Below are 72,089 nucleotides of genomic sequence, written 5' to 3'. Positions count from 1 at the left end.
GCATACCTTCATGCTAAAAACGCTCAATAAATTCGGTATTGATGGAACGTACCTCAAAATAATAAGAGCTATTTATGACAAACCCACAGCCAATATCATACTGAATGGGCAAAAACTGGAAAAATTCCCTTTGAAAACTGGCACAAGACAGGGATGCCCTCTCTCACCACTCCTATTCAACATAGTGTTGGAAGTTCTGGCTAGGGCAATCAGGCAAGAGAAAGAAATCAAGGGTATTCAGTTAGGAAAAGAAGAAGTCAAATTGTCCCTGTTTGCAGATTATATGATTGTATATTTATAAAACCCCATTGTCTCAGCCCAAAATCTCCTTAAGCTGATAAGAAACTTCAGCAAAGTCTCAGGATACAAAATTAATGTGCAAAAATCACAAGCATTCTTATACACCAGTAACAGACAAACAGAGAGCCATATCATGAAAGAACTTCCATTCACAATTGCTTCAAAGAGAATAAAATACCTAGGAATCCAACTGACAAGGGATGTAAAGGACCTCTTCAAGGAGAACTACAAACCACTGCTCAGTGAAATTAAAGAGGACACAAACAAATGGAAGAACATACCATGCTCATGGATAGGAAGAATCAATATCGTGAAAATGGCCATACTGCCCAAGGTAATTTATAGATTCAATGCCATCCCCATCAAGCTATCAATGAGTTTCTTCACAGAATTGGAAAGAACTGCTTTAAAGTTCATATGGAACCAAAAAAGACCCCGCATTGCCAAGACAATCCTAAGTCAAAAGAACAAAGCTGGAGGCATCACGCTACCTGACTTCAAACTATACTACAAGGCTACAGTAACCAAAACAGCATGGTACTGTTACCAAAACAGAGATATAGACCAATGGAACAGAACAGAGTCCTCAGAAATAATACCACACATCTAGAGCCATCTGATCTTTGACAAACCTGACAAAAACAAGAAATGGGGAAAGGATTCCCTATTTAATAAATGGTGCTGGGAAAATTGGCTAGCCATAAGTAGAAAGCTGAAACTGGATCCTTTCCTTACTCCTTATATGAAAATTAATTTAAGATGGATTGGAGACTTAAATGTTAGACCTAATACTATGAAAACCCTAGGTAATACCATTCAGGACATAGGCATGGGCAAGGAGTTCATGTCTAAAACACCAAAAGCAATGGCAACAAAAGCCAAAGTTGACAAATGGGATCTAATTAAACTAAAGAGCTTCTGCACAGCAAAAGAAACTACCATCAGAGTGAACAGGCAACCTACAGAATGGGAGAAAAGTTTTGCAATCTACTCATCTAACAAAGGGCTAATATCCAGAACCTACAAAGAACTCAAACAAATTTACAAGAAAAAAACAAACAACCCCATCAAAAAGTGGGCAAAGGATATGAACAGACATTTCTCAAAAGAAGACATTCATACAGCCAACAGACACGTGAAAAAATGCTCATTATCACTGGCCATCAGAGAAATGCAAATCAAAACCACAATGAGATACCATCTCACACCAGTTAGAATGGCGATCATTAAAAAGTCAGGAAACAGTTTGTGTCCTTTATAGGAACATGGATGCAGCTGGAAACCATCATTCTTAGCAAACTATCACAAGAACAGAAAACCAAACACCGCATGTTCTCACTCATAGGTGGGAACTGAACAATGAGATCACTTGGACTCAGGAAGGGGAACATCACACACCGGGGCCTATCATGGGGAGGGGGAAGGGGGGAGGGATTGCATTGGGAGTTATACCTGATGTAAATGACGAGTTGATGGGTGCAGCACACCAACATGGCACAAGTATACATATGTAACAAACCTGCATGTTATGCACATGTACCCTACAACTTAAAGTATAATAATAATAAATAAATTTTAAAAAAAAGATAATGTGGCATATATGCAACATGGAATACTATGCAGCCATAAAAAGGGATGGCAATCATTAAAAAATCAGGAAACAACAGGTGCTGGAGAGGATATGGAAAAATTGGAACACTTTTACACTGTTGGTGGAACTGTAAACTAGTTCAACCATTGTGGAAAACAGTGTGGCGATTCCTCAAGGATCTAGAGCTAGAAATACCATTTGACCCAGCCATCCCATTACTGGGTATATACCCAAATGATTATAAATCATGCTGCTATAAAGATACACGCACATGTGTGTTTACTGCAGCACTATTCACGGTAGCAAAGACTTGGAATCAACCAAAATGTCCATCAGTGACAGACTGGATTAAGAAAATGTGGCACATATACACCATGGAATACTATGCAGGCATAAAAAAAGATGAGTTTGTGTCCTTTATAGGAACATGGATGCAGATGGAAACCATCATTCTCAGCAAACTATCACAAGAACAGAAAACCAAACACCGCATGTTCTCACTCATAGGTGGGAATTGAACAATGAGATCACTTGGACACAGGAATGGCAACATCACACACTGGGGCCCATTGTGGGGAGGGAACATGGGGGAGGGATGGCATTAGGAGATATACCTAATGTAAATGACGAGTTAATGGGTACAGCACACCAACATGGCACATGTATACATATGTAACAAACCTGCACGTTGTGCACATGTACCCTAGAACTTAAAGTATAATAATAAAAAAATAAATAAAATAAAATAAAATAAGTTAATCTTTATGATATCCATATAAGAGAATACAGTCACTTACATTGATAAATATGACAATATCTAATACAATTAAATAATTTACTTACTTTATTATAAAATAATTTTATCAACATTCTTATTTTTTAAATTCATGAGAGTCTAATTTCGTGATGTATCTAAATTTGCTGTCTTAAAAACACTCAGCAGTGGAAGTCTGAGTCTGAATCTAGAATTCGGGCATATGTAGGTCATTTTGAAGGATGCTGGATTATGTTCACTAAAACTCTATTTCATGATTAAGGACATTTCTGAGTAATGTTTATCATAAAAGTAGGGCTGAAATTGAGCTGAGGGACAATAAACCATTATCTGAAATTTTATATCGTTTACAGATTAAAACCATATCTGTTGCTGATTTCTCTCTGACTCAACTCTATAAAAATTGTGTCTAAACAGGAGCCTGTAATAAATTTGCAGGGGAAAACTAAGAGTTAATCAGTACATGAGCAAGGCATTTGCAGCAGAGATGTCAGCAGCTGCAATGGTGTTTGAATAAAATGTCACCAAAAACAAAATTTGTGGGAGATAGTTTTTAATTAGGGATTAATACTGTTGTTTAAGGTTAATAAAATTAACAAATCTACAGCCGTACTGATCAAGGTGGGGAAACAAGCAAAGAATGCCACACATTACCACTGCCACTATTTAACAAAGGGGCACCACCACAGATCCTAAAGATATTAAAATAAAAGAAACTGTTATGATTTCCTTTATGTCAACATGTTTAACAATCTAGGTGAAATGGACTAATTCTTGAGAAACACAAGTTATCAAAACTGACTCTAGAATATTAAAAATCTGAACACTCCTACATCTGCTAAGCAAATTAACTTTGTAATTGAAAGCTTTCAACAAAGAAAAGTACACGCCCACACAGTGTCACTAGTGAATTCTATCAAACATTTAATACAGAAATAATACCAATAATATACAAATGCTTTGTAAAAAAAGAAGTGGGAACATTTCTCAAAGATTTTTGAGCCAGAATTATTCTAACATCCAAACCAAAGATATAATAAAAAAGATATAATAAAAAAAGAAACCAAAGATATAATAAATAAAATAAAACAGTGTCATTGTATGGATGTAAACAATACGATTATGTTAGCAAGTAGAAAAATATATAAAAGATGCTATTTCACATCCAAGTGGAATGTATTCCAGGAAAGCAAAACTGACATTCAAAAAGCATCAGCATAATTCAATGCATTTACAGAATAAATGAAAAAGCATATGGCCATATTCATAAAGGTAGCAAAAGAGTTCAGCATCCATTCATAATATAACTCTCAAAAATTAAAAATAGAAGAGAACCTGAAACTACATCTATAAAAATGTACAAAAACAGTGTATTTAATGGCAAAGCAAGGAATGCTTTGCTCTGAAGATTGAGAGCAAGGAAACTATTTTTATACTCCCCACTTCTGTTCAACTTTTAATCAACTTCATCTTAAACTTTTCTACCCAGTTTAATAAGGCAAGAAAAGAAAATGAAAGGCATACAAATTTGAAGGATAGAAGTAAAACTGCTTGTATTAATAGATAACATGACTATGTATGTTGGAAATCCTAAACCATTTAATAAAATTATCTACTAAAAATAATAACTGAATTAAGCAAGTTTGATAATAACTAATATCTTCCTATTTTGAGAGAAAATTGATATGTTTTTGTTTATTTGTAAGGCAATTGGTTCATGTTTTATAGAAGCAGTAATTAATTTCTATGTTTTTCTCAATATTAAAGAAACAGAAGAAGGGTTTTGATATTAGCAGTCAAGGAATAGCCTTTAATAGATACCTGTCATTTCTATATGCTCCAACATTTTGGAACACTCCTTCAATGTTTGGAAAAATGTTTCTGCATTGCAATTCCTTCATAATTTACATAGAGTTAAGAGAATTACCATATGTAATTATTTGCTGCACAGTATAGGTTTCACTTACCACATGAATCTGAATAAGAGTTTGATACAGCAATCTATTGGGCAATCAAGTTGGAAATGTGATCTCCATCTTATGGCACTGGCAACAGTAGACATGTGTTTTGGTGGGAGGAGACAGAGTGGGAAGGGTAGGTTCCAGACACTGCCAAAGGCAGAATGGTTCTGATGCTGGAGGTAGTGCCACAATCTTGGTCCTATCCATTTCTACATGGTTTCATGATTGGGGGAAATGTCACCTAAATTTACAGATGCAGTTTGAAGTATGATTCTGAAAATTAGTCCTCAATCTTAATAAAACTCCTCCTTGACTTCAGCTTGCAAAAGAAGGTTCAGTGATGGGAATCTGAGAATTCTGATGGATGTAACAAGATTTATGAAATGACATATTTACATAGGTTTTTCTTATTTCCCCAGTTAAAGTGACTCTTCTCACATCTACGCTGACAGCATATTTTTTTCCTGAAATGTATTATTTGTTCTTAATGCTTGCCTGTCGTCTGTACTTCTTGAATGTGATGCATGTAGGAATTACTCCCATTTCTTTCATTTGTGAAACTCCTCTAAGTCATATCAAAGTGTGCAATTAGTTTTTGTCCAGTGAATAGATCTAGACATATTTAAGTTATGTTTTAAAAAGTGTATTTACTTCAAGGTAAAAAGGTACTCACAATAAAATAAAAGCTTTCTCTGCCATCAAACAAGGACTGATGTACTTTGCTAATTTGGAACCAATTTTGGTACCTGCTTCCCTGCTTCAAACAACTGATCCTAAAGTCAGACCTGTTTTGAGATAACAATGGGAATCTGTAGAAATTAGGGACAAATCTAGGAAACAAATGAACTTCGCAGTTATTGTCACTGGCCTAGTCACATAAGGAAGAGAGGTGCTATGGTTTGAATGTTTGTGTCCCTCTAAAATTCATGTTGAAACTTAATCCTGAATGCAATAGTACCAAGAACCGAGGCCTTTAGATAATTAGAAAGTGATACCACTGTGAAAATAAGCCTCCATCAGGCACCAAATCTACTGTAGCTGTGATTTTGCACTTTTTAGCATCCAGAAATGTGAGAAATAATTTTTTCTTCCTTGTAAATTACTTAGTGTAGTATTTTCATAGCAGCCCAAACAGACAAAGACAGGAGGGCTCAAAGGCAATACTCTTTGACTTGATTGCTTTTTCCAGAAAAGATATTTGGGATATAATTCATTTGCTAGTTTTACTGTACCTTGACTATGCTCACATTAATACATCAGTGTTTGCTATTACAATGGCCTCAGGAGGAGGATAAGAGAAACAGAGATAGGTAAGACAAACAAGAAACGTCCTCTCTATCCAGGTTCTGAGAACACAGGATACAAATCAAGTATGTAACAACAGGCTTATAGAATCAGAATGCTGGTGAATCTGTGAATGAATTCCTACTGAGAGTGATGTGATGGGAATAATGACTGTTCACTAATTTCTGGCTTTTCCTTACTTTGGAAAACTTGGACCCCCATGACTTTTTAAAGTTAGGTATAAGAACGTGACTTGCTTTTGTCAATTAGTTATGAATGAAAGTGACATGTGTCACTTCCAGAAAGAAGTATTTAATGTCTGGCTCTTGACTCTCAATACCAGTTTGGATGAAACAGGGCAATTATTGAGGTGAACCCTCCAAAGCCTGAATCTTTGAGTGATGGTGATGAACAGATTCCTCTGGCTGACTGATTAGTAGCTTTAGCAAGAAACAAGCCTTCATTCTTTGGATTCACTGAAATGGTTTAAAGAGTAAGATATAGGGTGTTTCTTGCCAAAGCATGGTGCAGCACATTTTGACTGATGGGAGAAAATGAAACAGTGGGAAAACGGCAGCAAAAAACCTCACTAAACCCAGCATGAAGTGATATCAATGACTAAGAATAACTCTGTGAAGTCATCTCAGAATCAACATATAGGTCAAAGAACAGGGAAGGACTTTTGTTCCAACATCTATTAAATAAAGCCTATTTATGGCTCCGAGTCACTGATTTCTTTATACCTCTAAACCATGGAGTTTCCTGTGTAGACTTTAGACTCATCCCACCTGCCCTATCTCTGTGGACCACAGAGGTAGGATCTGATTTCACGCTACAGACTAACATCAGGTTATGAAATGCAAAAGTTGAACCTTTTCTATTTCCCATGTGTTTTTGCTATATACCCCTGCCAAAAGAGACTAAGTATACAATGTCTTGCTACTGCCCAACTGATGAACACAGGGTTCATGGAAACAAATTGGAAAAGAGAAAAATACAGTTTAAATTTCAAAATTTTATCCTGTCTATTTGCATATTTATACATTTGCTCAAATGTATGCAAATATTATACCCTTTTCTCAGCATTCATTAAATATAAATACTTTTTTTAAAAATATCCCCCAAAACCATAAATAAATTAAAAAGAGATAAATTATACAGGGCGTATTTTATGCCTACAAGAGAAATGGTACAGAAATTAATTTTTCTAAACATCATTTGCTTAGTAATTTAAAAATATCAAATAACTTGTATCACAACCAAAAATAAACTGATTACAGACTCTTGAAAATCAGTAACAATGAGAACTTGAAGCTTCTATGTTGCAGGCAAAACCATATTCACTATAATAGAACATTTTTCCCATTTTGGTGGACATTCCAAGTCTCAGTTGGACATCAATTTTTCTTTTCAAGCTTTATGAAAAGCTTTCTTCTTTAAGGATATTATTCTTAATTTATATTTGTAGAAATTCTAATTCCACAAGTTTCCTGCTGTGTTCATAAAAGACCTAAATTAGAATATAATTTGGCTTTTCTGCACTACTCTTTCTGAGCTGGCCACGAACAAGCCCTGTCACTCTGCTGCTCCCAGCTGTAATTAGATTATATTGAAAGGTACATCTCCATAATCTAGAATTTCCCTGAAGTAATCAAATTCTATATTTTTATCAGATGAACAGCCTTCCAATAGCTTCCTCATATCCTCAGACTTTCTCCTGGATAATGTTTGATCTATCTTTTATTAAAGTACAACCACAGAAGTGCTGGGAAATCATCTCTCCAGTGTTCAAAGGTAGCCCTCTAATGGGCTCTGTGAACGAAGGACTATGTTCAAATGTGTATGTTTTCCAAACTCTTTTTCACCCCTTGATTATTTCTCATCCATCAGAAACTGAGCTACTTTTCAGTAAAATGATGCAGAGACTGAACTAATTTAATGGCAGACCACAGACTGTCCTTTCTGCAGATGATCAACCTATATCAACAGCCACCTTGAAGCTTTCCAGCTAGTCCTCCGTAATTCAATCAAAATTTATCAAAATGTGTTCTTGCCCTTTTCGACCTTATTATTATGGAGGTGTTATCGGTTCTGGGACCCAGGCTTGATAGCCTTTTCCTTCCTGCTACTATATGCTATAGAAACCAGTCTGGTTCTCAAATAATCATGAAAATATGTCTTCCTAATGATATCTGGCATTATAGGATAGGTAGCTTAAGGTGTCATGTAGCCAAATGGAAAGAGTAAACTTTTAGTTTTATGGGTTTTTCTCTTGAAAAAATATAAATTTTGCCTCTCTTACCTGTGTCTTAGAAACTAGTGGCCCACAAAGTGGTCATTATGAGAGATACCAGAAAAGTAAGATTGAAACCTTTTGCACTGGAGATGTTTCTCCTTGAAATCTATTTTCAATAAGATCTTCTGATGGATGCTTCAAATTTTGTGAAACAGTGCATGCACATGAATCCATCAAGACACTCTGGCCACCTTGGACATACATTGTACACTTCTTCAAGTTTTCTTCCACATCCAGTATCAGCAAGCATGACAAAAAACAAAACAAACAAACAAACAAGAAACTCTTACATAAATTCTGCATATCAAGAAAGAAAAAAATGCTCCATTAGTTCAAAGGATTAAATGAAAATAAATATTGATAATAATAATGTCTGGTGTAAACCAAAATACATAATAGTAGAGAATTAAAAAATGAAAAACAACAAATATATAGATTTGAATCAGAATTTACTTTTATATTAACATAATTTGAGAATATTATTACACCATTATTACTACATTAATAAAGTCTATTCATGTTACCTGCAGACCACCATTTTTATTATTTTTATTTATAATTGATACACAATAATTATACATATTTATGGGGTTCCATATAATATTTCAGTGTTTCAATGCATGTATACATTATTTAATGTCAAATCAGGGTAATTACCGTATCCATCCCATTAAACATTTATCATTTCTTTTTGGTAATAGCATTGAAAGTTTTCTCTTCTAGGTATCTGGAAATACGCACTACAGTGTTATTAGCTATAGTCACCCTACTGAGTCTTAAGATACCAGAACTTGTACTTCCTGTTTAACTGTAACTTTGTGCCCATTGACCAACCTTTCCAGGTACTGCCCTCCCTTCTACTCTCTTCACCTTTGGTAACCACTGTTCTACTCTCTTCCTCTATGAAATCAACTTTTTCAGATGCTACATGTGAGTGTGATCATTTAGTGCTTGCCTTTTTGTGCCTGCCTTATTCCACATAACATAATATCCTCCAGGTTCATCCATATTGCTTCAAATGACAGTATTTAGTTGTTTTATGACTGAATGGTATTTCATTGTATATGTATACCACATTTGCAATATCCATTCATATGTAGATGAGCATTTAGGTCGATTCCATATACGGCTATTGTGAGTAGTGCTGCAGTAAACATGGGACTTTGGTATAGGTTTGCATAGACCTGCCCACCTCAAAACAATATCTCTTTGACATACTGGTTTCAAATCTTTGGATATATATTCATACATGAAATTGCTGGACTATGTGGTATTTTGAATTTTTGAGGAAACACCTTTTTCATAGTGGCTGTACTAATTTACATTCCCACAAACAATGCATAAGAGTTTACCTTTCTCCACATTGTCACCAGCATTTGTTATTTTCTTTACGGTAGCCCTTCTTTTTGTTGTGAGGTGGTATCTTGTTGTGCTTTCAATTTGCATTTTCTTGATGATTAGTGATGTTGAATATTTTATATATGTTGTCCATTTATATGTCTTTTTTGAAGAAATGTCTGTTCAAGTCTTTTGGCCAACTTTTCAACAGGATTTTTTGGTTTCATGCTATTGAGTTGTTTGAATTCCTTAACATATTCTGGATATTGTCCTTTTGTCAGATGGATAGGAGACAAACAAATACCTTTTTCCATCCTGTAAGTTATCACTCCACTCTATTAATTGTTTCCTTTGCTGTGAAGAAGCTGTTTAGTTTTATGCAATCCCATTTTGTCTGTTTTGCTTTTGTTTCCTGTGTTTTTGTGGTCTTATTCAAAAAATTATTGTCCAGGCAAATTTTATGAATCATTTTCTCTATGACTTTTTCTAGTGGTTTTATAGCTTTGGACCTTACATTTAAATTTTTAATTCATTTTGAGTTGATTTGTGTTTATAGTGAAAGAAAAGGGTCTAGTTTCATTCTTCGGAATGTGGATACTAAGTTTTGCCAGTATCATTTATTAAAGAGATACCTTTTCCCCAACATGTGATCTTGGCATTTCATTAAAAATCATTTGACTGTAATATATGCTTTTATTTTTTAGTTCTCTCTTCTGTTCTATTAATCTATTTGTCTGCTTTTAGGCCAGTACCATGCATTTTTGGTAACTATACCTTGGTAGTATATTTTTGAAGTCAAGTAGCATGATACCTTCAGCTTTGTTCTTTTTTGCTCAAGATTGCTTTGGCTATCTGCGGTCTTTTGCATCTCATATGAATTTTAATTTTTTTATATTTCTGTGAAAAATGTCAATGGTATTATTATAGGAATTGCATTGACTCTGCAGATCACTTTGAGTAATAGGAATATTTTAATAATATTAATTCTTTCAATCCATAAACATGTGATGTTTTTCCATTTAATTGTGCTGTCTTCAATTTTTTTAATCAATGTTTCATTATTTTTAGGGTAGAGATCTTTTACCTTCATAGTTGACTTTATTTCCAGGTATTTTATTATTTTTTGTAGCTACCGTAAATGGAATTGCTTTCTTGATTTCTTTATCCAAGAGTACACTACTGGAATATTAAAAACACTATAGATTATTGTATTTTGATGTTTTTATCCTGCAACTTTACTGATTCATTTATTATTATTTTTTTTTTGGTGGAGTTTCAAGGGTTTCTCTCTCTATATATATGATCATATCATCAGAAAATATGGACAATCTGACTTGCTCCTTCTCAGTTTGGATGCCTTTAATTTCCTGTGCTTGGCTAACTGCTCTGGTTAGAACTTTCAGTACTATGTTGAATAAAAGTGGTGAAAGTGGGCATCCTTTTCATGTTCCATATCTTAGAGGAAAAGGTCTCAATATTTCCTCATTTAGTATGGTGTTAGCTGTATATTTGTCATATATGGCCTTTATTGTGTTGAGATATGTTCCTAATAGACTCAATTTGTTAAGGATTTTTATCATAAAGATTATTGCATTTTATTAAATGATTTCTTAGCATGTATTAAAATGATCATATGGTTCTTGTTCTTGATTCTGTTAATGTGATGTATCACATGTATCGATTTGTGTATGCTGAACCATCCTTGCATTCCTGAAAGAAACTCACATGATCATGGTGAATGATACCTTTAATGTGTTAATGAATTCAATTTGCTGACATTTTGTTGGGGATTTTTGTATCTATGTTTATCAACATTTATTTTAAAAATTATAAAATATATTCCATTGTTTAGAAATCCCTCATTGCTAATAATTGTTTCTGTAGTCTATAACTTATACTCACCATCACTAATACTTTCTTGTTTTTTTGAAAATGGTGTTTATCTTTTTCATGTCTGATGCTTTTTGTGGGTTAAACACATAAGAGAATTGAATAGAAAATAATTTGTTTCATATTTAAGAAGCTAAAATCTCTTTTTGTAATTACAGATAGAAGCTGTCTATATGCATACTTACAACTTTCTTCTGCTGCCTACTTACAACTTCTTTTCTTAACACATTTACTTCCTCAATTATTGTTTCTTGGATACATTCTCCATGTAAATTAACTCTTCTTGAGTCACATAATTTTGAAACTGTATCATACTTACCTGTTTTTGAATGTCATGCTGTGATTACTTCTGACTACCTAACTTTAACTTAACAAGTTATAATTTTCTGACTAGAAGTTCTTTTGATAATTCATTGTCACCTACTTTATTCACTACAAAATGTCAACTTTCTCATAACTAATTTGCTGACACTTTCAACAGATGCATTAATTTTTTGTTGACATATGTCAATCTATTTTGGTGAAAATTGTTTAAAATGTATACTGTGTGTGTTTGTCTACTTATCTCAGTTTTATTAATTTTGCTTTTTATATATCATTAATTCTGTGGCTACATTCAGACAGATTGACTGATAGATGAATAGATGGATGATAGAGAAAATGAACTTCCCTATTATGAACATTAAAAAAGGTAAAAAAGTATACTATTACATTTAACTGTACTACTTCTAAAATCAGAACACTTGGATTGGAATCAAGACTTTACCATTTATTAGCTGTGTGATTGGGCATGCCCATTAAACCCTTGGGGGCCTCAGTTCCCATCTGTTTAAAATGGGATGAAGGTAATAACAGTGTTTATCTCATAGTTTTGTTACATATATTGAAAGAGTTAATACTTAGAGCATTACCTGGGCTTACTAAGCTCTCAATAAATGGTGACAATATTATTATAGATTATTCTTCTTTGACATTTTTACAGCTTTGTACACACAATTCTATTTTTGATATAAGTACTACCAGTTTTCATCTTGTTAGCAATTGCATAGCACATTTTTTTTTTCATTTTCTTTATATTCAATATTCCATTTTGGCTTCAGGCAAGTCTCTTATAGATAGTTCAGTTCAGAGTAATTTTGAAGTTACATCTATTTTCCAGTTCTATTATTTCTGTGGTTATCTATTGTTATCATTGATACTTGAAATTATCTTTCTACTAGACTAAAATAAAGTTTTCTAATCTGGTAATAATCACCAGATAATTATTTGGTATTTTGGTTCTATGTTACCTTTATGTAATTAGATTATTGGGAAATAACAATGTTTTACTATGTTTCCCCTTTCCATTTCTCCTTGAGTCTGACTTCTTACTCTAATTATGTTTTGTCTGTACAATATATTCTCTGGTAAAATTTTTAGAAACAGTTCAGTAATTTTAAAGCATTCTGAGTTTTTGTTATGTCTAAAATGTTTACTTGGTTTTCATATATAACTGGGCATAGACACCTATATTCAAAATTATTTTTCTTCACAAATGTGCAAGCATTTCTCCTCTATCTTTTAGTATTTAATCCTGCTTTGAGAAGTTTGATGTTAAAAGTATCCTCATTCCTTTGCAAATAATCTAGTTTATTCGCTGGAGAAGCTTTCAGTTTTCTAATTTTATTGTGATGCCCTGAAAGCTCACTATAAAATGTTTCAGTGTATGAGTATTGAACACTTCTGCACCACTGTGGTAGGCTGGATTTTAAGATGGTTTCCATTGTGATCCTTTCATGGCAAGAGAGATTTTGCAGATGTAATTAAAGTTATAAATCAAGGGATTTTCAAATAGGGAAATAATCTAGGAGGATGGAAAGTCGTATATGTTAGCAGAACTAGAAGTTAGAGATTTAAAGCATGGAAGATATTTCACAATGGAGGCTCTTCATTGCTGTATTGGAGGTGACTATGTGGCAAGTCTCTGAGGGTGGATGCCAGGAGTTAAATCAACCCCCAACCAAGAGTGGGCTTCAATCCTACAAGGATAATGAGCTTAATTCTACCAAAAACTTGAATAATCTTAGAAGCAAATTCTTCCCCAGAAGCTGCAGATAAAAGCACATCTTGATTTTGGCACCGTAAGATCCTAAGCAAAGAACCTGGTTAAGTCCATGTGTACTTCTTACCTATAGAACTATGATCTAATAAATAGGTGATGTTTTAATTCACTGCATTTATAGTCATGTGTTATACAACAATAAGAAATAACAAATGCACAATGCAGCCTCTTGGTACATATATTGGCTATCTCTTATGCCCTATTCTTAGTCAATGCTTAGTCCTATTATTGTTGTGGCAATCAGATTTGCATAGGTATAACCTCACAGCTCCTTTTCTCAACTACTTGCCTTCCACTTTCAGAATCAGGCTACCCCTGAAACTGGTGTTGTGTGCTTATGGGAATAGGCTTAGTAGTCATTCATGTACAACCTGGGGGTAAAAAGGACTTATGAGGCACCCTTGAAAATCGGGGGAGGAGGCAGAAGTAAAATGTTCTTCAACTTTTATTATCTAGCGATTAATCTATGACATACTACGTGGCTTATTAAAAGGTCTGTAGAGGATGGTCTCAGTTGCACAGATTTGTGACCACTCAACAATGTATCCTTTTGTTTATTCATTATCAGTTACCTAGTCCAGATCTCTGGAACCATTGACCAAAATAAACAACCTTTAGGAACCCCCTACTTTCAGAGTCTAATTTCAGCAAAGGCAGTGGGAAATGAGCAATGACTCCTTTCCATGCCTCCTTTACCCACTGGTTTCTTTCTTTTGGGAATACAGAATGATCTCATTTTTATTATATTCATTGACATTTTGGAACTGCCATTATTTTGTATATTTCAATCATAGTATTTGAGTATTTAGTATTAGAAGCTGCTAAATATCTGTCAGCTCAGATTTTTTGTACCCACATGATTTGAACAAAATAAATTACATTACAGACTTCCTGATAGCGTTTCATTTTTCTATTTTAGTATACTAAACATTCCTGAACACATAGCTTTATTTGAATAATTTTTTGCATCAGTGTGTATGCTTGTGAATATAGACAAATGCATGTTGCTAATTGTTCCCTGATCAATCAAACTAAGTTTAGAAGTTTATATGCTATTTTTAAAAGCAGTCTTTTAGGTTCTGTGTTGATATATCTTTACATGATTACCTAAAGAGTAAAAAAACAAACAAAAAAAATACTATTTATATGTTCCATTGTAACTTCTCTATTTTTATCATCCTAATTGGCCAGTATCTTAGAAGCTTATAGGATTTAACTATATTTCAAACACCCCAATTTATGGCAGACACTGTTGGTTACCCACAAAACAGACATACCCCAGGGCCCCATCTGAGATCCAGAGGGAAAATTCTGCTTAGCCTAAATCAACAATGGCATTTTCTTTACCTTTGTGTATTAGTCTGTTCTCACACTGCCACAAAGAGCTACCTGAGACTGGGTAATTTATGAAGAAAACTGGTTTAATTGACTCACAACTCTACAAGCTCAAAAGGAATCATGACTGGTAGGCCTCAGGAGACTTATGATTATGGCAGAAGGCAAAGGGAACGTAAGCACGTTTTTCCATGGTGAAGCAGGAGAGGCAGAGAGAATGGGGAGGTGCCACATACTTTTAAACTATCAGATCTCATGAGAACTCACTCAGTATCATGGGAAAGACAAGGGGGAAATCTGCCCCCGTGATCCAATCAACTCCCACCAGGACTCTCCTCTGACACTTGAGGATTACGATTCAAGATGAGATTTGAGTGGGGAAACAGAGCCAAACCATATTACCTTGCCAGGTATATAATTTGGTATTTGACACAAATTTTACCAATAGAAATAAGAGCACATCAGCCAGGAAACTTCTAGGAAAATATCCGACTCTTGAGCCATGGACATCCCTTTTACTATTTCTTTGAGTAGGATTGTTTAAAATTTTTAATTAAGAGGCTTTATTTTTTAGACTACTTTTAGATTTACACAAAAATTGAGCAGAGAGTATAGAGGATTCCCATATACTCTTATTTTCTCCTCTCCTGCATAGTTTACACTAAGGCTCACTCATTGTGTTATACATTCTATGTGTTTTGACAAATGTATGACATATATCCACCATTATGGGATCACCCAGAATAATTTCAGGGACTGAAAAATCTCCTGTGTTCCACCTGTTTGTCACACCTTCACTCTCTTTTCCTGAGCCTCTTGCAACCACTGATGTTTCTGGTGTCTCCATAGTCTTGCCTTTCCCACCCAGAATGTCATATAATTGGAATTATATAGTACATTGCTTTTCAGGCTTAGTAATATGAATTTAAGGTTCCTTTATGTCTTTTGTGTGGCTTGATGACTCATTTCTTTTTATTACTGAATAATATTCCATTGCATAAATGTAACACAGTTCATCCATTCACTTATTGATTGGCATCTTGGTTGCTTCCACTTTTGGCAGCTATGAATAAAACTGCTGTAAACATTGATATGAAGGTTTTTTTGTGAATATAAGTTTTCAGCTCATTTGGGTAAATCTCAAGGAACACAACTGCTACACTGTATGGTAAGTGTATGTTTCATTTTGTAAGAAACTTTCAAACTGTCTTACAATGTGATTGTACCATTTTGCATTCCCACCAGCAATGAATGAGAGTGCCTGTTGCATAACATCCTCGTCAGTGTTTTGGATTTTAGTAATTCAAATAGGAATGTAGTGGTATCTCATTGTTCTTTTAACTTGCTCTTTCCTGGTGACATAAGATGAATATCTTTCCATATGTTTATTTTGTGTGTGTGTGTGTGTGTATATATATATCATAGAAAATATATATGTGTAAGGTGTCTTATATATATGGTGTCTGTTCTTATATTTAATAATATTTTAATTTGGTTGTTCTTTTTCTTATTGTTGAATTTTAATAGTTCTTTGTGTATAAGTCCTTTAGCAGATGTATATTTTGCAAAAACTTTCTCTCAGTGTTCTTTTATGGAACAGTTTTTAATTTTAAAAAATTCTAACTCATAATTTTTTTTCTTTCATGGATCATGTTTGTTATGAGAATAACTTAGAATTGTAATGTCCTCTCCTTGCCCAAAATGGGAAGGTGCTAAGAGATCAAAGAATGACTTGGACAAGTTTGGTTTGATGAGTAAATGAGTTTATTAGGATTTACATATAGGACACTCCTGGAAAATGGTAGGACAGCTCTAGACATCTATGCCACCTCCCTTCTCTAAACTGTTTTTGAGCTAATTTTCTGGCTCTTTGTTCACTGTGTTCGAACGATGAAACTGTTTTCCTTTGTAGGTTCACTCCAGGAAACTCACTTTCCTTTGTAGATACCCTCCAGGATGTTTAGGTTCTCAGGGACACCTGTCCACACCTGGGCACCATTGCCTTGGCTCACTGTATAGCCTTCAGGGTTCAGGCAGAAGACACACATCTGTAAGTAAGCTAGTCAAGGGCCCATCACACTACAGTGATTTTAGTGTTTTCTCTAAATACGCATTGCCAAACCCAAGGTCACTTAGATTTTGTCCTATGTTGTCTCCTAGGAGTCTTGAAATTAGGGAGTGCCAGTTCTCTAACTTTAATTTTCCCCTTCAACACCATGTTGGCTATTTTGGGTCTTCTGTTTTCCATATAGACTTTCAAATCAGTTTGTTGATATTCACAAAATAATTTGCTGGAATTTTAATTGGGATTGTGTTGAACCTATAGATGAAGTTTAGAAGAACTGACATTTTAACAATATTTAGCATTCTTCTATTTTTAAACATAAAATATTGTCTATTTATTTATAATAAACCTCATTTGATCTTAAAGTAGGTTTTTAAAAATACTTTTGCAGCTCCTTACTTTGTGAGCTATGTATTATGCATGCTAAGTGCAGGAATCTGTCACCCTGAACATTCTAAATTTAGCCCAGGCTTCTGGTTCCATGACTAGGACATAGACTGAAATTTTAGTTATATTTAATTCTTACATGTATCAGTGATATAATGGAGAGAGCTGATTGCACTAACACTTTCTACTATACTCTCTAGTCCCAAGAAATACTTCCTCTGAACCCTGAATACTTCCTCTGTCCTCTGAACAGAATTCACTTGAGTGCATTCTGAGATTCATCAGGTCATTGACTGTGTTAAAATTCTTCACATTCATAGTTTTCTTGACAGTCTGATGGATTCACTTGTTCCTCACATTAGCGGTCTTTGCTATAGTGAATGAGAAAAGGAGGAAGTGATGAAGTGTGAAAGGGTAAACTTGAGAGTGAAAGGTCTCTGGCACCTGTGTGTGGGTTGTTATTTACATTCTGAGTACACTTCTGCAAGCTTAGTAATATTCACCATTCTGCAGTGTGCCATCAAATTAACATTTTATGAGTATCCTCATTGAGATTCACAGACTTAGACCAAAAAACAAATAAACAAGAACAACAACAACAACAAACACTAGAGACCATCAGCAATATCCCTAATAAAATAAAATAAAAAGAGTATGTGAAGGTTGAGAATCATTCTACTCTTACACAGACATAAACTTTCTATTTCAAATAAGTAATAAATAACTTTTTAAAAAGGCAATGTTCATAATGTTTTTATGGGTTGAACTGGAATTCTATTTCATGTCAGTTCTGCTTATGAATGATGTCATTTATTGGTAAGCATTTCCAAGATATTATTACATTGACAAGGAAAACAGATCAGATATGAATTACTTTCCTTGATACCAGTAATCATGTTTGAAATATATTAAAAATTGTCTCAGTTTGAGGTTTAATTTAGGATTACTTTTCTTTCTGTGTATCAAATGGGATTATTAGTTTTCTGGAGAACAATAGATATATGTCCATATAACCAGGTGAATCTTCTGTGTTTGTTCCATGTACTACAGAAAATCAAGATCCTTGACAAACTGTGTAAAATGTTTAAACATGGACAATTTTGCCCAGTCTCAACTCCCTACTGGACCAATGAAATTATCCTGTTTGCCAACTCTATACAAGCCCTGTCTGGGCAGAATCTTCCTTAATAATCCTTGCCTGAAATTAAGTACCCCATGGCCTAATCCTACACGACAAAACTTTCTAAAACCCAAGTACTCAAGTTATTTCAAAATTTCATGTGAATAAATTCATCTGATCGGTGGCAAGTTTCTTATGAATTCAATTTGATGTTTGATCCCTACAGATTTTCCACTGGTCTTTGAGGAGAATTTGGCATTAATTATAAATATGCCATTATATGATTTTTACACTACTTTATCTTGCAACTTCATAGTTTTAAGAGGCTTAGGAAAATTTTATTCACGGTATAAGGTTTTATGTTTTAAAATTTTACTGCTACTCGGCATTCCATAATACTACTAGTATAATTTACTGACCAATTTCCCTATGGGGTTTATCTATTCTCAGGCTAATGCCACTTTTTATAATATCTATACTTTATAAAATAGCTTGAGAACTGATAACTGTTCTACTTATTTAAAAAATTGTTTCTTCAATTTTTTCTTTTATTCTTCCATGAAAAGCTTGTTAAATTTTAAGAAAATCTTGTCTTGATTTGGATTCAGATTGTACTGCATTATAGATAAATTTAGGAAAAAGAGTTTTTAATGTTGAATCTTCCCATCTAGTAACAAATTCATATTATCTTTATGCAATTCTACTTATGTATTTAGAGTGAGGCTTGAGAGAAAGTAAGTTATTAATACCATCAGTTTCAGTATTGAGTGAAAGATGTAGAAAATTTAAAAAATCCAGAAAATAAATAAAGATTATACAATGTATTAATCTTTAAATTAAAAACATATGTATTTACTAACAGTCTACTTGTTAAGTGTATTTTTGGATATATATAGAGAGAGATGTGTGGATTTTACCAATATGTTCTTTATAGTTTATTTTTAGGTAGTGAAATTTTAGGTCATTTTAGTTTTCCTACTCATTGTTTAAATTTTTGAAATCATTGTAATTAGAATATTTTGTATAATACAAAATCATAAAACCATCTTATAATATTATACTCAATGTTAATAAATGAATAATTATTTTATATTATCAAAATGGCCACATTGCCCAAAGCAATTTACAGATCAATGCTGTTGCTATCAAACTACCAATGACATTTTTCACAGAATTAGAAAAAACTATTTTATAATTCATGGGGAACCAAAAAATAACTCGAATAGCCAAGGTAACCATAAGCAGAAAGAACAAAGCAAGAGGCATCATGTCACCCAAGTTCAAACTATACTGCAAGGATACAGCAACCACAACAGCATGTTACTGGTACAAACACACACACATAGACCAATAGAACAGAATAGAAAGCCCAGAAATAATGCCACATACCTACAACCATCTGATTTTTGACAAAGTTAACAAAAGCAATGGGGAAAGGACTCCCTATTCAATAGATGGTCCTGGGATAACTGGCTAGCCATATGCAGAAGAGGGAAGCTGGACCCGTTCCTTATACCATATATAAAAATCAATTCAACATGAGCTGATTAGACTTAAATCTAAAACCAAATACTGTAAAAACCCTGGAAGATAACTTAGGAGATACCATTCTGGACATAGGACCCAGCAAAGACTTCATGACAAAGATGCCAAAAGCAATTTCAACAAAAAACAAAAGTTGACAAATGAGACCTAGTTAAACTAAAGAACTTCTGCATAGTGAAAGAAATTATCAACAGAGTAAAGAGACAACCTACAGAATGAGAGAAAATATTTTTGAACTATGCATCTCACAAAAGTATTTTTTCCAGAATCTATGAATAACTTAAATTTACAAGCAAAGAACAAACAACCCCATTGAAAAGTGGGCAAAGGACATGAACAGATCCTTTTCAAAAGACGACATACACAAGGCCAACAAGCATATGCAAAAATGCTCATCATCACTAATCATTAGAGAAATGCAATTTAAAATGACAATGATGTACCATCTCACACCAGTCAGAATGGCTGTTATGAAAAAAGTCAAAAAATAACAGATGCTGGAGAAGTTATGGAGAAAAGGTAATGCTAATGCACTGCTGGTGAGAATGTAAACTAGTTTAGCCATTGTGGAAAGTAGTTTGGCAATTTCTCAAAGAACTTAAAACAGAACTACCATTCACCCCAGCAATCCCATTATTGGGTATATACTCAAAGGACTATAAATATTCTACCATAAAGATGTAGGCATGCTTATATTTATCACAGCACTATTCACAATAGCAAAGGCAAGGAATCAACCTAAATTATCCATCAATGGTAGACTGAATAAAGAAAATATGATACATATATACCATACAATACTATGCAGCCATAAAATAGAATGAAATCATGACTTTTGCAGCAAAATGGATGGAGCTGAAGGCCATTATCCTAAGCAAACTAATGCAGAAACAGAAAAACAAATACCACATGTTCTCACTTAGAAGAGGAAGCTAAATATTGAGTACATATGGACACAAAGAAGGGAACAACAGATACCAGGGCCTAGTTGAGGATGAAAGTTGGGAGCAGGGGCAGGATCGAAAAACTACCTAACAGGTACTATGCTTATTACCTAAGTGACAAAACAATTTGTACACCAAAATCCTATGACATGCAATTTACCTATATAGAAAACCTGCACATGTACCCCTGAACCTAAAATAAAATAAAAATAAAAATTATCCAAGTTTGTTTTATTCTGCTTGTTATTTTTTCTTCATTTATAATTTCAAATAAGGAATATTTCATTTTATTTCAATTGCATTTCAACATCAATTAAAATAATATTAAGTTGGGTGCAGTGGCTCATGCCTATAATCCCAGCACTTTGGAAGGTCAATGAGGGAGTTGATCCCGGAAGTTCCAGACCAGCCAGGGCAAAATAAGACCATGTCTCTACAAAAAAAAAAAAAAAAAAAAAAAAAGATAACATGGTGTGGTGGTGCACACCTGTAGTCCCAGCTACTCTGGAGGCTGAGTTGGGAAGATTGCTTGAGCCCAAAATTTTGAGGCTACAGTGAGGTATGATCCCACCACTGCACTCCAGCCTGGGTGACACAGCAAGACCTTGTCTCAAATAATAATAATAACAATAACAACAAATTTTATTTTATTCAAATTTTAATAACAAAAAACATGGATATATTTTTGAACATATAAGTATTCCTGTATTTCTGAGATAAAGTACATTTGGTTATTATATTTATTATTAGTCATTAGTATTTTACTTGCATTAATATTCATAACTTGCATTACATTTTAAAATTTCATACTTACATTTTTGGATTGGTAAACAGTCAAAAAATATTTCCATCTTTTTCTTAGGATAGTAATATGGTCTGAATATTTGTGTCTTGCTAAAATTCACCTGTTGAAACTTAATTCTCAATGTGATCGTATTAAGAGATGTGGCCTTTAGGAGTGATTAAGTCTTGAGTGAGGAACCCTCATGAATGAAATTAGTATTCTCATAAAGGAACTTTGAAGAGCCTCCTTTCTCCTTCTGATACCTCAGGATACAAAGAAGGTGCCATCTAGCAAGAATGAGTCCTCATCAGACACTGTATCAGCTGGCACCTTGATCTTAAACTTCCCAGATTCTAGAACTGTGAGCAACAAATTTCTGTTGTTTATAAATTACACTGGTTGAGGCATTTTGTCTTAGCAGCCTGTGTAGACAAAGACAGATAGGTACTACTTCAATAACAAAGGAATTATCTCTTTCTTCAAAGTTTGCTAAAACTCACCTATAAAATATCCTTGTCCTGGCACCTTTTCAAGAGGCATATACTCGACTCTTCTTTCAATATCTTCAAAAAATTTAAGCCATTCACCTTTTTTTCAATTTTTTGAGGGAACTTTGATAATTTAATTTTTTGAAAAGTAGATGATTAATCCAGATTGATGGTTGTCAACTTGGGCCACCCACAAAGGATGTCTGAAAGTGTATGATGGTATTTTTGACTTTTACAATAACTAGGTAGACTCACTAGATACTAATAATGTATAGAAGGCCCAATAAACAGGATCCAATATATTGGACAGCCTTACACAAACAAACAAAATCCTCAAAATTGCACCTATGAGAAACATAAACCTAATAATGGAGATTCATTTGTGTAATGTTGTACATAATATTCTTTCATACATTGAAATAGGTATTATTTAAATGCCTTTATTATTCCTTTTCAATATCTTTTTTTTTTTTTTTTGAGACGGAGTCTCGCTCTGTCACTCGGGCTGCAGTGCAGTGGCACCATCTCGGCTCACTGCAAGCTCCGCCTCCCAGGTTCACGCCATTCTCCTGCTTCAGCCTCCCGAGTAGCTGGGACTACAGGCACCCGCCACCTCGCTTCGCTAGTTTTTTTTTTTTCTTTTTTTTTTTTTAGTAGAGACGGGGTTTCACCGTGTTAGCCAGGATGGTCTTGATCTCCTGACCTCGTGATCCGCCCGCCTCGGCCTCCCAAACTGCTGGGATTACAGGCTTGAGCCAACGCGCCTGGCCCATTTTCAACACCTTAATAAGACTTGCAAAGTTTTTTTTAGACCACCACTACAGTCAAGATACAGAGCAGTTCCATCACAAGTACAGACTCCTCTATCGCTCTACCACTGTTTAACCAATCATTTGACAGCCATTATGCTGTTCTTTATCTGTATTATTTTCTCACTTCAAGATTTATATAAGTAAAACCATACAGTCCATACTTTTATATTGGCTTTATGTTTCATTCAGCATAATTCCTTTAAAATGCATTCAAATTGCTGTGTTCATTTTTTCACATCGCCAAATACTACATTTTGTTTAATCATTCACAAGTTGAAGAGCATTAGTTGTGCATAGTTCTTGCTCTTATTAATGAAAACGCATGTAAAGATTATTGTGTTTTATTATCTCCAGGATACCGCCATGAAAATGCATGTACAGATTATTGTGTTTTCTTATCTCTGGGATAAATGTTAAAGAGTGCAATTGCTGGATAGTATGATAAGGAAGTGTTTGGATTGTAAGAAGTCACATATTACTTTCCAGAGTGGCTGAATCATTTTACATTCCCACCAGAATTGTTTAAGTGATCTGTTTTTTTCTTCATTATTGCTAGCATTTGGCTGTGTCATTATTTTTAAAGTTATCTATATAGAAGCGCATTGATATCTCATTGTGGTTTTAATTTGCATTTATCGAATGACTAATGATGTTGAAGTCTTTTAACATATTTGTTTCTCATCTATATATTATCCTCAATGAAATTTCTGCTTGTATCTTTTGACAAATTTTGTCATACAAATACAAATTTGTTTTTATTTTTTATACTCTAGGTACAAGTCTTTTGTTGCAAATAGGTTTTTGTAAATATTTGCTCCCAGACTAAAGCGTGTCTTTTCAATCTATAAACAGATTATTTCACAAAGCAAAAGTTTTGAATTTGTCTGAAGTCCAGCTTACCAAGTTTTTTTACTTTTATAAATTGTACTTTCAGTGTTAAGCCTAAACACTACACCTAGCCCCAGATTATGAATATTGCCTTCTGTATTTCTTAAACATTTTATAATTATACATTAAGTCATTGATCCATAGGAGTTAATTTTGTATAAGGTGTGAGGTTTAGATCAATGCTCCTATTTTTGACTTAGGTATGCCAATCTGTCCCAGCACCGATTACTGGAAAGGCTATTTTTTCCTCCACTAAATTGTTTTTGTACCATTGTAAAAGAAAAATTGAACATATTTTTGTGGTTCTATTTTTAAGATCTCTGTTATGTTCTATGGACCTATGTGTCTATCCCTTCACCAATACTACACTGTCTTAACTATTATATGTAGCAAATGTTAACATCAGGGAAAGCAACTTCTCCCATTCTGCTTTTAAAAATTATTTTATTTTATGCTGTATGGCTTTCCAAATTATTATAGAATAGATTTGTATAGTCCACAAAAAACTGACATTTTGATAGACATTGCATTAAAACTAGAAAAAGAAATTAGTAATTATTATTTTTCTATGTTGAGTCTTCCAATCCATAAATGTGATATGTTTCTCCGGTTTTTTTTAGATTTTTTAAAAATTTTCTTCAACATCACTTTGTGATTTTCAGAATGCACATTTACATGTTTTGTTAGATATTCACCTATCATTTCATATTCTGTGGAGACACTGTAAATGGCATTCAAGTTTTTATTTGATTTCCACATGCTTGTTAATATACAGAAGTATGATTGATTTTTTTGCATTGGTCCTGCATCCTGTGACCTTGATAAAGTCACTTTTTAGCTCTAGATGTATATTTAGCAGATTCCTTTGAATTTCCTATGTAGATAATCATGACATCTGTAAATATGACTGTTTTATTTCCTTTTATTATCTTTCTGCTTTTTCTTTTCCTTGCCTTTTTGCACTGGCTAAAACATCCAGTACTATGTTAAATAATAATGGTGAAATTGGACATCATTTCTTTGTTCATGCTTAGAAGGAAAGCATTTGGTCTTTCATCACTAGATATCAGGTAAGCTGTAGGTTTTTGTAGGTGCCTTTCATCAAATTGAGGAAATTATATTCTATTCTTAGTTTTTAAGAGATGTTATTGTATATGGGCAATGACAGTTAACATTTTTTGTCTCCTTTTTAACATGATTGTGTTGTATTTTTCTCTTTTTTAATCAATATGGTAAATTTTGTTGATTCTTTTTCTATGTTAAACGAATATTCATTCCTGCAACAAACCCCAGGTGGTCATGATGTAAATTATTGTCTTATTTTGCTGGACTTATGGATGTTGGTATATATTTTCATAAGACATATATCTGCTGTTTCCTGATTTTTATAGTGCTTTTATTTGGTATGGTATGAGGGTAATGCAGTTTTATGACATTATTTAAGAAGTCTTCAATACCTTCCATTTTCTGAAAGAGTTCAGGTTGGACTAATTTCATTTCTTGCTAAACAGTGTGATAAAATCTACCACTGAATATAGTCCAACATCTGGAACAAAAGTTTATTTTGTTGGAAGATTTTAGTCACAGGAACTATAATGATATTCTTTACCTCTGACCATTGATAATGTGATTTTTTTTTCTTGATCAGTCTGGCTAATGTTTGATTATTGTATTGATTATTTCAAATAAACAGCTTTTGGTTTACTGTGCATTCTATAATGTTTGCTCATTTTCTATTTTATTAATGCTATGATTTGAATATGTACCCCCAGAATCGTGTGTTGGAAACTTAATTCCCAATGCAAAAGTGTTAGAAGATGTTTAGGTCATGAGCAATCCACCCTCATGAATGGATTTATGCCATTATAAAAAGGGGGCTGTGGAAGTGGGTTGGTTATCTCTTGACCTCCCTCCATGTGAAACACAGCAAAAACAAATGAACAGACAAACAAAATCCCTCATCAGATCTTGGACTTCACAGCCTTCAGAACTGTGGGAAAATAAATTTTTGCTTTGTGTAAATTATCCAGTTCCAGGTATTCTGTTGTAGGAGCACGAAATAAACTAAAACAATTTATAATCTTATTTTCAGCATTTTTTCTATTGAATTTAGGATTTTTCTCTTATATTTCTGGTGTCATCACATAGACTTAGATTTTCATTTTAGTCTATTTCATTCCAAGTGCTAGGTTAGCTACATCTCACAAAATTTATTATTTTGTGTGGTAAATTTTGTTTTAGTAGAAATATTTTCAAATTTTGATTATAATTTTATCATTCACTGTTAAGTATTTAGGGGAATATTATTTAGACTCCAAACATTTGGATATTTTTCTGGAAATTATTTGATTTTCAAAGACTAATATAATTTCATTTTAGTTATTTTGCTAAGACAAGGTCCTTTGTATGAATTTTAACTTAGTAAATATATCAAAACTTGTTTTATGTACCAAAATCTTGTCCTTTTTGGTGAATACTCCTGTGCACTTTGAACGAATGTCTACTCTGCTATTTTAGGGTATAGTGTTTTTAAAATGTCAACCTGATTAAGATGGTTAACTATGTTGTTCAAGTCCTCTAAGCACCTACTGATTTTATGTCTATTGATTCCATCAATTACTGAGATAAGAGAGTTGAAACATAAATTTCAACTCATATTTCAATTTTAAACATATTTGCTGACTGATATATTTCTCTTATTAATTTAGTCCATTTTTGCTTCAGGTATTTTGGACATCTGTTACTAAGTTCATACATATTAAGGAACACCATATCTTATTGATGATTTTACTCTTTATTTTTTAATATTTTTTTTTTTGAGACAGAATCTCGCTCTGTTGCTCAAGCTGGAGTGCAATGGTATGAACACAGCTCACTGTATTTTCAACCTCCTGAACTCAAGTGATCCTCCTGCCTTAGCCTCCCATGCAGCTGGGACCACATATATATGATATTTCAAAGATCATATATATATATGGAATATAACTGAGGAAAAAGAAAAACATATATAAATAAGGAAAATCATATATATATATCACTCTGTATGTGTGTGTGTGTATATATATATACACACACATATATACAGATTGATATCACTTTACAAATGAGAGTTTGGGTCATCTTACCAAGGAAAAATCCACAACCAATGGAGGTGCATGCCGAGTACAAAGGGAATACAACAAGGACAGTAGAAGATGATGATTAACAAATATCAGCTATGACAACATGACCAGCTCCAGAAATAAGGACTATAATTGTCACCAGTTTTTCTTCCAATTTTGCTATGAACACGTTTGTGTATGTGTGTACAAGAAAAATTTTTGTTTTCTCTTATCTTTCCATGTAACATAAGATTAATTAACTTTACATCATAGTTATTAAATTATAGGATAACAAAGAAAAGAAAGAGTGAACATCACTCAAAGATTTCACATCCTCACTTGGCTGGATTATGGTGCCTAGTTGTTTAGTCAAACATAAGTCTGGTGTTAATGTGAAGGTATTTTTCAAATGAGATTAACCTTTAAATAGCAGACTTTGAGTAAAGCAGTTTACCCTCCATAATCTGATGAATCTTTCAATCGGCAGAAGGCCTTTTGGACAAAGCCTGAGGTATCCCAAAGTAAAAAGAATTTGCCTCCAGATTGTCTTCAAACTCAAGACTACAACATCAACTCCTACTGGAATTTCTAGCCTGCTAATTTGCTCTGTGGATTTCAGACTTGTCAGCCTTCAGGATTGCATCTGCCAGAATCATATATACAGTCATGTAATGTGCCTCATAACAATGTTTCAGTCAGTGGTGGACTACATATACAACCGTGGTCCCATAAGATTTTAATGCAGTATGTTTAAAATATTTTTTCTATGTTTAGATATGTTTAAATTCACAAATTCTTATGATTGTGTTACAATTGCCTATGGTATTTAGTAAACTAACCTGCTGTACAGATTTGTGGTCTAAGGGCAATAATCCATAACGTACATCCTAGGTGTATAAGTGGGCTCTACCATCTGAGTTTGGGTAAGTACAGGCTATAATGGTCACACAATGACAAAAATCACCTAACACCGTATTTCTCAGAATATATCCCCATAGTTAAGTGATACATAACTGTTTATCCAATAGGATTTGCATTTTATACATATATAAAATGTATTGTATATACTACATATATATTATATATAATTTGTATATTATATAATATATATTCATTTGTAACCCCAAATTACAAAGATCATGCAAAAGTTTCTCAACGATTCGTCAACATATTTGACTAGGATAAAACCACCTGACAGGACTGTAGACTGAGCAGCTCAGAAAGAACCCAGCTGGGAAACAGGAATCTGGTTGCCATTCTTACAGTCACAATAGCGACTTTGCATGATTTTCTTTTTTGCCAGTCTCCTTGACCTTCTATCCTGGCTTAGAGGTAGTGAAAGCCTCAGAAACGTGGTATTCTTCACAAGTGCTGTTTCACTCAACTCTCTCTCACTCTCTAGTTAGGTGTTTGTTTATTTTAAATAGAATCCTAGTAAGTTATGTTTATTCTGAAGAAAGGAAACACTATTGAACTTAATGTATTTTTAAAAAATATTTTATTGTTTACATATATGTGTGTCCATATGCATATATTTTTCTTCAAAGTCCATGCATCCACATGTGTATTGGCTTAAAAAATCGGAAATGATAAATGGAGCAAAATGAAGATAAAATGAGTTGCTGTAATTAGAACACTAGTATGCATTGTTAATGTGGATTAATGTGGAAGGTGACATAACTACACTCATGTGCTCCTTAACAATGGGGAAGTAGTCTAAGAAATATATCTTTAGACAATTTTGTCCTGTGAACAACATAAAGGATACTTAAACCTATATGGTATAGCCTAGGCTATATGTTTTAGCCTATTCCTCCTAAACTACAAATCTGTATAACATGTCACTATATCGAATACTGTGAGCAATTATAACATAATGGTATGTATTCATGTATTTAAACATGTCTAAAGAGAGAAAAGGTGCAGTAGAGATACAGTGTAAAATATTTAAAATGGTACACCCGTATAGAGTAATTACTATGAACAAATCTTGAAGAAGTGCGAGTTGCTCTAGGTGAGTCAGTGACAGACAAGTGAATGTGAAGGCCAAGGACATAACTGTACACTGCTATATACTATAAATACCGAAAACTTATGCTACACTATCTTTCTAAAAAATAATTTTTCTCTCTTCAATAATAAATTAGCCTGAAATGATTGAACGCAGCTTAAAACACAAACATATTCTACAGATGTACAAAAATATTTTCTTTCTTTACATTCTTATCCCCGTAAGCTTTTATCTATTATAATTTTTTATAGTTTTTAAACTTTTTTGTTAAGAACTGACAAACACAACCATTAACCTAGGTCTTTACAAAGTCAGGATCATGCATAGGGCTGTCTTCCACATCCACATCTTGTCCCATGGGAAGGTATTCAGGGGCAATAACACCCACGAAGCTGTTGTCTTCTCTGATAACAATGCCTTCTTCTGGAATATCTCTTGAAGAACCTGCCTGGGGCCATTTTATAGTTAACTGTTTTTTTTTTTTTTTAAATAAATAGAAGGAATGCACTCTAAAATAACAATGAAAAGCATAGTATAATAAATACATACACCAGTGACATAGTAATTTATTATCAAGTATTATGTACTCTACATAATTCTGTGTGCTATACTTTTATACAACTGGCAGCACCATAGGTTTGTTTACACCAACATCACCACAGACATGTGAGCAATGCTTTATGTTATGATGCTATCATAGTTACTATATCACCAAGCGGTAAGAATTAGTCAGCTTCATTATAATCTTATGGCACCACCATCATAAAGGCAGTCTGTCATTGACTGGTCTTTGTAAGGTACACGACTGGATTTACATAGTTTATTAAAACTAAGATGATAACTGGCATTCTCATCTTTTTTTCTCATTTAATAATATATTTTGAATATAATTTTAATTTAATTAATGGACTTTTAGAATATCATTATTTTATGGCTATACTATATCCAATTGCCTAGAAGTAATGGAGTAAACGTGTTCCACATCTGTTTTAAATAAAGCATTTTGGTCATTGTTTTCAGTACATTAAAAATATATGTGAGAAAGCCTAGTTGTATCTACATTTTATGGCATCTTTATTGTGGTCACAGATCAATTTCACAAAAAGACAATTGCACAGTCAAATTTCATGTACATTATTCAAATTAATAAATTATGATTAATTTTGTTTTAATGATATTGCAGTTATCGTGAGCTAAGAAGATTTGGCCAAAAGACCATTAAATATATAGCTAAAGTTACCAAAATAAAGGCAAGATACACATGATAGACCACATGATTGTTGACATGATAACTCAAGGAAAGCAAGGGAAGAGAAAGAACAGAGGAGAAGAAGGACAAAGAGAAAACTTTAGGGATTATCCACATTTAAGACAAGAAGAGGGAACTGGTAAGGTAAGTAAATGAGATGGTGTACTTTCCATAAAGTGAAAAAGAGAGAGTTTCAGGAAGGATGTGAACAATAGCCTGAATGATGTATAAACATCAAGGAACTATGAGTAGGCCACACGTTCAGTCATTGACAGTTCTATTTTTTTATTCAACAAGTATTAATTTTATGCCAATTATATATTAAGCACCTAGAGAAAAGTGTAAAGATAAACCAGAAATGCACTCTGCTTTTCAAGAAGCTTAGAGTCTAACCATTCCTATTAAAACAGGAATGCAATTAACTCTAATACTAGAGAGAAAAGTAAATGTGGCAGAATAGTGACACTACTACATACGCAAGGAATTCTGAGGTCACATAGATAAAGGAAAAATATGGCAAATGGCATTAATTCTTTTGAATAAATGTTTGGTATCCACTAAGCAAAATCCTTCCACTTAACCAGTCAAACCATAGCACTGTCTCACACTTTTTATATTTCCCCAATGACAAGCTTTCCAAAATACTGTCAACTGATTTATTGATTTATTGTATTGATTTATTGTATTATCAAGAAGTCTAATAGTAATGCATTCACTGAACAACTTTAAATATTATTGAATTATAAAAGGTCACGAGTTTACACAAAACAAAACTGAACGTATTGGTAAATGAGCCAAAAGAGGAGAAAGTCAGTGAAATAAAGTCTAAGAAAAAAATAATAGCATAATTTTAGGTTGATTTGTCTTGTGTTACATTTATTAGATGATTCCCAAATAGATTCCATATTATTTGTAGGTAGAATTTTTAATATATATATTGTATATGTATGTAAGTATGTATTGAGACAGGGTCTGCTATGTCACCCAGGCTGGATTTCAGTGGTGAGATCATGGCTCACAGGAACCTCTGCTTCTTGGGCTGAAGCCATTCTTCCACCTCAGCCTCCCAAGTAACTGGGACTACAGGCATTCACCACCAGCTCCGGCTAATTTTTGTATTTTTTGTAGAGATGGGATTTCACCATCTTGCCCAGGCTGATCTCAAACTCCTGAGCTCGAGTGATACACTGCCTTTTTACACATCTTAAAGTTTATTGTTCTTTCTGAAAGGTCTTTTCAGAGAACTATAAATATAAGTGCTCAAAAACCAATAATAAATTGAAGAAAAGTAATTTCAGAAAAATATGCACCAAATCTTCACTGTTTCTACTGTTTGGGTCAAAATAACTCTCATTTGTCAGTGTTTTTTTTTTTTGTTTTGTTTTTTGTTTTTTAAATATATGAGAAAATAATAAAAATAAACAAAATAAAAACCAAACACCTCTAAAAGCATTTGAAAAGATTCCCCAATATTGGTGATTTTTACATTCACTTTGTTCTCCTGCCCTCATCATTTTAATTTATTTTTTAATAGAAATAGTTTTGCAATGATATTTTATTCTTCCAGTTACACAGACTGACATGTACATGCTTATATTTTCATTTTTCTTAAGTTATATATTTCTGATATTACTCTACAATTCAAAGCTTTAAAAAATAAATTTTTTGAAGACAACTTATACTAATTTTTAGGATCAAATTTTTTAAAACTACTCTCGCTAATATGTTAGTTGCTTAAAACTTTACCAGTGAAGTGACTGATAAAGTTCAGTGTTTCAAGTGACATGCTTTGGAGCTTAGCTGGGAAGTTTCACAGGACTTACTATTTAACCTGTCAGTCCTTTAGTCTTGAAGAACAGTATTTATCAAATTAACAACAAAAGAAGAGGATGTTTAACATTCTGAGAATGAGAAAAATAAGAATTTTTTACAAAATGTGTCTTCTTTTTCATAACTGTAAAATGATTTTAGACTTAGATCCATAAACCTAATTTTGTGGTTCTTTGTTACACAATGTGTTATTTGTTATGTCAAGGAAATGATAATGCTTTGGGCTTGATTTTAAATTTTGGACATGATGTAGCTTCTATGAATACCAAAGTAAAGATATTTTAACAGAATTTCTATTTCCACAACAAAACTCTTGAAGAATAATTATCAGCCAGGTGTTGACAATTTCCCTTGCTGGCCTCTTCTCTCATGCTCTTTAATGTGATAAAGAAGAAAAATCAAGATACACAATGATTTCCTGAAAACTTATGTATTCTCACACAAGGCCTACTGAGAACTAAGGAGAAAGTCCATCCCCAAAAGGAATTACAGCATCCCCAAGACAATATTTACCAGGAATTGCACTCTTATAAAGTGGGGGAGGTAGACTTTGAACCAAGCAAATCTGACTTTAGAGATGATATTATTAAGAAGAGTTCCACAAAACCCTCAGTAAAAATCTTTTTAGTTGGTTCATTTGTCCTCATTTATTCATAAATTATTTGTAAGGTTTTGAAAATAGAGCTTGACCTTGTTTCTACACCCGTCATATGCTTTAAAGTGAAGTTTTTATTTTTGCAGTCTTGGAAAATTGAGGGAAGATGTCTTAGTGAAGGACTCTTCTATTGCATGTTGTACGGGTAAATGCTACTTCAATATCTCTAATAGAGGTGTAAGTGTCGAAAAGCTCATTCCTTGATGTTTAAATATGCACTTTCATTACTCTTCTTTTGGCAGATTCTTATCCTTTATAAGCTAGATTTTATTTCTGCTATAAATTCATTTATGCTAATCTAACAGTGGGAGGGCTATCTTAAATCTTTAAGGTCAAAATACAGTTCCAAACACCTACATCTAAGCTGCCTAAGAGACCTGGTATTTTACCCCAGATATAGATATGTTTTTATATACTTAATGGCAAAGCACAAGTTTGAGAAAAAATGACCTATGTGTAATACATAGAAAAATAAAGAGGAGAAAAAATGACCTATGTGTAATACATTGAAAAATAAAGAGAATACTTGACGTGTTGGTATAATGTTCCAAAAGCCTGAATGAATTGTAGTTTCTAATATTTAAATTAAATAAACATTTTTATGTCCCCAAATTTGGATTTAAAAATATTATTGTGATTTACTTATAAACGTGGCATTTCAGATTTGTACGGAGTGTACTTCTCTTGCCAATCAATAATGTGTTGATTATTCTGACAATGTAACACTGTTATAAACAGAAATGTGCTACACTCACTTATATCACTATATCTAATATTGTTTGTAAAATGTACATTGTGTAGGTAAACAAGGCACTATACATTGTAATAAGGGACATTTTTACCTACTTTTCACTTGGATCTTAAGTTCTAAAATCTAATTATTTGTCCAAATCACAAGTTATTTTTATAAATGTGTAATTCTTAAAGAAAAGTGTACACTTTAAAGAACATATTTTAGACATCCATGTTAATAAGTAGAAATATATGCATATTGAATATGCATGTTTTTAAATAAAAAGGAAAGCACTCAACAAAAATATATTTTGTACAATGCTGATTTATGCTACCTAAATACATGTGGGGGAATTAGCACAATATAATCTTAAGTAATTATGTAATGGCTCACAGAATAGTTCACTTGTATTCTGGAAATATTTTGGAGAAAAGCTTTGACATGCTGCAGTAAGGTGTATAAACTAGATTGCTGCTCAGGAATATTTAGAATATTTCAGATAGTAGAAATGGCATAGTCTTTGTGTATGGTGTGTCTTTAGTACAATTTAGACCACCATTTGTCCTCAAGTAGGTCTATTTAAAGTATAATTGACTGCCCTAGCAATTATTGTGAATAGCAGCTGTCTGCTGGTAAAAAGGCATATATGTAATGAGGGAGAAAGGATCAAATACATGCAATAGAAAAGAAAAGCATAAAGAACATATCTATATGAGGTATTTTAGTCCAGATTTTATATTTGAAAGGGACAAGGCCTATTAGCCATTTCCAATTAGGGACTATAAAAAAATGAATGAAAGTACTCATCTATTTATGAAAAGCAGCTGGGACTCCCTAAATCCAAAACTAGTAAAAGTTGATTCGTTCTAAAATTGTTGCAGCTTACAACATTTCATTTATTTTCATTAGCTATGTTAGGGCTTGTGAAAACCTTTCTTGTATCATGTACCTTCTGCAACACACAAAAACACCTTGCTTTGTTTTTCTCCTAAATAGCTACGTAATTAGGTAGATTATTTCATGTGTCTATGCCTGTGTTTGCTGAAGAGAACAAGCCAGATAAATTAGCACTTAGCAGAACTCACAATAGCACATAATATGCCCTTGTGTTTCATATAAAGCTTTATTTGTCATTCACGGCTGGTTGGCAAAACTGACTTTGCTTTTGAAAATGACAGGTGGTACTCTGGTGAGCTCTGTATGGAGAAAAAAACAACGTTCACCAAGACAGTTTCTGTCAATAGCTTCCATGATTTTGTATTCAATCTGGGCCTGTGTTTCTTCTAAAGTTCTGTTTCATTTGCATCTCTTAGGTCTGGCATCACCAAAGCTCTTTAACAATTGGGATTCTATACCACAAGGCTACAATCGCAGGCTTCCTCTCTTCTCCACAGGCCTGATTAAAAGACAGGTGAAGTTCAGTATATTTCAATAAGCCTCAACATTCCATGTCAGGAATCAATAGCCCTCCTTCTTTTTTTAGGGGTTATTAAATTGCAGCTGTAACATTAGCCTTCTTTATCTAATTGATTGTCTTTTCACAGGGCTAAGAAAATCAATAGCAGTCAATGGGACTGCCCTGTTTTTACCTAATAGATGTTTTCTCCTAATTGGCTGCCTGGGTGGCTTCACCGAGCTCAGTATGTTTTCAGAAGTCCACAGTATGTTGCAACCCTTGTAAACTATTTTACCCTGTGCAACAGTTATTGATTTTATAATGAAATCTAGAAAAATCAATAGCAATCAGGAATATAGATCAGGATTCCTAGGTACGTTATGACAAAGGGCAAACTCACTTTGCTACCACTTCAAACTGTGATTCAATTAAACTTGTCCTTAAAACATTACATTTTCCAAAGATTTTGATCAAAGTCACTTGAATAGTTGTCCAAGACCTGGCTCAAAATCTAAGAATCAAAAGATGCTAATTTTAAAAATACTATACAAGTTTTTAATGGACTATTTCCTTACAAAATGAGATAAGTCAAAATTATTAAGGGTAAATGATAAATTTTCTAGGGGAAATGTGACCTATCAAAAGTCATTGTACACAATACAGTTAACTATATTAATTCCTGAGAATTAACAATAAAATGTATAACTTTAAGAAAAAAGATAGATTTGGTTGACTTGCGAAATTCTTTACATTTATATGATCTCAGTGAGCAACACTGCCCCAATATGGGCAAAACACAGGTGTTTTCCAACTGGTCTGACATTACAGAATCTGAGTGGAATTTGCATTCCTTCTCTGAATATTATTAGATTTTTGACTCTGAATCTATTTTGAACACTTACCTGTATAAGTAAGACAATGTTATAAATCAGTCTGTGTTATAATCAGACTGCAAATTTCCTAAGAACACAACCATTTCTGTTAAAAAAAAAAAGAAAAATTCACAAATTAAAACACATAAATATTAGTTATGGCTTTAAAAATGTTCAATTTCTCTCTGGAGAGAAATAAATGGTCTCTACTCCTAACAAGCAAGGAGAATTGCTAGCCTGTTATATTTGTTCTTGCACATTTGCTTTGTGATTGCTGACTTCTAGTGTTTGTTGCTCAGTTTTATACAACCCTGATTTTGGAATCTCAGTTTTCTTGACGTCTTGAATTCTAGGCTGGATATATCTTTCAGATATATTCTTAGTATTCATTTTTATTCCCACTCTGGATAACATTTTCATGTCTATTCTTAAATCCTACTTTTTAAATTCACATTTAATAATAAACCAAAGAGTAAAAAGGCAGACATTTCTGTATAAGGCTTGCAATTTTGTGAACAATTCTCCTTTTTCTTTTGTCATAGTAATAAACTGAACATTGTCATATCTCAAACTAGAAACCTTGGTTGCAAAGCAGTTTCATAATACTTTCCAGATTAGCATGCATGTAGCTTAGTCTTTATCATTCTTCACTGACTTGACATGCCCTGCTAAAGAGTCATGCCATTTAATAGGCCTAACCATGATGGGGATGACAGTTCCATAGTCAGTGACAGTCAACCCATATCTGTGGAGCTGTCTTCTGCTCTAAAATCGCACATTTATGGTATATTTCGATTTGACCTCAGTTCTACCAGTTGATCCTCCATTATCTGGAATATGAATAATTAATTAATTAAATAAATAACACCATAAACAAACACTCTTACAAGAACAGGACTTTCACTCATACATACTTTTGTGAAATAATACAGAGTCAAGAAAATACCAAGTAAAAATCTTTTTATTTTATCAGGATTTATAGAAAGGGGGATAGGTGTTGAGGGTGGGGGAGAGCATTGACGATAATGATGCCTTTCTCAAGCTTAACAGAGACAAATGTCACAGAAAAGCACCAAAGTGTCAACCAGACATTGTCAATACCTTCTAAATGCCTCAGAAAATAAAGCTGTTTTTTCTAGTTTAAAGAGTAAGTCAGGGTCTTTCCTTGCATTGCAGCATGGACTAAATAACAACAAAAATTGGGGGAAAAAAACAAAAAACAGTTAATTTCCAGTTTCCTTTCCCCTGGCCTATGGCAGTTTGTAATACCCCTGACACTGTGCATTATGGTGTGCATTTGCTCTCCTGTCTCCTTTTTTGTAGATTCTTGGGACAGAGCATGATAAACTAATTCATGATAAGTATGAATGTCATCTCTCCTAAGCACAGTAAGATTTAATAAAGATTATTACCTAATGCCAAAAGTTGAATCATTAATACTGCAAGTTTAGATCTCTCATAGAGGTCTTGGAATTTTTCAGGCTCATTTTATATACAAACTGTTAAGTTTTCACGGCATTCTGGAAGTAAGAACACTGATGACTATATTTAGAAGGTTACAACCAAACATAATAGAAATAAGTATACAGGAAACTAAAATATGTCAGTTTTTAATGGGAGATATATATATATAGATATAGATATATCTATATATAGAGAGAGTTGCTGTTTTATTGATCAAAGCTACTTACAAATGTGTGCAGTGCTTTTTGCCTAAAATAATTTCTGACTTGCTTTTTGTGCTAGTCAGGGCCTTACACATCATCAAATATGTTAAAGTTTATGAGCCAGTAAATTAACTTTAATTACCCCAACATTCCTCCTCATTTTGATCAGTAAATGACAATGTGGACTCCTGAAGCAAAGAAAAAGCAAATCCTGCCAGATCTGACTGTTAGTCTTTGCCATCAGAAGATTTTGGCTGGACCCTCTCTCTATTTCTTTCATTTATGCATGCGGTATTCAATAAATCAAACTCATTCCTCTTTTATCCCCAGATTGATGAGAGCCCTTTACAAACAAAAACACTATTTTAAGCCTTAATCTAAATGAATTAAACATACATGTGGATGCCTTGTATGTATGTATACATATATGTGTATTGAGGTATATGTATATAGATAAATATTTCACTAACTGGATGTATGCACATGTACATACATATATTCATATAATAGTTACTAAGACTATTTAGACAAGACAAATTTTAATGAAAAGTTTATTCTCCCTACATTTACACTGAAAAGTTAATAGCAAATACAAAAATGATATTATCAAGTTATAAAATAATGTTCACACAACAGCCACTACTTCATCTCCTACCCCTACTCCATTAACACCATCACTCTCATAATTATTGTTATAAATTCAATGTGATTAAAGTTTTAATGATAAGGATGGTGATTTCATGGCTTATTTCATTTGAAGGACTGTAGCTATCTTTTTATACATTTTCTCACCTCTCAATTAACCCAACTCAAGAGACATCGTTAGATCCCAAGACATTAAATATTTGTATCAGAGAGCAGGGGTAAATGAAGGGAAACACTCATCCTTGTTCTTTTTTTCTTCTTTGAGTGCCCTTTTTAGGATTGGAAACAAGTAAACTATGTTGTAATCCAAATAATTGACAAAATTTTACTTGCTTTTTAAACCTTCTCTACATACAAAAATGGATCATCACCCTTAAACTTTTATGGAATTGCATTTTCACTTTGGAGAAGAGGAAAACAGTTTTAAACTAAGCAATTCTGCCTGTAAGCTTAAATTGAAGTCTTATATTTCAAGTCTTGTGTGTCAGATTAGAAACACTATCTATCACTCAGTCATTTTACTTGTATTTCTAAAACAGGATGCTTGTTATGCTTTCACCAGAAGCATATGAATTGGTGACTGTCATGCAGTTATTCACTAGTGCCTGCCTCACCATAATCTGTAAAAGAGCAGCTTCCAGAGTAAACAAGGTCATAGGAGGTGGCTGTAAATGGACAAGGTGCACAGCCAAGGAGATGAATGAGATACTTTAAATGCAAGACCTTATTGCTCCTCCATAGAAGCTAAGTAAAAACAGTGTATTCCATTTGGATTGTCTTTCCTCTTCTTCTGTTTTCTCCATTCATATTCTTTGCTAGATGAAAGCCATAGGTAATTTGAAGAATATAATCATTCGGAAAACATGTTTATTATGCCGAGAACTAAGAGGAAGAACCCTTAAAGAATAAACAAGAATAAGGGATTTATCTGAGATCTCTGGAAAAAAAAAAAGCTGGATCATTTAGGAACTGAGACAAAACGATGACAGTGTCATGGCTAAATTCTAACCTCTGCAAGCTGGATTGTCACAGGTTATTGAAAAGCCTGTTGGCAATAACACAGTCTGTCTTGAGTTGGAAATAGTTACTGAATACAGGTCTCTCTTTGACAACATAATGAGCCATAATTGTTACAACACTTGGACTTCACATGAAAATTAGAGTAACCTTATGCAGTATCAATCCTGAAGTGGGTGTTCATGATTTTTAAATATTTCTTAGATTTTTGCATCCAAAAGAATTATAAATCATTTTTCTAGCTGGTGTATCAAAAGAGAACATGTTGGATCATGGCCCTTAAATGAACATAGGCAAGATATTAAAATAGTAAAAATAAATTTTCCAATAAATTTCTTTATAATCTGCTTGTATCACAAAGGGAGCATGATTTCAAATGAAATTTTTAGTTCCATTGGGATACAAGCTGTGACAAAGACACTTTTTGACACTATGTTGATGCCGTGTATATGTTGAAAATGGAACTAACACCTCCCGGAAAACTGACATTGAGAGATGTATTAGAATAACTGAAGATTAAAATCCATTCCACCTTTCATGAAAAATCATTTATTATTTTAGGGATTTGATTCCATGTACACTAGAAGGTTGGTGTGACATGTAAAGACAGAATTTGTCTTTAAATATGAAATAAAAATAAATGCTCTGTAGAAATGAAAAAGAAAAGCAAACTCTGCTTCCAACACGGAAAGTGACAGCTATGTAGGCTTAAATCCCCACAAGATCTATTATTCCTTGGATCTCTAGAGATTAAGACAAAGTGAAAAGAAGTGGAAAGTGCAGGAATAGTGCAGGGGGTCAGAGTAGGGCGGTATGATGATAGGGTAAAATGAAATTCCAGATGTTCTCTTACTTCTGAAGGGCAATCATTCTGTCTTAAAAACCTCAACAACTGATATTTTCCAGTGTAGTATTATGTCTTATTATTGTTTTAATATAATTATAATGTTTAATATGTGTGACGATTTGGTGAAATATTTGATGGGAGTTCACTAGTATTATGTATTCATTCATTTAATATATACTTATAGCACGCCTAAACCTCAGATACTCTTCCACATACTAGGTAAAGATCACAGTCTCCACCCTCATAAATCTTACATTATAAAAGGTTATTTTGAAAAAGCATATTGTCATTATTAACAAAAACTCACTGTTCAATGACCATGAGCAAGTCAGTATGTCTCTTAGTCTCAGTTTTAGACTCTGTGATATGTGAACTATTTTTCTACTCTACTTCAGCACATATTATTTAAATAAGTATGTGTTAAGTATCTATGATATGTTAATATAACTCTGTCTGGTAGTCAATACCATAATCTACCACTTTGCCATAAGTCAGACCACTTTTCAGGTTGTTGTTATGGTATTAGTACTCTTCTGTAATCATACTTGCAAATCCCAAATTATTTGAAATTGCTCTCCATTTGCAATATCCATAAGTCCATCAATGATCAATAACTATTTATTTCTGTAAAATTATTTTTGTATTCCATTTTTATGGCAAACATCCTTTTCAAACATCGTGAATAACTTCTTCAAAAGGCTCAAATTAGTATCTTTAGAAATTTCAAATGATTTTCCAAGCAAGTTTTCTTTCATACTAAGCAAAATCTACCAAGCAATTGAGATTTGCCTGTATTCTCTACTTACCTAAATTTTGTAACATGTCTTCTTTAAATAAATGAATATATTCTGTTTTGAATTTATCGATAACAGTTATTTTTATCTAATGGATATACAGATTCAATAGAGGAAACTGGGAAAAATCCCCTGAAATCTAGCAGAATCAAAATTATCTACAAGAACACCATGAATTATGATAAATGTTCATTTTTAGTGAATGAATTCTCAGCTTAATTTTACACTTACAAAAACGGGGATAATGACATATGTATGAAATATTTAAAATGCACCATTTTAAGTAAGTAGATTGATGAATATTGAAAATTCTATACCCTTGTATAACCATCATTCCAATCAATATCTGGAATATTGATATAATTTCAGGAAGCCCCCTTCTGTTATTTTTAAGTTAACACCCACTCCCACGTTCTACCCAAGACAACCACTGATTTCCGTCACTAGAAAGTATGATTGCCCTTTCTAGAGTTTATATAAATGAAATCATGCAATATACACTCTTCTATGTCTAGCTACTTTAGCTTATCAAAATATTTTGAGACTTATGTTGATGTGTTTATCAATAGTGTGTTCTTTTTATTGTTAATTAGTATTCTATTATATGAAGAGAACACAGTTGTTTATCCATTCACCTGTGGAAAAACATTTGCATTGAGCCAAAACTTGGTATATTTCATCTTCTAAATTTTAATTATTCTAGCATGTGTATGTTGCTAACATGCATTTTGCTGAGACCCAGTGGAGTATTTGTTTGTGTTTATCGGACATTGATTCTTTTGTGAAGCACTTTTTAAAGTCTTTTGCCAATTTTTATTGCATTGTCTTATTAATTTTAAGTACTATACACATATTCTAGGAGGAAGTAATTCTTTCAAAATATATACTGTTTTTCAATTTGTGGCTTATCATTTCATCTTCTTAATAGCATCTATTTAAGAGCAAAAGTTTTTAATTTTGATGATATACAAAAATTTTCATTTTTTTTATTATTAGTACTTTTTGTTTTCTAAGAAATGTTCTTCTACCTCATGGTTGTGCAGATTTTCTCCTATGTTTTCCCCTAGAAACTTTGTACTTTCTGCTTTATATTTAGTTATATGATTTATTTCAAAACAACTTACTTTTGCATATGATGTGAGGGAGGGGCTAAGGTTCATCATTTTCTTCCATACTAATATCTAGTTGTTTCAGTACAATTTGTGAAGAAGACTTTCCTCATTGATTTTGATATGTCCCTTCAACAAAAATTAATTGACAACATGTCATATCCCTTGAATTCTTTACTCTGTTCCACCAATCTGTCTGTTTGTATTTTTTTTAAATAGTTGATTATTTGTGGTCTTTTGAATGTCTATATATGTTTCACAATCCACATGTCAATTTAGAAAATTTTATTTTTTTACTTTTTTATTATACTTTAAGTCGTAGGGTACATGTGCACAACGTGACGGTTTGTTACATATGTACACGTGCCATGTTGGTGTGCTACACCCAATAAACTTGTCATTTACATTACTTATTTCTCTTAATGTTATCTTTCCCCCTCCCCCCATCTCACAATTTAGAAAATTTTAAAAAACAACATGGGAACTTGGTTGAGATTGATTTTATTTTGCATATCAATTTCCAGAAAATTTGTATTTTAATAATATGGGGTTTTTCTAATCCATTAATACGGTGTATTCCTCCATTTATTTAGATCTTCTTTATTTCTCCTACCAATATTTTCTATTTTTTAGTGTAGATGTTTGCACATTAATTTTTATATCAATTCCTACTTAATATTCTTAAAACTACTATAAATTTTAAAATTTATCTTCAAAGTTTTCTTTTCAAGATATAGAAATGCAATTGATTTTTTTATATTGAGCTTATATCCTTTGACATTGCCAAATACGCTTATTAAATTTAGTAGTTTTTTAAATAGATTCCTTAAGATTTTCAACATAGACAATCATGTTATCTATAAATAAGGACAAATTAGAATGCTAGCTTTTCAAACTTTAATTGTTTGCTTTTATCATTATTTTTCAATGACACACAATATTTATATATATTTATAGGGTATAGTGTTATAGAAACATATATATAATATGCAACAATAAAATCAGGCTGATTAGCATATACATCACCTCAAACTTCTATCATTTGTTTGTGTTGGGAACATTCAAAATCTGCTCTTCTATTGAAAATATACAATAAATTGTTAATTATAGTCACTGTTTAGTGCTATGGAAGAACTTATTCCTTCTATCTTACTGTACTTTATTATCTGTTAACCAAACTTCATCTTTCCCTCCTCCATCACTTCCCCTGCCTCTAGTAACCACTAGTCTACTCTCTAATTCCATGAGATCAACTTTTTAGCTTCCATGTATGAATGAGAACATGTGGTATTTACCTTTCTGTGCCTGGTTTATTCCACTTAGCATACTGACCACCAAGCTCATCCATGTTGCCAAGAAGGATATAATTTTATTCTTGTATGGATGAATAGTATTCCATTGTGTAAATATAATATGTTTTCTTTATCCATTCATCTGTGGATAGACACTTGGGTTGATTCCGTATCTTGGCTATTGTGAATAGTGTAGACACCACTTTCATACACTGATTTCCTTTCCTCTGGATATATACCCAGTAAGAAGATTGCAGGAATATATGGCAATTCTATATTTAGTTTTTAAATTTTTCTTTATTGTAATAGTTTAAACCTTCAGTACAATATGTAATGGAAATATGAACAAACATCCTTGCCTTGTTCCCAACTACTGGGGCAAGATTTATAATTTCAATGTTAATTATGTAGTTTTCATATATTCTTTTTATCAGTTTGAAAAAAAAATCCCTCCTTTTATTGATTTGCTGAGTTATAAATAAGTGTTCAAATTTGTCAAACAATTTTCATGCATCTTTTGAAATGAACACATTCTTTAATAAATGTGAAGATCAATATTGATTGATCTTAAATGCTAAACAAACTTTTATAGAATAAGTCTTACTTGCTTATGATCCACCATGCTTTCCTATCTATTGTTGGATTCCATTTGCTAATGTATTCTTAAGGACTTTGTTTCTAGGATTATTAGAAGTATTGGTCTCTATTTTTTTTTTTTTTCCTCTTTTGGCTTTGCCAGATTTTGGTATCAAGGATATGGCAGAATCATAAAATTACTTTTGATTTTGATTTTCTTCTTTAATGGAAATCTCTGGTGAAGTTAGCTTAGTCTAGAGTTTTTATGGGAAGATTTGGTATTATTAATTGTATTGTTTTAATAAATATTAAAGGTTTGGTTAAATTACGTAGTTTTCTCCAGTCAACTTTGGAAAATTATACTTCTCAAGGATTTTGGCCTTTTCATCTTTGTTTGCAAAAGTTGTTCATAACATTTTCTTATTTTTCTTTTTGTGCCTGTCAGATCTCTAATGATATTTTCTCATTTATTTTTGATACAGGTAATTTATACTTTCTCTTGTTTTTCCCTTCATTGGTCTTTCTAGGGTCTTTATCAGTTTTTGATTTATTAATTTTACTTATTATCTGTTTTCTATTTCATTGCTTCCTGCCTTGTAATTATTTCTTTCCTTCTACTTACATTGGGCTTAATTTGAATTTTCCTTTTTGTGACTGTGTTCTTCCTTCCCCTCTTTTTTAAAAATAATTTTCAATTGTTTCTCTGGAGCTAATCATATGCATCCCTCAGTTCTTACTTCTGACTTGACATTGCCCATTTTCCAAATGTAATAAATTTAGTGTTGGTCTAATGACAACAATTTTTTCTCAACATTTGTTCATTAAAAAACATTTTTATTTCTTTCTTATGTTTGAAAGATATTTTCCCTACTTACAAGATTTTAGGTGACATTTTTAGCATGGTTTTTAGCAGTTAGACTAAGAATTGCTTAAGTACAGAGTTTTGTTTGTTTGTTTGTTTGGTTTTTTTTTTTTTTTTTTTTGGTACTTTATGTTTTAGGGTTTTGCTGAAATCTTGAGTCAATCAGTAAATATTTTCATCAAATTTGGGAAGAATTTGGACCATTACTTATTCAAAATGTTTAGCACAGTTTGTTGTTATTCTTCTCACTATTGAGACTTTTGAAAATATGTTTTGACTCTTTTTGTATCTTAACTGTCTGTTCATTTTTCTTCAATCTCTTTTATCTCTTTTTGAGATTGCAGTATTTCTATTGATCTTTTGTAAAGCTTAGTGACTCTTCCATCTGCTTTCTTCAATCTCCTGTTAAGCACTTTCAGTGATTTGTTTTTTCATTTCTGTCTTATAATTTTCAATTCTGAAATTTCCTGTTGAGTTGTTTTACACAGTAGCAGTGCTGATATTCCCTGTTCCTCACTAAGACCTTTAATTTTCTGAACACTTTATCCCTTATTTCTGTAAACATATTTATAATAGCCTCTTTAAAGACTTTCATTGCTAAATCCAATGTCTGGGCTATCTCATTGTTGACTGCTACTGAATATTGCTATGAACTTTTTATTTTTGATTCTAGGTCACATTTTCCTGTTTCTTTCCATGTGTTACTTACTTCGCATTATACTTTGTTGATGACATGTTTAGAAATTCTAGTTCTATTTTGTTCATCCGAAGGAATTTTTTGCATTTGTTGGCAAATCTACAACTGGATGATCATCTTGAACTGATTGCAGCCAAATTATGCTTTTTTAGAGCAATTCCATAGACATCTAAGTTTTCTGAAGTCCCTCCCACTTGAGGAACTAGATGTCCAGAATCCATCTCCCCAAAGGTTTTTCCAGGATTTGATTTTAGACTTAGTTAGAGAAGAGGTAGAATAGGCCTTAATTGAAGACATTGTCTTTACTCTTTAATTCATAGCCTTTCTGGTTCCTAAGCTGAATGCCCAGATTTTTCACAGTGTGTTAACCTAACCATGTCTGCACACTGCATGCACCTGAACTGCAAAGTTTCCTAGCATTATTTAATCTGTACTACCTCTGTGCTTTTCTGTTCCCAAGCCATAGGAGCCACTTTCTGTTGAGTCTTGTGTAGTTTTGCTATGCTTTTGGCCAAGGACTCACAGAAATTTTCTGATGTTTCTCTCTGAACAGATCTCTACCACCTAGAGCCTTGCCCAGCCTCTTAAGCTACTTCAAACTGTTGGGGTGTATTTAGACCCTACTTTGTTGTGACATGGCCAAGAAATTATTCCCTGGAGGAGTCTTGAGGATCATAGTCTTGTTCTTTTTTGTCCAATATATTGAAACACATACCTCATGTAGTTAATCAATGTTATACTTTTCAGTAGGAGAGCTAGTCCCATAATAGCTACTGTCATAGCTCAGAACAAAAGTCCATATTTACTATTTGAACATTTTCTACTTGTCAAGAGATAATGACTATTTTATCCATGGTAACATGATTTTTTAAAGTTTGCATTCTATTCTATTGCATTCTATTCTATTGCAATGGTGAACTCATTTATATATTTCCTCTATGTTTGGGTATGTACGTTAAATCTAGTAATTTTGAGTGTTTTCTAAGTGCCATGCATTGAAACAAGTGTTTTACAGACACAAAAGCATGTAATCGTCACAACAAACTTGTGAAGCAGAAGTATAATAGTATTCTTAACATTTCGGATGAGAAAACAAAAGCATGGAGAATTAAAATAATTTACTCAAAATCATCAAACTAGTAAAGTGAAGCCAAGATTTAAGCTCAATTATAATATGCAGTTTAACTCTTCTATGTTCAACTATTAAGCTCCACAACCATTTTGGTAGATAAAAATAATCTCTCACATTTATTAATTTATTAATAAGATGCTTAAAATTTTTCATAGTTTAGCTGGCCCTATGTGTTTCAAATTTTATGACTTAGATATTTATCTCATTTGCTCAATGTTCCCTGGGATCTTCATGTTTTATTTGTTTCTATAAGTTCTTTATGTGTAAAATATTCACCTACCAATCATTTCTTGTTTGCTTGTATACTATCTCTTCTTTTGGGGAAAAAAAAAGATCATATTGTGAAATTGCATAAATAGTCATCAACATGTTTGTAGGGTATTTTTATTTGTTTGATTGATTGATTTAATTTTTAATCTTTCTCCCTCCCATCTCAAATTTTTAGTTGATTTAATGTGATAACAATTGCATTTATAAACCATTTAAATATTTGTAGGTATGTTTCTAAGCTTTCTATTTTGTGTGATTGATCCAGCTATGTTACGTCTTTAGTACATAGTAGCACATTTTTAAATTTTTGTATTAATACATCTTAATATCTGAAAGTGAATGTCCCTTTTCAGTAATTTTTGTCAAATCTTTGATTCTTTTTGTCTTTTCCACATTTCATTTGAATCTGGGGATAAGTTTGTCAAAGTATCTGTATATATGTCTGGGCATTTCTTTATATTGTATTTCATGTTTACATCTCTTGTTAAAGAATTAGCCTTTTAACTTCTCAGATGAGAAAACATTCATTTCTTCATATACGGTATTCAATATGTTTTAAATTTATACACATCTGCCATTTTTTGTTAAGGTTATTCCCCAGTTTATATTTTTGATAGCTATGGTGAATGTGATTTTCTTCATTTGCACTTTTTACAGATAACTAATAGCATGATGAAAAGTGATTTCATTTAGGATTTTAGTGATATAGCTGGTCAATTTACCGAGGAATCAATTTTTCTTTTAAATTTTAAATTGACTGTCTTATAATATTCTTAAATGAAACGGATTTTATTTATAAATATATTTTTAGCAGATACTTTATTTTTCTTACAAACATGCAGTGGCTAAAACTTAGAAACATGTTTAATTACAGTTGTGGTAGAAGACATGATTGTCTAATACAGTCATGTGTCATGTAACAACATTTTGGTCAATGACAGACCCCATATACAATGATGATCCCTTAAGATTATAATGAAGCCAAAACTTCCTATTGTCTAGTTATATCTTGATGATTAACTCTGTGTAGGCCTAGGCTAATTTGTGTGTTTAAGTCTTCATTTGTTTTATGTTTAAAAAATTTGTAAAGCAGTTAAAGACTTTTATAATTAGGATATAAAGAAAAATATTATATTCGTACAGCTGACCAATGTGTTTGTTTTTTAAGCTAAATATTATTATAAAAAGTTAGAAAATTAAAAATTTTATAATATAAAAAGTTACAGTAAGCTATGATTAATTTAATATTGAAGAAAGAAAACTATTTTTATAAATTTAGTGTAGCCTAAGTATACAACATGTATGAAGTCTACAGTACTATACAGTAATGCCCTTGGCCTTCACATTCACTCACCACTTACTTACTCACCCAGAGAAAGTCACAGTCCTGTAAGCTTCATTTATGGTAAATGCCCTACATAGACACATCATTTTTAAAAATCTTTTGTTGTTGTTGTTGTTTGTTGTTGTTGTTGTTGTTGAGATGGAGTCTCACTCTGTCACCCAGGCTGGAGTGCAGTGGCACGATCTCAGCTCACTGCAACCTCTGCCTCCCAGGTTCAAGCGATTTTCCTGCCTCAGCCTCCCAAGTAGCTGGGACTACAGGCCCATGCCACCATGCCTGGCTAATTTTTTGTATTTTTTTAGTACAGATGGGGTTTCACCATGATGGCCAAGCTGGTCTTGAACTCCTGACCTCAGGTGATCTGCCTGCCTCAGCCTCCCAAAGTGCTGGCATTACAAGCCTGAGCCACCACGCCTGGCCTTGAAAAATCTTTTGAGTCATATTTTTACTGTACTTTTTCTGTGTTTAAAATACTTACCATTGTATTACAACTGCCTACAGTATTCAGTACAGTAACATGTTGTACAGGTTTGTAACCTAGGATCAATAAGCTGTACCATATAGTCTGGGCATGTAGTAGGTTCTACCATCTAGGCTTGTGTAATACTCTCTATGATAGTCACACAATAACCAAATCCCATGATGACACATTTCTCAGAGTGTATCCTTGTCATGAAGTGATGCATGACTGTATTTGATTTTCATGAGCATGTTGCTAAAGTCACATTTATAAAGATAACGTTGGCTGGTAGTTTAAAACATAGTATTTACCATGTTAAAAGTATAAACCCAAAGGATTATAAATCATTCTACTATAAAGACACATGCACACATATGTTTATTGCAGCACTATTCACAATAGCAAAGACTTGGAATCAACCCAAATGCCCATCAATGATAGACTGGATAAAGAAAATTTGGCACATATACACCATGGAATACTATGCAGCCATAAAAAAGGATGAGTTCATGTCCTTTCTAGGGACAAGGATAAAGCTGGAACCATCATTCTCAGCAAACTAACACAAGAACAGAAAACTAAATACCACATGTTCTCACTCATAATTGGGAGTTGAACAATGAGAACACATGGACACAGGGAAGGGAACATCACACAGCAGGGCCTGTCAGGGGTGGGGAGTTATGGGAGGGATAGCATCAGGAGAAATACCTAATGTAGGCGATGGATTGATGGGTTCAGCAAACCACATGGCACATGTGTACCTATGTAACAAAATAGCATGTTCTGCACATGTACCGCAGAACTTAAAATACAATACAAAATATATATATTTTTTTCTTCTATATCTAGTTTCTATCATAATGATACATGAAATTTACTCAAATTCATTTTAGCATTTATTTGAGTGGTCTCACAGATTGACATCTTCTATTTTATGATGTGGTAAATTTTATTAAAACGTATGTTAGGCATTCTCAATGTAAACATTAAAGCTTAAAATATCCAAAAGTTTTAAACAAAAATAAAATAATTTTATTTTTATTAAACTAATGAGTGTAATATAATGAAATATTATAAAATTAAATTACCTATTGAAAAAGTTCCCTTTATATTTTAAGTATATTATATCACTCTATGTTGTAAGTATATTCTTTTACTCTTTGTCATTTATATTTTCTTTGTTAATGTGTGTTTTTTATTATATTAGTTGTTTTGTCTTTCACAATGTTTTACCTTTTACCAAAAGTGATATCAAAATGCATTTATCAATTTCTAGTATTGTCCTTAACCTGCTTTTTAATTTATACATTTTTTTCTCCTGCTTCATTTAGGTTTATTTTGTTGCTCCCTTTCAAAGTTCTTTAGATGGATGTTTAATTATTATTTTATTTTCATGTATTTTTACTTGATAAAAAATCACATTTGTGTCTTACTTTGTATCTAGCTCATAGATTTTATGTGGCCTTATTAGTTTTCATGTGTATTTTTTATTTTATGAAAAAATGCTTGAAAGTAGACCTAACTATGAGTTTTCTCTTAAAATTTATATAACTTACCATTTTTGTTCATCTTCTTAATTCTTAATTTTATGTCACTAGTGGCAACATAATTATCTTGTAAATCTTGCTGTTTGATTTTTGTGGCTTATTACATGCTCAGTTTCTGTAAATGTACTATGAGTGTTAGCAGCAAAATTATACTTTCTGCTTGAAGGACACTTCATTCAAGTCACATACCTGTTAATTAAGTTAATTAAATCTATTATAATTGTATTTATTGTTTTACTACATGATCTGTCAATAACTAAGAGAGCTCTAATAAAGTATTGAAGTATTACTGGGTTTCTATTATTTTCTTCATTAATTTTTTCTTTGGTTTTCTATACTTTGCTGCTAGATTATTTAGGAAGACTGTATGGGAAGTATAGCTTTCTGTACTTGAATAGTACGAAATGTTATCTTCACATGGAAATGATTATATGTCTAAGATTAAGCTTATCAGATTACAAATTTTCAGTTTGCACATAACCAATATTTGTAGTCTTCTGATCTTTGCTGTTTTAAGTAGTACTTGATTTATACATTAGGATGACAGATTATTATTGTACTTTAATGTGTTTTTCACACTGTGGAAACATTTGAATATTTCTGTGAGTATTGTAACCATATTTTCAATTTCACCTCCCTCCTCAACATTATAGACCTCAAACTGCTCTTCACCTGTGACCCTGCAGGAAAGCCCTGCATTTGTTGCTCTACTCAGAGCTAATCACAATAGCATGCAATTCCCAATGTAGCCAGTCCCTCTAAGTTGAAGTTGATCTCCCTGTTATCTGTGCAACACATCAGTGAGCAAAAAGAAAAAGAAATTTAGTGTTTTCTTTTTTTTTTCTTTTTTTGTTTATTTGTTATTTAACTTTTATTTTAGGTTCAAGGGTACCTGTGCACGTTTGTTATATAGGTAAATTGTGTGCACAGCTATTTGGTGTACATATTATTTCATCATGCAAGTAATAAGCCTAGTATCTGATTTTTGATCCTGACCCTCCTACCAACTTCCACCCTCAACTAGGCCCCTGTGTCTGTTGTTCCCTTCCTTGTGTACATGTGTACTCAATGTTTAGCTCCCACTTATAAGTGAGACCATGTCGTATTTGTTTTTCAGTTCCTGTATTAGTTTGCTTAGGGTTATGGCCTCCAACTCCAACCATGTTGCTGCAATGAACAAGAGCTCATTTTTTTTTTTTAATTGCTGTGTAATATTCCATAGTGTATATGTACCACATTTTCTTTATCCGGTCTATCATCAGTGGGCATCTTGATGAATTCCAGGACGTTGCAATTATGAGTAGTTGTGTGATTAACATAAGCATGTATGTATTTTTATGGTAGAAAAATTTATACTCCTTTGATTATATACCCAGTAATGGGATTGCTGGGGTAAATGGTAGTTCTGTTTTAAGTTCTTTGAGAAGTTGCCAAATTGCTTTCCACAATGGCTGAACTAGTTTACATTTTCATCAGCAACGCATAAGCATTCCCTTTTCTCTGCAACCTCACCAGCATCTGTAATTTTTTGACTTTTTAATGATAGCCATTCTGACAGGTGTGAGATGGGATCTCATTGTGGTTTTGATTTGCATTTCTCTAATGATTGGTGACTTTAAGCATGTTTTTATGCTTGTTGGCCATGTGTATGTCTTCTTTTAGAAAGTATCTTTTCATGTTCTTTGCACAATTTTTATGAGGTTCTTTGGTTTTTGCTATTTTGTTCAAGTTCCTTATAGATATTAGACCTTTGTCAGCTGCATAGTTTGCAATTTTTTTCCTTTTCTGTAGGTTGTCTGTGACTCTGTAGACAGTTTCTTAGGCTGTCCAGAAACTCTTTTGTTTACCGAGGTTCCATTTGTGAATTTTTGTTGTTGTTGCAATTGCTTTTGGCATCTTTGTCACGAAACCTTTGCCAGGGCCTAGGTCCAGAATAGTATTTCCTAAGTTATCTTCTAGAGATTTTATAGTTTTTGGTTTTAGATTTTAGTCTAACCCATATTGGGTTGATTTTTGTATATGGTGTAAGGAAAGTTTCCAGATTTAATCTTCTGTATTTGGCTAGCCAGTTATCCGAGGACCACTTATTGAACAGCGAGTTCTTTCCCCATTGTTTGTTTTGGTCCACTTTTTGAAGATCAAATGGTCACAGGTGTGTGGCTTTATGTGTGGGCCCTCTATTCTGTTCCATTAGTCTGTGTGCCTGTTTCTGTACCAGTACCATGTTGTTTGACTTACTGTAGTCTTGTGGTATATTTTGAAGTTGGGTAATGTGATACAGCTTTTCTCTTTTTGCTTAAGATTGCCTTGGCTATTTGAGCTTTTTTGTGTGTGTTCCATATGAATTTTAGATATTTTTCTAACTATGTGAAGAATGTCATTGATGATTTGATGGGAATAGCATTGAATGTGTAAGTTGTGTTGGGCAGTATGACCATTTTAACAATATTGATTCTTCATATCCATGGGCATGAAATGTTTTTTCCATGTTTGTGTCATCTCTGGTTTCTTTGAGCAATGTTTTGTGATTCTCATTGTACAGGTCTTTCATTTCCTGATTTAACTGTATTCCCAGGGATTTTATTATTTTTGTGGCTATTGTGAATGGGGTTGCATTCTTGATTTGGCTCTCTGCTTAGATGTTGTTGGTGTTTAGAAATGCTGCTGATTTTTGTACAGTGATTTTTGTATCCTAACACTTTGCTGAAGTTGTTTATCGGATCTAGGAGATTTTGCACAGAAACTATGAGGTTTCCTAGGTATAGAGTCATAGTGTATGAAAGCAGAGATATTTTGGCCTCCTCTCTTTCTATTTGGATAATTTTTATGTCTTTCTCTTGCCTAATTGTTCTGGCTAGGACTTTCAGTACTTTGCTGAATAGGAGTGGTGAGAATGGGCATCCTTTTCTTGTTCCATTTCTCAAGAGGAATGCTTTCAGTTTTGGCCCACTCAGTATGATATTGGCTGTGAGTTTGTCATAGATGGCTCTTGTTATTTTGAGATGATTCTTCAATGTCTAGTTTGTTGAGGGATTTTAAACATGAAGGGATGTTGAATTTTAGTGAAAACCTTTTCTGCATCTATTGAGATGGCCATGTGAATTTTGGTTTTAGTTCTATTTATGTGTTGAATCATATTTATTAGTTTGCATACATAAACCAGTCCTGCATCCCAGGGATAAAGACCACTTGATTGTGGTAAGTTAGCTTTTTCATGTACTGCTGGATTTGGTTTACTAATATTTTATCGAGGATTTTTTTTTCTATGTTCATTAAGGATATTGGCCCTAGACATGCACACTGTATTGATTAATTCTGTGTCATCTTGACTAGATTCAGTGATACCTAGTTAATTAGTAAAGCAGTACTTCTGATTATGTCTGTAAGAGTGTCTCCAGAAGAGACTGGCATTTGAATCAGTGGACTGAAGAAAAAAGATATCCTCTCACCCAGTGTGGGTGGCCATCATGAAACTGGCTGAGGACTCAAATAGAACAAAAGGACAGAGGAAAGACAGATTCACACTCTCTAGTGTCTTCTGGAATTGACACTCTTCTTCCCCTGCTCTTGGACATTAGAGCTCCAGGTTCTCTGGCCTTTGGACTCCGGAACTCACACCAGCAGCCCCAGTTTCTCAGACATTCAACTCAGACTGAAAGTTACACCATCAGCTTCCCTGAGTTTGAGGCCTTTGAACTTGGACAGAGTCATGCTTCCACAAAAGAGAAGTTATTGCTATCAGTTTTGTATCATTGCTCTGTAATTTCTTTTTTTTTTTTTTTTTTTTTTTTTTTTTTTAAATGTAATACTGTTTATTTAACTTCAAAAACATTTCAGCATTCTAAACATACAAAAAAAAATAACAGAACGTTGCAAATCATGTTTAAGTACAGGAGGTTCTTGAACTTTCATTGATGCAGTGGCTCTTTGCTTTGCTGACAATGAAGAGTTCTACAGTTTGTTTAAAAACAAAGTTTAAAAACTACCGCACTTAAAAAAAAAATTCTCATGCCAGCTGACCTCTCTGTCCACAGCTAAGATGGCAGCAGAATGCTATGTCACTATATACAGAAACAAGACAACCTGAAGCTAAATGGATGCCCCTGCAGAGTCAACAGGTCCAGCCTCACAGTGCACGCCCTGAGCTACAGCCCCTCCAAAAGGCATCTTCCCCACAGCCTCAACGCCGAGCAAGGAGCATCAAGAGTTTGTCTCGGTTGTTTTGTTCTTTTTACAAACTATAGATATATACAGTTGAAAACTCATGATTTCTAGCCAATAACCATAGTTAACACCACCTTACAAATTAAAAAACAAAAGCCAGAAGCATCTTTAAATGCCTTGTCACACCCACAGCAAAGTGCACAGAGTGAGGAGAACACGAAGAGGGCCTTTTCATTTTAAAAATGTTTGGAAATATGTACAACTTTGATACAGTTTCAGGGTGCTCCAGACACCCATGGCCACTTCATGTAAACCAATGACAATTTCTAGAGCACTTTGAGAGACTACAATATGATCGTGATCAAATTTTGTAATTAAACCTAATGAGGGCAACAGACACTTCTCAAATAAGAGATGAGTCAATTACGGCGCTCCCCTACTCTAAGTATTCACAAGGAGACAGATAAACAGTTTCTTTATTCATCCTCCTCCTCCTCCTCCTCCTCCTCCTCCTCTTCTTCCTCCTCCTCTTCTTCATCTTCCTCTTCCACCTTTTTCCGGGCAACTTTAGCAGGACCCTTTGCACCATCAAACTTTCCTTTTGACTTATAGTCAGCAACATCCTTCTCATACTTCTCCTTTCAAATATAATAGGCTGGCCATTTGCAAACCATGTTTTATGGACGCTACTGAAGGTTTACTGTTTGAGCTTCATGACAAGTTTTACAAATTTTGAATGAAGATATTTCTAAAGGGAGGATTTAAAATACTTGTGGTATACTAATATTTAATCTATTTTTTCTCTTCTCTACAAATTAAATTTTCATTTAGTTTCACCAAGTAGCTGAACATGAAAGATTAAGCATAATATTCAACCTGAAGTAGACAAAATAATGCCTGCCCTCTCCCCACAAAAGATATCCACATTCTAATCCATGGAACCTGACAATATGTTACCTTACATGTCAGAAAGGATATGGCTAATGTAATTAAATTGAAGACTTTAAAAAGGGAGGATTATCCTCGATTATCTGGTGGGCTCAGTATAATGATTTTAAGTCTTTAAAAGGGAAGAATCTTTCCCAGCTGTGGTCAGAGGAAGATGTGGCTATGGAAGAGTAGTTGGAGAGATACAATAATGTTGTTGGCTTTGCAGAAAGAGGAAGTAGGACACGAGCCAAAGAATGTGGGGAGCTTCTATAAATTTGCAATAGAAGGGAAATGGATTCTCCTCCAGAATTTCCAGAAACAAAGGCAGTCCTGTGCACAACTTGAACTTAGCTTAGTGAGACCTATGTTGAACTTCTGACCTGGAAAACTATAAAAAAATAAACTTGTAGTGCTTAAGCCAGTAAGTTTGGGGTAATTTGTTATAGCAGAAATGAAAACTAAATACATCACTATCAATAGAATGTTTATCACATTTATTTCATAATTGCTCAATTTATATCTCTAATATTACCACATATTAAAATACTCTAATCTCATTTCAACAGTAATATTCTATATAAGGATAAAAGAGATTCTACATATAAAGGACCCAGTTTGGTTCAGAAACAATTCAGGTGAAAACGCAGGGCATTCAGCAGAGAGTGTTTCCTTGCTTGATAAGTGCTGTGGCTGAAATAGTGCTGATGATGTTGATAGACATGATTCCCCGCATAATGCAATAGTAAATACTAGATGTAAAGGGAATGTTCAGTGCCTGGTAAGTAGGCACTGAGAATAATGGCTTGAAACATGCATGCAATTGCTACTTTAGTACAACCTGCTACATGGCATAGGACAAGATAGTCAAGTTAAAAAAAAAAAAAAAACAACTAAACTAAATATAAAAATAAACCATCCATGTTTTAACCCAAATGACACCTCCATAGGAAAGCCATTCCCAATCCCTCCAACTAGATTAGGACACCCTGTTACCATGTTTCTAAATCATTTGGTATCTATTAAGCATATCTCTCAAAACTTCTAATTATTTGATTATATTTATCTTCTGTAATAGAATGTAAGTCCCATGGAGGCAAAGATAGCATTTGCTTTGCTTACAGTTGTATCCCTAGCATCTACTGTAGAATGGCATATAGAATACACTTATTAAAAGACTTTTGTCTAATAGATTGACTGAGTCAAAAGACACAGTTTCTAGTGCTGGCTCTGTCAAAAGGTACATACATGAACTTGGGAAATACAATTGATTTTCTGAGCCAGTTTTCTGGTCAAGAAAATTACAGGGATTTGAAATGTTGAACATATTAATTCTAACATATTTTATGTATAAATATAATATGTTTAACACGTAATTATCTAATTATAATTTTAATATATAACTATGGCACTTATTTCATAAAATCAATAGTATAAAAGTAAACATATGGAGAACTCAGAAATTGTAGGGCCTGACATTTATAATTTTTTTCTAAATGCAAAGGTAATGCAGTTTGTTATAAAAATATTTACTGAATATAAAATGTGAAAATATTTCTCATTCTCCATCTTTACTTTTTAAAGATAAATATTATTAATTATAGTTTCTGTGATAGCCTTTGTGAACCATCTCTTTAGTTGACATACACAGAAAAAAAATACTGTAAGAAAATTCAAAAGACAATTTTTTTCCAGCAATTTGGAACTTTATAAAAGCTATAGATCATCTACCGTAAAGATTTACTATTTATTGTGTTTTGTGGTAAACATTTGATAGTAAATTATACATTTTTTTGGTAAGCTCCCTATCACCAAATTTCTTCATAAATGTGCATAGTATATAATATTAAACATTTAAATAACTATCTTTAATTTTTCAAGATTACTGCAAGTATAATATATGCAAAGTATATTCAATCGGTGGATGAGAGCAATGCAAGGTAAATGTGGCCCTGGATGACTACCTTGATGCATAAAAAATGGTGGCAGCTGAAAGCTGTCAGCTAAATTTGCTTTCTGCCGAAGGTTCTTTTGAGGGGAATTCTGAGCACGGAACGTTCATGGTTGCTTCATCCTAGGAGAATCCTTTCAGCAATACAGTGATTGGCAACATTCTGAATTGAGAATATAAACATATTTATTAACATTAACATGTAAGTTGTAAATAGTTCCTTTAAATTTCTATTTTAAGCATTTGAGTAATTTAAAACCATAATAAAGACTTGACACAAAAGTTGCAAAGAACATTTAAACATTGCCAACAATCTCCAATTTCATCTCAGGCAGAGAGCACCTTTTTCTCTCTGCCCAGCTACCAGTTCTTCTTGAGAGACTATTCTAAGTTCTATCTTTCCTTGAGTCTTCATCTGGCTACTCCATTTACCTTGAAAACACACTTTCTCAGCCCTTGCACACTGACATAACCCCTCAGGGTTGTATCACTCTCTCCTTCTTTGAGTTAGCTTTCATTATGCAAAAAGTTACTACAAATGAAAAACAAAGTCAAATTCTAATGCAATTCAAACATAAATATGAATGCAATAATGGAAAATGTTTTACTGAAACCAATTACACAAGCACTTTGCAAGGGAATGTTGTCACTGCAGTTTCCTTTCATCACTATTTTATAGTGAGTCCTATGTTGCTCTGATTCCTCCCGCCCCTGACTTTGCTCTGTTTGATTTTTTGTGAAACTTTCATTTGCAGTGTTGTGTTGTTGTTTGGCCTTAATCCCTCATGTATACCACTCATCTCAGGTCTTTACTTTAGAGCCTGTGGTTATTAAAGAGTATTGATAAATTCCTATTTGATTAAAAATGAAATTATTAACACAAACACCAACATCTGTCATAAGGTCACTAACTGAATGATCTAGATTATGTTTACATATTTTAATATTATCATTAATATTAAATAGATACAATGATTATAACTATATAAATAAAAATCTATAGCTATCTAATCATAATAATACCATTACCTTACCTACTTCCCTCATGTTTGGCCTCTGTTACCTCAACAGTAGTAGCCCCATCATCTCTTTGATTTTAGAATTTTTTGCCTGCATAGAGTAGGCAACATGTGCATGGTATCTTTTTTCCAAAGTATTACCAAAACCTATATATTAAATGTTTCTAATTCCTAAAAGTCATAAAATCCTAAGCTTTATCCTGATTCTGTAACTTGTTTGTATTGCATTATTATTATTTGAAAAGTTTAGAGATTATAGCCATTTAAGGATAAAATAACGATCTTTAAAATTATCTATTTCTGCCATCTTGTTCTGCCACTGAGAAAGGTACGATGATATGCCTTTGAAGAGTCACAGAGTCAACCATTGGCAAAGGAGAGGCCAATGTCCCTGTCTCCTATTACTCTTTTATCATACATGTGAGCCACAGTGTGCAGTGAAATAATTCAAAGGAAGTAACAAACTGTTTATATGATTTCAGACTTTTTTTTGAAACAGGTTCTCACTCTGTTGTCCAGTTTGGAGTGCAGTGGTAACATCACTGCTCACTGCAGCCTCAGTCTCCTGGGCTCAAGCAATCCTCCTGTCTCAGCTTCCCGAAGTGCTGGGGTTATAGGCATGAGCCACTGCGCCCAGATAACTTCAGATTTTAAAATTTTTATAAAGGCCCTTTGTGGTCAAAAATGTGATGCCATTTGAGTTAATCTATTCACATTTTCTTAGTGCTTCCATTGTGATAAGAACTGCTGAGACAATACATGTCATTTAGATTCAAAACTCATTTTTAAATATTGTACTTTATACTTGGTTTTAAAATCATAATTACCGTACCCAAAAGGACTGGCAAGTATAAGACACATTTTTTTCTCAGTTTTTATCACACTTGTGTTTGGTAGAAGTGAGAGGAAAATCATGATTAAGTTACTTGAAATCTAGAATATAAATACATAGATGATTGCAAAACTAAATTAAAAAGGAGGATACTTAAGAATGTTTTTTTGCCCTGTCAAACTCCAGATATGTACTTTTATGTAAAATATAACACCTTCAGGTTATTGCTTGACTGATAACATTTGCAGGCTGTTTTTTAATGTCATGAAAAAAATCAGATATCTGAAACAATTGAACAGCAAATAATTTATGCAAAGTTGTATCTTACTCATAACATATTAATCTAGTTTCTAGAAAACTTCGTGTAACTGATAAAATCTTACTGTGCAGATTATATTTGTTATGTAATATGAATCAAGAATATCCATTTTCCCCCTCCTGTCTCTGTTTTTTTCTATAACAAGGTCAACTGTAGAAAAACAGTAAGCTGCTAGTGTGCCTGCCAAGTTTTAATTGAAATGTTGTGATAAATTTCACTGCCAGGTCAGATGTTATTTTCTGGTTAAGGAGGGTCAAGTTGGTCTCTTAAAGAACCACTTTTGATTTTTATAGTGTCCAGTGATTTGTTCCTGGAAGTTGATTTACTGCAGAGTTGACCTCTGTCCTCTCAGTTGCCCTTTGCCAGCATTGTCAAGTCTCCAGTTCACCTATGGCCACTGGCAGAAAAAAGTATTTTATTAAATGAGGCTTCCCATTTTATTAGTGTGAAAATAGGCCTTTCCTAATCGATAGGACAGGAAGCATTCACTTTATTGCTTTAGACTAGAGACTAAAGGTCATTTAACACAAATAGAATGAGGCACATAACAAAAACAGCAGTAAATATTTGATAAGTCAGCATAAATAACTTGGTTAGTGTAAAAAATGCCTGCCCTCTTCAATGTATGTATTAAGTTAATAAAAAATATTTAAAATTGTTGAAATTTAGAACAACTATATTTTAGATGATAATCTTTAAAAATAGTTAATATTAAATCACAATTTTGGTTTGATTTTTGAATACATCAATCCCAAGTTCCTGCTTAGGATTTAAATAATATCAATACTTATAAAGAAAGTAGCTTCTATTCTACAATTTCCAAGTGCTTTATTATTATAAATACTATAAAAATTTCTTAAGAAGACAGTGTATTTTGGAGAACATGAGTAAACTGTATAGTGAGAGAAACAAAGACGAAAATGGCAATAGTTTTGCATTCACTGATGAAAATATTGTGGAGGTGACATTAGAAAGCAAGGAATATGCCTTCATAATCTATGTCTTGGTGAAGTATTACTCAAGGTTGGTGGGCTGGCTGTAATCACTCAGCGTCATCTACCTCAATTTTACAGACTGACTTTGCAAGACCTACAAGATTCCATTGTTCTATTCCAAACATACATCTTAAGCATCTTGGCACCTTAGTAACATTTTCAACTTTTCATTAACACTTGAAAATTCACTTATATTACCTGAATAACACCTTTACTTTTACCATTTTAAGACAAGTTATTTAGGTCCTCTGTTTAACATATAAATGTATATAAATACTAATATGACCATTTTAATCAAAATTTACAATGTAGTAATAATATTTGGCACATGTTTTACTGTAATATCACGTATGCATACACACTGTAGCAAAAAGTTTCTATGGTAGAAAATACATAGAAAAGCCCCTTTTTAATAGTGGATAGAAGTTACTGCTAAGAGATGCAGAAATTTTAAACAACTTACTTAAAGCTTGTGATTGTTCTTAAACAAGTGATGATGGCAACTTCAGAATACACACCTTTGAGAATTTGAATTTGAATTATTACTTCTGAATTTAGAATTACATGAGCTAACATACACAAAAATATAAAGAACAATCTGTGTGTTGTTACTTTTATGATTTCTTGGTGGATTTTATTCAGGATGCTTACTTACTAAGCTAAATGTAATGGTTCTTTCATTACCCTAGAACTGCAGTGTGTGCACTTCAATGCTCTTGTTATTTATGTAAATTATTGGCAGTCATAAAAAGCTCAGAAAAGTTTACTATTCAACAGTATAGTAGTGAATAGAGTGCTGTGTCAGACTAATTCTTTTATCATGAAAGGTAAGCAAGAAATTTGACTGTATAACAAAGGAGCAGAATTTTACAGCCACTGGCATATGGTTCTTCAGAAATAATCAGTCTGTGAGGCTTCAAATATGCAAATTCAGTTTGATTAACTTCCATGAATTCCAAAATTAAAAAAATAATTATGCTGGCCTACATGAGAGGACACAAAAGTAACAATAATAAATTTTTCATTTTTCACCCACTAAGCATGATGTCATTACAAGCCCAAAGCATGTGGTGGGGAGCCCGTGGCAGTGAACAGGATGATCTTGGGCTCTATTCCCTTCTGAGAGTGGGCTGGGCTGGAGGCCTAGGGAAGTGGGAGTTGGGAGCTGATTTCACAAGAGCACTTATGGACATAAGGAGTTACGGGCATGAGGAGTGTTCTAGGTCCAGATGACCAAGTGTGACAGAGAATTAAGGAGGTATTCTTTTCTCCATGTCTGCTAGAAACCCACTACAAGAACAGGACGCTTGAATGGCCTTGAATGACAGACACTTGAGATCTTATAATAGCAGTGGCAACAGAGAAGCCCTTTCAAGTTCCTTTGCCAAGACTTTATATAAAATAGGGTGAGCCAAAGCAGGAGGGAAAGTACATGGGGAGTGTCATGTGGTAATTGTAGTGGGCATACTGGTGACATTGTCCTGTAAGTAAACATGAAGGTAAACTGCAAAGTCTCTCAGAAAAGTACTTGGAGGATTGAGAGCATGCCACATGGTGGCATCCATGCACAGGTAGGCATTACTACTAATAATATTTACTATCACAAGTAGGTAAGGTCTCAAAAGCAGCTCAAAAATTCCTAAATAGCTGGTAATTAAAGCATATTATAGCACAGATTTCTTATGTTCCAAGCACCATTTTAAGGGCTAGTGAGTTACTCATTGTTCCTAACAATCCTATAAAGTAGTTATAATATTTGTTCTCAGTGTAAGGTGAGGATGCTAAATCAGAGATATGATAAGTAACTAAGTAAATCGTGAAACTGTGAATCAAATTTAGGTAGTTCATGTTCTAAAGAGGTTAGACCTGTACATGTCACTTTTTAGGTGAAGAGCATGAGTTATGAAGTTTAAGTCATCTTTCAAGGCACACAGAAATAGCAATCCACAAAGCATGGACTTGAATGTAGGTCATTCTGAAATCAAAATTCACTACTTTTAACCATCTCATTATCCTGTAAAGCACATGAGGAATGCCTGAAGCGGTGAAGATTCTGGGCCTCAGAGCTTTTGAGTGTTCTTGCCTTAGCTGATAGGGTATCTACTGGTGGAGAATATGACTTGCTTACCTGCCCATACTTACCAAATCAACTATGATTCGGCCCACTCTGTGTTTCTTAGTTGTCTTAAATAGCCAGTTGCCTCAAATGTGACTAATTTATTCCAACTGGCTACCAAAACCACTATTTACTGAAAGCCTAGTATGCCTTGGGCACTATGTTAAATGAACGTATACATTACATCTGTGACTCCTCACACCAGTGCTGAGAGAAACGTATGATTAACTTTGTTTTACATATGAAGAAATTGATTCTAGAAGTCTAACTCACCTAAGGCCATGCCCCAGGTGACAGGAAGCTAACCAGATCTATCTGATGGTGCCATGAATGCTACATCACTCTCCCAAAGACACCCAAATCCACTTGATTAACTGCATGTCCTGCAATTGTATGGACATAGGATTCTATGACACAATCTCATCTGAGCTTGACATAATGGTGTCTGCCACTCCACTCCATTTAACTACTTTTTTTTTGTTGATTTTCATGCATAATCAATGAAAATTGTAATGACAAAATATAAAAACAAAATGAAAATACATATACACATATCATATATGAAATATAAATATCAATGTATAAATAATATTCTTATTAAAATATTTCTTTTGTGCTATTATATTCCAAGGTAGGTCACAAAAGCCAATGATTATTTTGAGAAATATATCTCGTATTTTATTTAGTTCCTATTTATTTAATAAGGGACCTAAATAATGTCCTTCCATATTTTTCACCTGCTTTCATGTACTTTGTCCTCTGGCTTATCAATTAATAAATTTCCATTTGAGAGCATGTCTTTTTCTCTTCTATTTGATGTTTAGCAGATGCCACCTGTTTCCAGAGGACAGGTTGTTTGTTGTTAGAGCACAATAGTGAGTACAGAGCGTATAAACACAGTTGTTGGAGTATAATTACTTGAGCTCTTTATGGAGGTGGATCATCTCACAGTACAATGCTCAACAGGACAAAGTAAGGCCAACTGACTTTTACAGCATCAGCTGCCACACTGAGTTTGGTGTTTTGCCACGACACCAAGTCTTTTTTGTTTATCAGGTAATTAACAGTAATGATGTCTTGCTGCTTGGCTTTGTTTCAGAACCAAAGCTCCTTCTCAGCAGATTTGGGTAGACTCTTAGGCTCAGGCCCATGGCCTGACTGTCATAAGCACCAGCAGGCAATTCTAGGTTTAATTACTTCCCTGTTTTGTTCTTTACATTGGGCAATAAACATCCAGTCTAAAGGCAATTTGTAGGAGAGAGGGGAGAGGAAAGGGAGGGGGTGACTCCTCTCACAGCAATGCATCCATCAAATAAACTAACTTAAAAACTGTTTTGACCTTGAGTTCTTAAACATTATTGTAATTCCCCATCTTATAAGGAAAAGCATTTTAAAGAAAGTTATTGAAATAAAACACAACCCTACAGATAGGCAGTCTGTTTATGAAATATGAGGGAATTCAATTACCCATGAATGGATGAATGGCTTTTTTTTTCCTCTCTTTGTCTGGTCATCATTGTTACTGTGGATTTCTTTAACAAAAGATATCAAAATAAACAGAAATGTCTCCGATGAACTGTGAGCCTACAGTTAAGTGGTGTATGTATGGGAGAGTGCCTCTTTTGGATGTATTTAGTATAAGTATTATTTTTTAAATGGTACATTATTGAATTTTGAGCAAAGTCACACTAAAAAAAAATAAATTACTACATAAGAATGAGCAAAACTCTAGAAAAATACAACATGTAGATATTAATTTTTTCTTACACAAAGCAGGAACACATTTCATTAGAAGAAATATAAAATTTTAGATAATTTTGGTTAAATGTTGATTATAGATAAATTTATATGGAAATGATATACATTTGTTTTAGTACTTGTAATTTTTGAATCTCATCGAGTACTGATTTATAGCTTTTGTGTTATGGAAATTGTATTTTTAAATATTCTTTAATATGCAGTACTTGTAAGTAATTTTCAGTGCTTGTTAGTGATACTTGGCACATTTCAAATGCCAAAATCCTAAAATTGTTCATGTAATTGTATTTATTATATAATATTCTGACTCATATTATTTTTGCTAGATAAATCGATCTCTTTTGGATAAAACGATCAAATATTTAAAATGAATTTGTCTATTCTGTATTTACAAAGCATTTAATTATGCAACAAAGTATTCCATATTTTGGTCTCTTTTCTGCTTAATAAAGTATCTGAGTTACAAATACCAAACCAAAAGGTCCAATACGTAGTTCAAATAGCAATAGTAATTTGAAGTATGTATTGGACCTTTATGATAATAATTTTTCATTACAGTTGAAGAATTTAAACAAACCGTATGGAAGGTTTCATATGTAAAGGATGGGCGCGGAAAGTAAGGAAAAGAAAAGAATGGGTATAAAAAGGTGATTTTTATGCTTTCTAAAGAAATTTTGTATTAAATATATTCAGTCTTGTGAAATTCCTCCAGCATGGTTTTTTGGAAGTGTTCCCACTTCTTACAAACGTTCCTCAGATTTTTATGGATAGGATGTTCCATAGAGATGATGCACGGCCTTCTCTACAATATAAAAGCAAAGAAACTACTGCTTTCCTTGGCATTCAAGTAGTCTTTTCCATTTCTAAGTACATTTTGAAAAAATACATTTTACATGCTCTACTAATTGTATTCCATTTTTATATGTGGATTGAAAAGCAAATATTTAAAAATGTTAACAGCACTCAATTTGTTAAATACAAAATATCAGAAATACCAGATTTTCACTGTATCTATAATTTACCAGGTTATAGTAAGACCACTGGGAATATTTATATTTAAAAAGGGTTTAAATTGTTTTTCCACTAAATTTGCTCATTACTGGTTTAGCATGTTTAAAATTGATTTTACCTAGAGAAGAAATGAATAGATTGATTGTTCAAGTGGAATAGTATGAGGAAATATATAGTATATAGTAGTAGTGATTTTGAGAATTCCCATAAATGTGACAGGATATTGATAATCTACCAGAATTTGTCCACAGAACTCTTAAAATATAATGGTTCTCTTTCTCTTTTAATGTGAAAATTTTTCTAGCCTCAAAGTTCGTAAAAGAACCAACAAGCCCTTCACACCGTTTTTTCATGTTTCTCATGCATGTAACAAACGGCTCAGATTAAACTGGCATTTAATAAATTATAGCTATTTTATTATTAATAGCACAATGATTATTATGTATTATTAGTTTCTTTGGGGAAAAAGAAGCATTATAATAATTATCATTGAAACTATATTTCCAACTGGATAAAATGGTTTACATCTAAGAAGAATAGTTGTGACTTTTACCTCTTGGAAATAGCATCGACATCATTGTGGGTCTGGATGAAGATTGGAAAGAGAAAAATGTAACTGTCCTTTTCCTCGGACCTATCAACTATTATATCAATTGACATGATTCGAGCAGAGTTTTTTTTTTTTTCACTCTAAAGCACAAAACAATACTAGGAATGGTAAAGGATGTGATAATTTTTAAACTAAGAACTTATAATACACTCTGTAAATGCAAGAAAGGGGTCCCTAAACTCACTTCTACCTTAAGCCACTTTTTCTGAGCAACAAAATGTCTTGGCAATTAAATAATTCATTGAAACAATAACAGCAGTCTAGTCAGATGATATTTCTTTGTTTAACCCAATTTTGCAGGATGAAACTATTTAGATGTGGACTTAGTGACTTCATTTGAACCTTCGTAGGCACATGCTTTGTTGGATTGGACCGTAAGAGGAGATTCATACGCACCAAAGCCCATATTCACACTCTTATTTCAAAACTTTTTAACTGGAATTTAATTTTAAACTTGAATAGAAGTATGAGACAATTCACATGTGGTCAAGGTGAACATAAAATTACCTAACTTGATGAAGACTGTACAAATTCTTCATAATCAGCAAATATTAAGCAGAAAATTTGAGCACTGTTTTGGGTATTTTTTGTTTTGTTTTTGCATTTCAACACCAAATTCCTTTTACATTTTTTTCACAAATCATGGAAAGAAGAGGAAGTAATAGTAATGATGGCGATGATCCATTTTGACCATCTTATTATTTTCACCTTATTCATCTGGGAGCTACAGTGCAGTCTTAAGCATCCCATAAATACTGATCTAGCAAAAGGAAACAGACTGTATTTTTCCTCGACTCTCTGCATTGATATATTGAAATAGCAGGGAAGAAAAAAAAAAGGCCCATAATGCTTCATTAGTTAATTGTGCAGAGTACAGCTCTTTAGGGGTAAACAAGTGAAGGACATTTGCTGAATGGCCCCTCCTCGTCACGCATATTATGGCCTAATGATGCTAGTAATGGTAGGAGTCTCCTGGAGAGTCATCTGTCAAATTAGCACATTGAATTATTTATTGCCTCAGGATAAAATTGTTGAAAGGTAGCAGCTGAGACATGGTTTTTATAAATCTAAAATTCAGAAAAAAATACTAAAAAACTCATACAGCTGCTTTGAAGGTACATTCGTTTTTTAACACTTGCATTTATGAACACAATAGTCTTTACTGAGTAAACAGACTGAGCTTATTTCTACCATTAAATCTGATTTTTTTTGTGTGTGTGTGTGTATGAAATCCTGAGTATTTTATGTCATTAGTGATATTGTAATAACCTAAAATTCAAATTAATTGTTAAGTCTTCATAACTCATTTCATCTATATCACCAATGATAACCCTAAGACAAAATGCCAACTTTTACTAGGCTTTGTGCCCAGAAACTAACATGGAGAGTATTGTTCTTGACTTCCACTTCTCAACTGTTCATGTTTTTGTTCCAGCACAGCGTTGTCTAAGATAGAAAATCTGCCCTCCTGGGACTTACGGAAAAAGGTAAACCCATGCTAAACTCTAAAAACAAAACAAAACAAAACAAAACAAAAAAACACGAAAGAGTAAATATGATAAGAAACATAAACTCAGAGGAATCTAAACATTAAAAAGTCTAATACAGTCAAGGTCTTTCAAAACATATTAATTATTTGTTCAGTATTTACTTAGTGGATATGTGCAGAAAATGCTTTTTCTATTCATAAATATTACATACAGAAATAAATTCACTTACCAATTTCTTCCACTGGCCAATGACGAGTCACTGTTCTGAAATAAATTAAAACAAAACAAAACAAAACAGTTAACCAATTCTATGTGGTCCCTGTTACCTCTTTATTTATTTATTTATTTATTTTAATTCCTGCTCTAAATAGATAACTAACTTGGGAAGACTTAACATCTCGATTATAAAATAGATCGCTAATTTCAAACAAGCAGAGTTACACTATGTATTATTTGGCCTCAAAGGAGCAATGTAATGAATTTCTTAATAACATTAAATCACTATGAGTAATCGAGAATGTGTATGTGTGTGTATATGTATCCATTTAGTCAGAAACAACTCCAGTTAATTCTAGTAATGTTCTGAGTGGTAGAAGAAACTGGCATCTGGCAACTTCTGTTTGGCTGACCTGCTACTGGGGAAGTGATCATAGAGAAAATAGCATCAAATCAGGGTATTGAAATATGAATGAGCTTTCAGTACACAGGGAGAAAGACATAACCAGTTATCCTGGAGAAAAAAACAGGTTGGACCAGGATATTGAAAAAATATAAAGAAAATTACTCTAAAAACCAAGTTGTATAAGATCATGGAAGGTCTTGACATGTTAAGAAGCATATAATTTATTTTAAGGAAAAAAATTCAAACAGATGTAGAGAAACAGATTCAGCAGAAGAATCTTTAAGAAAAGTTTAAATAATGTTGGATAAATTCTAAAATAATATATACATTCTAGTTTTCATCATTATCGCCACCATAAATATACCACACGGGAAAGGTGAAGAGAGAGAAAGAGGAAAAGTAGAAGTACTAAATTAAGTGGCCACTGTCCTGGGAGAATGGTGATGCTAATTATCAAGAAAAAGAATCAGGGAGAAAGAGTCAAGTTTAATAATGAAAATAACAAAATTTTATTATTGACATTCAGATTTGAAGATTTTGGTGAAGTATTTAAACTGAAATGTCCAGAAAGTTGTTGAAAAGTCAAAGTGTAGCTCAAAGATAGGTAAGTTAAAAATTTACAGCTGATAAATGGAAATTACTTTCACGTGGATAGAAAGTCATGCGAATAGCTAAATTGGTTACTTGATGTGATTTGGTCAACGCAAATGTTGTCTGCCTGCATATTTTACTTTCTTTTGATAGTATGGGCATCATGTAGAATAATTACTGTTTTTATTACCCCATCAATTTTCTCATCAAGATCTGATTTTTCTTATTGCTATTGCCATTTTAATTCTTTTCATCTCAGCTCTTCTTTCCGAAGTTCTTTTGTATTGACCTTTCTTTTCATCTTTATTAATTTTGTATTTTTCTTTTAAACTTGTTATTGAAATGAGAAATGTTTACTCTATCTTCCAAGAGCTTCCGTGTTTCATAGATACTCTTTAACTTAATAGAAGTAAAAGGATGGGGAAACTGTTATTCCCAGCTTGTAGCAGTTGAAGCAGACCTGCTGATGACCCAGGTCTATGCAATTCCGAAGTTTTGATTTTGCTCTTTTGTTCTTTCTATATCACATTGCTTCCTCCATAGACACTATCTCGGCTTTTTACCTTAATTTCTAATAGCTATCCTTAATCCCCTACTCCTATCTCATTTTGTCTTATCAGTCACCTCTCTTATTGTAGATCTACTCCTCCAGTTGGTACTCTTCCTCATGCTGCTGTTCTGTGTCTTTAAATCCTCTTCTCATACTTCCTTATGCTCATCTGCTCAAACCATTAAGTTTTATCAACCCAATAACATTTACAACAATTTTACCTTTAAGATTGATGATGGAGTGGTCTCAAACCCACCCTTCCTTCAATACCCAAAAGATGGCATTGAAATCCCTTGCTATGTTAGAAAGTCCACACTGTGACAACAGAATGGAAAGTATAATTTTGACTGTATGTCATTTGCTTAGACAAATCACCAACAGTTTTTCTGCTTATATGAATACGTTTTAAATTGTAGTATTATTTTTCTTGTTCACAAACTTGTAATATGTGGTCAAAAATATATTTCAAAGGTGAACATTTTTTAGACAGTAGAACTGCTCTAAGCAGTCAAATTTTTTAAATATCATGCTTTTTTTTGTTTGTTTGTTTCTTTAGAATGGTTATCTATTAGGTAATAGCTGGGTTTGACTGAAGCAGGATATCAACTGATGCCTACCTGGCAATTAAGAAAACCAGAATTTCATCTATCATTCTCCCAAAGCACTGTAGGACTGATACCTGGAACAGGGAGTAGTAGCAGCTGACTGTTGGAGCAGGTTATATTGAGCTTACTTTGGAGGAAAAATACACTAATTTCATATCTAGGAGTTTGTGTTGAAATAAATGTGGGAAGGTATGTTATTTTAAAGGAGCCATATTTACATTGACCATAAAACCTGAGGGAATGGTGCTGGTGTTCCAGTAGGTGGCAATCTTCCCCCAGAATATGCAGCTAACCAAGGTCCTAGTGCAGGTTTGGGATGTGCTGCTTGCCTAAATTAACACCAAGGATTCTGTCTCTAAAAGTTCAAAACTTCAACAAAAGAACAAACCTCTTTGTATATTAGAACACTTTCCACGCTCTTAGTAGACTAAATCTTAGTGGCTTTATCTTGCATCACCAAACTAAATCAGGTATTCTTTGGGCCTTATCTTTTCTGTTCATGAGTTATATATGTACAGCCATATAAGTATACCATCTCCATCATCCTTCTCAAATTATTCATGTATATTAGAAACTGCTCTTTGCCAGACATCAATTTATAACATTATGAAGACAGTTAATAAGAACCTGTAAAATGTCATTACCCTTGCAATATGTTTAAGGTAGAAAATTCAAATAATTCTGTGGACTACAAGTGACTCTCCACTATATTTATCTCATCAATTAAGGAATTGGAAGTTGAAGGTTTTGTAAAGGCTTTTGCAAAATAACAAGTGTTTCTCAGTGCGAAGTTTGAAAAATAGATTTTATGGGGAAATGCAAAGCAATCAGAATGCCTTACCTGTGGAGAGAAAGTTTACAGGAATATTTGCTATGCTGTGATACTAGATATTTGTAGTAAAATCTTCTAGTGATGTGTAATATAATGGTTACTGCTGTCATTTGGGGATTTTAATGCCATTCTTCCAAACAATCACAGCATAGGCTAGGTGCAATCTTTAGTCTTCTCATGTTTTTTTGTTTGTTTGTTTGTTTTGTTTTTAAATAAATCTATTACTTTATTTTAAGTAATTATTTTCTAATTTGGCATATAGTCTCATAAATATGGGCTAATATGGTAGCATTACTACTGTTCAGTAATATTAGGTCCTTCTTAACTTCTGAGTAAAAGAGAAATGTGTGCTTCCCTGTTCCCTTGATGTCATATGTGTGTGCGACTTACTTTAGCAAAGAAACGAGTGTGGGAGTGATCTATGTCACTCCAAGCAGAAACATGGAATTGTCAAAATGATAGTTTCCACGCTGTGGCTTCTTCATCAGCCTCAATCATTTGGTGAAGTCAAAGTGGAAGAAAATCCCTAGTTTACCAGAAAAGATATGTAGCATGGTCCAAAAATAGATCTTTATTGTTTCAGGCCACTGAGATTTTGTATTTGTATGATAGCTTAATATAACTTAATCAATCCTAACGATATAAAAAGGAATTAAACTTAGTACTATAAAATAGATGATAAGTACTATTAAGTCATATATTCTGCTCAACTCTACTCTGTTAGGACAGTAAATAAATGTAATGCATGTATAGATAAAATATACTATGGAAGTATATACCTGGGAACTAAAATTATCTCAAACTAATAAAATGTTTTCCTAATATGGAGCCAGCAATTGCTCCTACATTCTCCTCCTCTAGGTGAAAGCTGGACTCCTCTATAATTGAGAATCTCCTAGTAAATCATTTTCTAGATCAATATTAGAAAATCAAAGGTTTAACTGAAAGTGTAGACAAGTTAAACTTCAAGACTTACTTAGGTAAAAAATGATTGTAATTGATATGTAGCTAATACATATGCTTTTCAGATCACTACCAAGCTGTATCTCAACTGCAAGACTTTTCAGATACTTCAACATTCATTGTGAATTTCCAAGAATGAAAGATAACATTACTGGCAAAGTCAAAGGCCTAATAAATTCCAGGAAACATAATATCACTCTGTCTTGTATTTAAACAAAAATATTTCCTTATTTAAAAAACAGTAGTGCATTTAACCATTATAGAGACAATTTCCCTCATAATCATTTCCTTTTAGAAGCATGGCCTCTGAAGGAATTACAAAAAATTTAGAAATGATTTTCTTATTTTTAAAATATATTTTCATGGTTATTTCTAAAGATCGTAACTCTTACTCACCTGCATTGTGGTATGTTTCCTGATTAGAAGGGGTAAAAGGGAAGAGTTGGGTTTAGTACCACGCCATCCTAGGTACACTCTTGCTCTTTGTTGAGTATCTAAATCCCATCCTTCATTCACCAGGACATTAATCAAAGGTTTAAACCAACTTTGTTGGAGCATGGCTTCACAGCTCTCATTGATTTCTATATTTGGTTGACAGTTCGTGGTCTAATTTACTCATTTACTCAACAATCCACTATTTCATTCCTAATAAAGACCAGGTTCTGTGTTATGCACCCGAGATACAAAGTTAAAAGTAACACGATCTCCATTCTGAAAAAG

The 72,089-nt window shown here is 33.1% G+C and overlaps 1 long non-coding RNA gene across 1 annotated transcript; it reads right to left on the bottom strand.

The window, feature by feature from the left end:
* Nucleotides 1-34,587: 34,587 nt before the first annotated feature.
* Nucleotides 34,588-69,230, bottom strand: LOC112626533. Its single transcript, XR_003119910.1, has 4 exons — nt 69,191-69,230; nt 67,436-67,470; nt 65,660-65,691; nt 34,588-34,879 (listed from the first exon to the last, which is right to left on the bottom strand). It is a non-coding gene; the product is annotated as an uncharacterized LOC112626533 (long non-coding RNA).
* Between the last annotated feature and the right edge of the window lie 2,859 nt (nt 69,231-72,089).

This window comes from Theropithecus gelada, chromosome 6, assembly GCF_003255815.1.
Source record: "Theropithecus gelada isolate Dixy chromosome 6, Tgel_1.0, whole genome shotgun sequence".
NCBI classification, from domain to species: Eukaryota; Metazoa; Chordata; class Mammalia; order Primates; family Cercopithecidae; genus Theropithecus; species Theropithecus gelada.
Note: the sequence above shows the minus strand (reverse complement) of the source record. Positions and strands in the feature narration are given on the sequence as shown.